We start from the raw sequence: 72,089 nt of genomic DNA, 5'->3' as shown, positions 1-72,089 counted from the left end.
ACAAGGCATACAATCGATCTAACTATCGTTACAAAAGTGCTCGGACTATACTATATACATGGGGGAATACTACTACTGATTTTGGTGGTCTACTAGAAATTTTGATCAGTCGAAGACTCCATGATATCTTCTCCAGCTTCATCAATAAAGTCATCTTCACTGGGGTCCGAGTCGGTGTCGTCGACGATGATGTAGTTATCCGGGCAAGTAGAATCGTCATCTTCTCCTCCAGGTGATGGGTCTCCCAGGAATACTTCGATCTTCTATATCAGTTCACCGTTCTTCTCCAACAACGTGGCGATCTCCTCCTCATATCCATCGCGCGTAGACTTGAGTTCTTCCTCCAACTCCGTGATCTTGGTCAATGCCTTCTTCAGATATATCATGTCTGAGCACATCCGGTTCTCCTGGCGACGAATGTGTTGGTTTTGCTCCTGGATGAAAGCTGCAATTGATCCATCCTTCTTGGTGCTGATCATCTCCCATTGTTCATCTCGGCGTCCACATATCTGATAAATAGTATCCTTAAGCTCCCTGCGGCAGACTTCTCCAATGCGTCCCATAGAGATGTGGGCTGCCATGCTCTTCCCTAAACTCCAGGTTGGTGAATCAAAGGAAAACTCTATAGGCTCAGTGACTGGCGTAAACGTCCTTCCAGGAATTTGAACTTGAATCTTCCAGCGCTCCTCTTCTGGGAGTGTGGCGTTGTGGGTCCCGGTGAAGCTTGGTATTCCGATGTTTAGGTACTTAGTGACTTCCTTCAAGTGTCATCCAAAAGGTGTATCTTCATCCAGTTGCATGAACTTGTTTCTTGCATCCGCCATTCCTAAAAGAGTAGAAAGTGGAGAGGAGTCAGAAATGAGAAGAGAGTAGTGTTCTAGGGTTTAAGCTTAGTGGTCGTGTCCTACAGTCAGCGTGTGCTCTAATACCACCTTTGTAGCAACCAGACCTCAAACAGTCTGTGCTCTGTGCTTTAGTGTCATCCCTGGATCAATAATGCTGACACGCACAGTACAAATGGAGGATTTATAACAGAGTAGCAATCACACACTTATTACATCGGGTATCTCAAAAGAGAAAATAAGTATGATAAATATGGCTTAAGGCCATCTAATACGATAACAGCGGAAGACTTGGAAGATAAGTGAGTCCATCAACTCCAACGGCATCACTGAGTATAAGACCACGACCTAAGGCACCTTACTCGTCGTCTGAAAAGTCTGCAACATAAAACGTTGCAGCCCGAAAACGGGTCAGCACATGGAATATGCTGGCAATGTAACACATAGAGAGTAATGAACATGATAATGCTATACTACATGCATATATGGCTGGTAGAAGGCTCTATGGTTGCAATTTTGCGTAAAGCCAATTTTTCCCTACTGCAAAGGAATAAATTTTATTTAACTATCATGGTGGTTGTTAAACATTGAGATGGTTGATAGCATCACAATCCCAATTAAGTATCATCATTAACCCAACAAAATTAATTAAAGTAACATGGTGATGAGATTCACATGATAATCCAAGTACTAGATACTCAAGATGTCCATAACCGGGGACACTGCTAACCATGATTAGTTTGTACATTCTGCAGAGGTTTGTGCACTTTTTCCCACAAGACTCGATCGCCTCCGCTTGATTCTCGCACTACACGATGTTTGAGAAACGGATGACCGAGACACAGTCTTTCAGAAACAAAAACTCTTTACTCCGGGTGGACAGTTACACCTACTTTACCCTAAATCTGCTAGCCCACCTCTTCAAGAGATCATGTAACCTACTCAACTATGCTAGAGCCCAAAATAGCTTGTGGCTGCACACGGAAGTTTCTAGCATGAATAATCTTATGATCCCTTTGAGCCTGGGTGGCGGTCCTTAGAAAAACAGGCAACACTGGGTTCTCCAGGTCCCTCAGTCCACCCAGATGTGAGTTTTAGTTGCCACCTTAAGTAAACCATTAATTAACAATCTCACGTCTGTCGTGAATATCTCTCAAACCCAATCCACATCTACTAGCATAGCATGGCGATATAAGCAAACGTAGAAGTAACTCCCAAGGGTTTGATAATAAACAGGGCAATAGGTACTACCTCAACTACATCCCAATACCCAAAATTTAATTAGATCCTAACCATGCAATGTTTGAGGGTTGGTCTAATGCAATAAAACTGGGTTGTAAAAGAGGTATGATCAACGTGTTACTTGCCTTGATGATGATCCGTGAAACTTAGCGATTCGAAGTAGCAAGCGGCGCACTCCGGGTACTCTATCGCAAACAAACAAGCATACAATAAGCACTCATCAATGCACAGGTAAAACTCAAATAACAATCTAACTAGAAAGTTCAACTTAAGAACTCTGGTTTGCAAAAATAATCAAATCGAATGAAGCAACGAAAGTCAAATGGCGAAAGAAACAAGCTTTGTTTACTAATCTGGATCTAGCTCAAATTTTACAGTAGCAAAAACTTGTTTGAGTGGGTTAAACGGAAAGAGAATTTCGAGACGAAACTCTGGGCGCTTGAATCGCCTGATTCCGATAATCGAGCGAAAAGATAAACGAAAACGAAAATCTGATCAGAAATCGCGATCTGGAATAATCGCGGAAAATCCGACGAAAAAGAAAACTGACGAACAGTTAAACGAACGGACGTTCGTTAACAGCGTCTAACCGACGAACACGTTCGGTAAAACGAACGGGTCGGTGAACGTTCACTAATTAAATAAACTGAAAAGAAATAAACCGATCTATATAAAAAAACTAGGGTTTCCAAAAAAATAAACCGGGGTGGTTTTAAAAAAACGGACGGCGAACGGTGGCGGCTCCGGCTAACCTCCGGCGAGCGTCGAGACGGGCTCCGGCGGGGGGGAGGGGGGGGGGGAGGTGCGGCGAGGGGCGGCGGGGCTACGGGCGTCGAAGGGCGACGAGGGCGGCATCGTACGGCGTCGGGGCGGCGAGCTTCTCAGGCGGCGGCGTCTCCTCGGGCGGCGGCGGCTTCGGATCGGGGCGGGGATGGGGTGAGGGAGAGGGGGCGGGGTCGGGGTATAAAAGGAGGGGGGAGCCGTGGAGGAGGGGGCAAGGCGGCGGGCGGCGGCGTGCTCGAGCGGGACTCGGGCGGCGGCGGCGCTGCGTGCCCGAGAGGGAGACGGGGCATGGGGCAGGCTGGGCCGTCGGCTGGGCTTCGGCCCAGTCGGCGCGCTCGGCGTTTTTTTAAATAATTCCGCCGGATCTAAAAAAATCATAGAAAAATAAATAAAAATCCAAAAATACTAAAACAAATTTTCACCGTCTGATTAAAATAATTAGAACAAGATGAACATTTTATCTTGGCCCAAAATGCAGTTTTGAAAACGTGCAATTTTTTAACGCATTTAAAATTGCAAATAAAACCCGAATAAAATCCAATATTTGATTTTAATATTTTTCCTCCAATATTTCAATTATTTTGGAGAAGTCATATTTCCTCCTCTCATTTATTTTAATATAAAATATTTTTCGGAGAGAAAAATAATTAAACCAAAAATCCTCGTTTTATTATTTGATAAAAATCAAATATGAAAACCGGGAAAAATCCCCAACTCTCTCCGAGGGTCCTTGAGTTGCTTAGGATTTTTGAGGATTTCCCAAAATGCAATAAAATATGCTATGCAATGATGATCTAATGTATAACATTCCAAATTGAAAATTTGGGATGTTACAATGTGACTACCTGAAGATATCATAAGGTAATACTGGCATCTACTGCAAATTTCGCAGACTATCCACTATTACTGCAAGGTCTACATCATGTCACCTTGATAGATAATTACCTTCAACGTGATTTCACACATTTTGCATAACATAAGGTAATAGAATTATGAACATCTACTGACAAAAGTCAGACTATGTTTTCTATTACTGTGAGATCTACACCATATTGGTGATTATCTTCAAAGTGTTATCCTATATAAATTGAGGCCTAGCCATATGAGTGTATAGCAGCAGATATCATAAAATTTGCTCCTCTGTAGCAATTATTGTTGTTCACTAAAATTATTTACTCTCATAGTAGAAATAATAATACGATCTTACATTTTAAAATGACATTTTCTTCAAGTATCAATTATTTAAGCATCACTTTGCTTGGATAAGCCGTGGAAAATTACATAAATATTACTATTTGTGATGATACTATCGTCCATACATCAAGGTGGAGACCATAGTTTATAGCAAATATCCAGTGTCTCAAACACTATTACAAGATCCACATCACATTTCTGGTTGTTACTTTTATAGTGACTAACCAATGTTAAACATGCAAAGTATATACGTTTTGGCAGTGACTCTAAAGTCACACACTTCCTCAAGAATGAAGTCCAAAATATTAAAAATTATTTCATCACATGCGTTGTATCGAAGGATACACCTAGGTTCACCAAGGATCACCTTGGCTATGATTGTTCTCGAACAAATCATTTTCATTGCTTACATTTCCAGATGCACTAAATTCAGGATTAGCTGGGAGTATTTATTTTAAGATGATTCATGACATTAGTCATTGTATCCACCTGTGGCATTGTTGCCACTATAACTCCACCTTCGGAAGAAATGTCATGGCTATTGTCTTAATAGCTAAGTATGTTCATATGCATTTTATATGTCACCAACTTCACTTAGTTCTTACACTAAGTACATATTGGATGAATATTTATTTACTTTGAATATTTCCCTTAAGAGATACATGTTGCCATGAGCACATCACGAATGATCACCCAATCGTTTTTCAAGACCTCAAGTCTATCACGGCTCACAATTCTATCACTTAATCAACTTCAAGTTGAGATCTTGTGATCAAATATTTTACTATATATAGATTCAGTTGAAAAGCCCTTAATGCACTTTACCTCCTCTTAAGATGGTACTACCATTTTTATGATCAAGAAACGTGGAATTTCTTAAAATCATCAGATTCACCCAACGGGTGCTATACCATAATTTAAAATTCTTGCTAGTACCGAGAATACTATGCAAGTTAGTGTTCACAAAATAGAACCATGACGAATTCGAAGTAAAGTGGAGGCTAATAGACAACTAAAAGACATAATTATCTCTTAATAGGAATCGGTCGTTTTCAAATGATCAAATGACAACTGTCAAGTTTATCAAATGTGTGGTTATATAAATATTGTACCTATGACTACCAGACCCTCAAACATATGGTCAAACCACACCACAAATTTATTAAAAGGCCAATTAGTTCAATGGGAGAAATTTGAAAATTTGCAAATAACAACCAAATTCTAGTAAATGATTGTTCTTAGAATCTTCATCAGTAGGAGGACCAAAATCTAGTGCAGAAAATGGAGGATGAAAACATTTGCACTCAATAATATCGGAGACATCAGGTAATCTCCTAATTATCCCAATAAATTATTAGCCTATACATGTACTACTGCGTGTAGTAAAATGTCCAATATCGTATCCCTTCGATACAATATTTGATAAATTTGAATGTATGTTTCAATTCATACTCAATATTGTTGCGTACACAATGATTTTCTAAGTATTAATAAATTAAATATTAGGCTTGATAGCCTTAGCCATCCTGGTTTTGGGATGATTAGAAAATTATTGACAATTATGTTGGTCACAACTTAACAAGTTGCAAAATATCCCCATATCATCAGATTATATGTGCACCACATGTGTGCCATAGGGGAAATCTGCTCTAAGGAACTCTCACCTTAAAATTCTAAATGAGCCACTTATTCTTTCTTGAACACATTCAAAAGATATATGTGGAATGTTGAACCATTATCTGGGGTAATTTAGACACTTCATGGTACTCATATGCACATTAATAAAATGTTTTTAACTGTGTCTCTTATCACACACAACGATGACCTTACCCAATAAATTGCTTAACTTATCAAAGTAGGAGCAAACTCTCCTGAACAAAGGATAAACCCATTCAAATGGACAATGTTGTTGAACTCATTTCACGAGGGTTTTCTGATTGCATTCAGTACCCTATGTACATACCCAGAATGGTTTAACTAAATTTCTTATCAAATATAGTCAAATGAATTACATGACCACTTTTAAAGAATTGTAAATTTACCAGCCTCTTGCTGGACACATACGGCCTTACACACCGTAAGTATGATCTAAATCATACCAACTGCATATCATACTACTTTCCCCTTGTAGTAACTACGTGGAAATCAACAAAGTATTTCCCATCTGCGATAATTCAGTTACATACCGATATCACCACTCCAGCGTACATCAATGGGCACTCACAGAAAATTAGGGATCTATTTGAGAAATAACAATTTATCCGTCAATCAAAATTATTCATAGCCCGTATGCTGATTGCATCAGCAATAAGGATATTTTCCGGCATTAGGGGGAGATAAGTACCACAAAGAATGCCGAGAAATAAATTAGGAATGTTATTGACATTAAATCCTTATATCCACGTACTTAAAAAATCTGAACTAGATGTTTATAGAATCATATATTTGCAAGCTTCACCTCATCCTGCGAGCCACCGCGCCCGTGGGCGGGGGAGACGGCGTACTAAGCAAGCTTCTCCTCGTTCTGCGACTTGACGGGACACATCAAAAGTACTCTAGTGTATAGAGCCTTGCATCTAAGGTAGGCCCCACATGGTTTGCCTCTTTTTTAACATAATGCGTCAAGTCACAATTTGTTTGTTCACCCGTGGTAGACGATCCTCCCTCCATCTAGTGGACAACCAGTACACGTGTCAAGTTACCACGTGGGCTGCCTTTTCGTACAGAAATGAGCTCCACAGTGTACCCGCACGGGTGTGGTTGGGAAAGAGACGGGAGTAGGTGCGCCGTCCGTGCACCTCTTCTCTACGTGCACGTCCCCCGCCTACGTGGGTGTGTGTGAGAGGGACTATAGAGATACAAACCTAGACATAAAGACCGCTACAAACATCAATGTTTTGCTTATCACAGATAAGATTGATTAATACCCGTAACAATCCATGTCCTTAACAAAGGGTGCATGCACGTATAGGTTGAGCGTGTGTCTTGCGTCGTGTGTTGTGTGCATGCTGTCGTGCGAATGTTGCGTGTTCGTGATAGCATGTGTACGGGTCAGTGTTGCACGCCTGCATGCGTGCGTGTGTTCGTTATGTGTACATGTCAGTGTTGCACGCCTGCATGCGTGCGTATCTTGCGTGTGTGCATGTGTACGTGCGGGGTGAGGCTACACATAAGTCAACTGACTTTTTCATCTCTGGTCATTAGATTTTCCAGCCGTTGGATACGAAATCAAGGGCCTGCAGTTTATCATCAAACTCCACCCCCTGAGCCGCCAGCCACCACCGGCCGAACCGCCGGCCCCCGCCCCCCGCGGTCGGCCCGCGCCGCCACGCCGCCTCGCCCGCCCCGAAACCACTCCTCATCGCCGGTCCGCCGCCACACCGGCCATCCCTCTAGGCCCCCCCGCGCCGAGCTTTTTCTCCGGCGATCCCCACCCCACCGCCCAATCAACGCGCCCCCCCACCGCCGGCGACTGCCAACCAGAGGTCTCACGACTTCGAGTACCCACCGACCACTAATTTATTACCATTTCTGTCCTTCATATACGCGCTGACGGGTGGGCCCTATGGTAATGTGCGCTGCTGAATGTGGACCGTTTGACTGGTCAATTGATCGTGTCATCAACAAATTACGGAGCTGTATGGTGAGCCAGTGACCGTATGATCACCCTAAAATGTACTCCATATTTTATTAACACAGTACAGACTCAATCTACCATTTCTTTCTTTCATATACGGGCTGACAGGTGGGCCCCACGGTTACATGCCCCGATGGTGCAACACTAGTTGCGCCATGTGGAACGTTTGACTGGTCAATTGATTGTGTCATCAACAAATACGGAGTTGTACGGGTGAGCAAGTGACCGTATAATCATGACATGTATTTTTTAACACGGCACAGACGCAAGGCCTCATATATACGCGCAAGCACTCACCACTATAAGCGCACACACGCAAACCCTACCCCTATGAGCACCTTCGAGAGAGTGGGCCAGCATATGATCTTGAGATTTTACGAAGTCACCATAGGTGCCTCGTAGTCGAGTGGAACATCTCCTCCCACTAAACGCACATCGCCGGGAAATACTGAAATTAACCCAGGATAAATGCGAGCACCTGGACTTTAACCCTGGTGGGCTCGAGAAACCACTGTCCTCCTAACCATCCAACCACATGTTGGTTAGCACGACAAAATGTATGTGGTGACCGTGATGAGATTATTCTAAAGTCCAGTGACCATATCGTGCTTTCGCTTCAAATACAATGACTATAAGTGTCGTCAACAAAATACGGAGCACGCATCAAATGCAAAGTCCGTCAGTGTCATCAAGAAATTACGGAGACGTATCGTGAGCTAGATACCGTATGATCACCACGAGAATGTATGCAGTGACCGTAATGAGCATATTCTGAACTCCAGTGACCGTATAGTGCTTTAGCTTGAAATACAGTGACCGTCATGCGTGAATGTGTCATGGGCATGCAAACTTTTAGAGGGCCGAGAGATAGTTTGTGTGCGTACGTGAAAGTGGTGTAGAAAGAGGGGATGTCCGGTGGAGACAAGGGGAGATATGCCCTTCGTTTCTCTTTCCCGTGACTAATATTTTAGGAGAATATATAAACATTCACAATGCAGAACAAATATTTTTGGATGCACCATGCAATTAACTTTCATGTATAACATTGTACTATTGTATATGCTTATTTTCTTAGTGGCCGATTGCGTGTATGGTGTGGTGGGCACATCATTTCTAGTTGTGGTAGGTCAACATGAGGACTCATGGGTCGGTTCCATCCTGCGCCACATAGGTTGGATCGAGGCGCGTTCTACGAAGACCCATGTGGAGGACTCGGCGTACAACACGAAGCTAGCTACCAGAGTCGCGGAGGACTCTATCCCCACTGGTGATAAGCCGACTATATATGATTTCTAACCCTAGGCCCCCAGTATGTTATAGAAGCTTGGGGGCTAGTTTGTCGATAGTATACACACACGCACAATGCTTGGTATTCACGTGTACTTTGTACACACCCCTATCACTAATATACAGTACCAGGAGTAGGCTTTTTCCTCAACTGCAAGGGTCCGAACTAGGGTAAAACTTTGCATCGTATTACCAACCAGCCTAACAGTCAGGGATATCCTACCGAATGATATGATGGAATCATATCTGCTAACTACTAAGAGAGAGGTGTGTCTTGAGGGGGGCTATGTGTGCGAGAGAGGCCTAAAGATAATGTGCGTGCGGGAGACACGTAGGCACATATATGTGCGTATAGAGGGCTAGTAGAGACCGTGCATGTGTATATATGCATGTGAGAGAAATAGTGTTTTCCAACCGAGATTAGTGAAAAGAGTGGTACATAGTAGTCAGAAAGAGAGAGAGGGATACAGAGAGAGCATGTGCGTGAGACTCCCCGACACCCCGACAGAGATTGTGAGCATGTGTGAAAGGGAAATGCCGATGCATATAAAGTGTGTGCACTTATGCGGTAGATAGAGAGATATATAGCGCGTTTGTGAGAACGGGTCGAGGCATAGTGCATCTACGTGTAAAAGGCGGTTCTACGCATTAAATTAAAATATAAATGGCATTATTATTTTTGGATGAGATCATTAATTTTGCAAATTGCGTATGGACAAGAATCGGTCTATCAGACACCCATACTCTATTGAATTCTAGCATGTGCATGTGTTTATTTCATATATCCATAGAGTGAGTGCGGTTTGAAATACAAGCAATGGATGCTTTTGCAATTCATATATAAACATTAATTAATGCACTCCATGTTGTTAGTGTGAAGCACTTTATACATTTGTCACTTGCATGGATACATTCCAAATTGCTAGCTACGAAATAGAATACATGTCGAATTCAACATAAAGGGGGTTTCGAAGATTCAAATTCATAGGAAGTGCATTCATCTATTTGAACCCGAGATAATGGCATTTGTAAATCAGATGTAAAAGGGGGTATCAATCTTTGTTGTGCCTTTGAACATGCTATATATATATATATATTCATATGCATGTCTAACTTTTTTTTGCAACCAAGGAGATTATATCTGGAACCATGCATGAACTGAGGTAAGTTGCATATTTTTTAATATATACTCGTGTACAATGTATGTTCAAATGTACCACCTCCATTCCAAAATAATTGTAGCTTTAGGATTTTCAAGAGTAAAGATTTGTGAAGTTTGACAAATCCTGAATGTTCAATTCAAGAGAACCTAAAACCTTAATGCTTCTGCTCCCAAATATTGAACGAAGCACCAAATAGGCCTCTGGTCACCCGAAACCGCACGAGACTAATGTTTGGTGGTAGGAAATTACTGTCCTGACTCTGGCCCGTGTAGCCTATCGGCCCGATGTCCAAAGGTCTAAACCGGGGTAGGTTTGTAACTTCACCAAGATGGCAGTCTCAACCGCCTCCGAGAAGCATTCATACGCCGTGGGGGCCTAAACACCCATGCGCTCAGCGAAATCTATCCCGCCCACATTTGGGACACCTGAGATTACTGTCCTACCCCCAACCCGCAATATGTCCGAAATTTTAGATGGGGGCAAAGTTTGTAACTTTCCCCAAATTTCAAACAAGCGCGTCCCATACCGAAACATTGTTCCCCTTAGTTCCCCGCCTCCCTCCGTTTCCCCGTTCATACTCCGTGGGTGCCAAAACGCCCTCTCCACTAGCCGCGAAACCGCAGCCTCCTCCGTCCTCCACCCCATAGCGCCCAATCCACCGCCCTCCTCCTCCATCACACCGGAGCCGGTACCACGACGTCGTCGTCCAACGCAACCGCAACTGCAACGCCCTCAAGGACTTAGCAGCTGAAGCCGATGTAGAGCTGCCTCCACGACGCCGACGTGCGCCGTACCAGAACTACTCCGACCACGCCGTCCTGCGCCTCACTGCTGCAACTCCACTGTCGCAACCGTCCACCGCACCGGAGCTATTCCCGCTACGCCGTCGTTCACCGCCTTGGATCTGCTTCCCCGCCACCGACAGATGGCCACCACACCACACTCAACAACTTGGCCATGGGTTCGTCCAAGGCTGCACCGTCCTCCACAACTTCTTGTTTCCAGCGAACCACAAGAAGATTGTTGGAAAAATAGAAGGAGGACACAGCACTGCCAGCAGAAAGAGGTACCCCTCTTCCCTTATTCGTGCAAACCTTACGTCTCTGCTCACACCGTATTCATCCCACGAAAGAAACTAGTTGAGCGCTTCTTACTGCATCTTCTTCGTGATACTAAATGCACAAGGTTTCCTCCCTTTACTATTTCACCTTTGCTAGAGGTCAGTAGCCCGCCTGGATTTCAATTCAGGGTCAGTCAAACCGCAATTAAAAGAAGCAGCACCCGCTTAGGCGCGCGGAGCACCTAGTCCGCCTCTTCGCCGGGGAAGCGGCGCATCGGTGTCTATCATAGGGGTGTGGGGCGCACGAGCTGCTTGCGCCTGATCTAGAGGTCGGTGGGGCTTGAATGGATTGCCGGGGGGCGGTGCCAAGCACGGCGGTGCGGCGAGGTTTAGGGGAGGGCGCAGGCAGGGTACTGGGCCGGTGGTCGCTGCCGTTTCGATGAAGATTGTCAACACTGACTGGCTGGAGGTAGATGAAGGCGATCTGCCCGTTCTTTGTACATCGGACAGTGCAGAAAAAATGGACTGACCTATTTGTTTTCAGTCGAATGTTATTTTCATAGAATCCTGTCGTAATTTAGTGTGCCATGCATGTTGTAGAGCTATCATATGTCTCCCGTCATTTATTTCTCACCGACCTGCTATCTGCTACCTTTACACTTTACTAATTGTGCACACACTTCACCCATACTCACACTATTGTTTTTTATGCATGGGTATTTCAGACTCTGACGCAGTGTTGATAAATGCTGAAAAGAAAAGGCAGAAGTCGCTCCAGTGTAATTAGAAGATAAGCACTAAGCGTTTCAGCGCTCTAAAGGATGCAGTGTTAGCAGTTGGAGACAGTAAACGTAGCTCTGAAGTTGATGATCTCAATTGCCACACACAACCATCCCAGGTGCTTGCTTTAACTTCGCGCTATCAAATGTGGTTGCATGTTGCATATGGTGTCTAGCTTGTATTGCTTCCAATTTGGTTAAATTGCATCTGCTTACTTTACACATTATAGCTTTGATAGTGACATGCCTTCCTGTTTTTGATACATACTGCATATCTCTATTAACCATGTTCGTACATCAAACTAATGCTCTTTTGTATCCCTCGTCAATCACTTATGATGAGATAGTCACCCGGGTGGGTTACTGTGAGACGCCATACTCATTTAAAGAGTGCAGTGTCATCCTCCCCACATGATTCTCAAGAAACAGCAAGGCTAAATGAAGATAGTCAACGTAGCTCTCTAGTTGATGACCGAAATTTCCCCATACCACCATCACAGGTGCTTGCTCTAACTTCGCAGTGTGATATGTGGTTGCATGTTGCATACGGTGTCTAGCTTGTAATGCATCTAATTAGGGTAAATTGCATCTGCTTAGTTTACACATTATACATGTGAATATGACATGCCTTCCTATTTTGGTACACACTACATCTATGTGTTAACCTTGTTCTTACATGAAACTACCTCTCTTCTGTATCCTGCATCAATCACTTACGATGAGTCACCTTTATTCGTTGCATATTGCATATTATTTCTAGCCTGTTGCCATGTATTGCTTCTAATTTGGTCAAATACATTTGTTAGGGCGCCCTTTTAATTTGGCAGAGTGATATTGGTTTTATCTTTCATATGGTTTCTAGCTTGCATTGATTCTAACAAGTTCAAGCACCTTGTGCTTAGTTTACACTTTATACATCATACATGTCAATATGTCACGCCGTCCTGTTTTTCATACATATTCCATCCTCCTATCATGCGGTTGCCTTACATGAAAGTAGTGTTCGTTAGTATCATGCATCAATGAGTTCTGAAGAGCAAATTTTATTCCTTTTTCTTGTGGGTTTGACTTGACAAGGCAAAATCAAGAAAGAGGAAGGAAAAGAGTAAGGAAGGCGATGATGGTGGTCCTCTGCAGCAACGTAAACGGAGCATCTGTACTGATTCTCCTTGTACTGATAGTGCATTACAAGGTCCAAGTCTCCGCTCCCCTACTCCACCATCCAAGGTGCTTGCTCTAACTTGGCAGTGTGATATCTGGTTGCATGTTGCATATGGTGTCTAGATTGTATTGCTCCTATTTAGTGTAAACTGCATCTGCTTAGCTTACACATGATACGTGTGAATATGACACGCTTTCCTATTTTTGGTACATACTATATCTGTCTATCACACCATGTTCTTACATGAAACTACTCTTCTTGTGTATCCTGCATCAGTCACTTATGATGGAACACCTTTAAGTTGGTAGTGTGATATTGGTTTGCGTCTTGAATATGATTTCTAGCATGTATTGCTTCTAGTTTGATGAACGCCACCTATGACGAGACAGTTTTAACTTGGCAGAGTGATATTGATTGCACCTTTCATATGGTGTCTAGTTTGCAGTGCTTCTAATTTGTTGAAGTGCCTTCTGCTTAGTTACCACATAAAAGGTGTGAATATGTCAAGCCATCCATTTTTTCGTACATATTCCATCCTCGTATCATGACTTTGCCTTTCATCAGAGTAGTGTTCGTTAGTATCATCCATCAATGAGTTCTGAAGAGCAAATTTTATTCCTTTTTCTTGTCGGTTTGACTTTACAAGGCAAAATCAAGAAAGAGGAAGGAAAAGAGTGAGGAAGGCGATGATGGTGGTCCTCTGCAGCAACGTAAACGGAGCATCTGTACTGATTCTCCTTGTACTGATAGTGCATTACAAGGGCCAAGTCTCCGCTCCCCTACTCCACCATCCAAGGTGCTTGCTTTAACTTGGCAGTGTGATATCAGGTTGCATGTTGCATATGGTGTCTAGCTTGTATTGCTCCTAATTAGTGTAAACTGCATCTGCTTAGCTTACACATGATACATGTGAATATGACATGCTTTCCTATTTTTGGTACATACTATATCTGTCTATCACACCATGTTCTTACATGAAACTACTCTTCTTGTGTATCCTGCATCAGTCACTTATGATGGAACACCTTTAAGTTGGCAGTGTGATATTGGTTTGCGTGTTGAATATGATTTCTAGCATGTATTGCTTCTAGTTTGATGAACGCCACCTATGACGAGACAATTTTAACTTGGCAGAGTGATATTGATTGCACCTTTCATATGGTGTCTAGTTTGCAGTGCTTCTAATTTGTTGAAGTGCCTTCTGCTTAGTTACCACATCATAGGTGTGAATATGTCAAGCCATCCATTTTTTCTTACATATTCCATCCTCGTATCATGACTTTGCCTTTCATCAGAGTAGTGTTCGTTAGTATCATGCATGAATGAGTTCTGAAGAGCGAATTATATTGATTTTTCTTGTCGGTTTGACCTCACAATGCAAAATCAATAAAGCTGAAGGAAATTGGCAAGGCATTGGATGATGGTGGTCCTTCCGAGCAACTGAAACAGAGGTTCTCTACAGATTCTACTCCGCCATCCTCCCAACAAGATTCGCAAGACAACGCAAGGCTAGACAGTCAACGTAGCTGTGTAGATGATGAGCACATCTCCCCTACTCCACCATCACAGGTGCTTGCTCTAACTTGGCACTATTATATGTGGTTGCATGTTGCGTATGATGTCTAGCTTGTATTGCTTCTAATTTTGTTGAAATGCCTTCCGCTTACTGTTTTTTCATACATATTCCATCCTCCTATCGTACGTGTGAATATGAAACGCTGTCTTTTTTTATATATATTCCATCCTCCTATCCTGCGCTTGCCTTACATCAAAGTAGTGTTTGTCTGTATCATGCATCAACCAGTTATGCAGAGCTAATTTTATTCATCTTCTTGTCGTTTTGACTTCATAAGGCAATATCAGAAAATAGGAAGGAAAAGGGTAAGTTAGGGGATGTTGGGGGTCCTCCGCACCGACGCAAACAGAGACTCTCTAGATTTTCCACTGCTACTGCTAATGAAGTTGAAGTGTCTACATGATGAGTTCATCTCCCGTACTCCACCATCGCAGGTGCTTGCTCTAAGTTGACAGTGTGATAATTGGTTTCATGTTGCATATGTTGTCTAGCCTGTATTTCTTCTATTTTGATTGAATTGCACCTGCTGAGTTCATACGTTATACATGTGCATATGACATGGCGTTTTGTGTCTAGAATACACTGCATCTATCTATCATACCATGTTCTTACATCAAAGTACTGATGTTGTGTATCCCACATCATTCACTCATGATTGGACACTTTTAACATGGCAGTTTGATAGTGGTTGCATCTTGCATTGATTTCTACGTTGTACCGCTTCTAATTTTTCGAATTGCCACTTTTGACAAGACACTTTTAACTTGGCAGAGTAATGTTGGTTGCATCTTTCATATGGTGTCTAGCTTGCATCACTTCTATTTTCTTGAAAATCCTTCTGCTTAGTTCACACATCATAGCTGTGAATATGTCATGCCGTCCTATTTTCCTTACATATTCCATCCTCATACGGTTGTCTTACATCAAAGTATTGCTTGTCTGTATCATGCATCAATGAGTTCTGAAGAGCGATTTTATTCTTTTTTGTTGTGGGTACGGCTTGACATGGCAAAGTCAAAAAAGAGCAAGGAAAATAATATAGTAGGGAGTGGTGTTACTCGTTGGGTGAAACGGAAAATGATCGACCGTCCAGATTCTGCTGGTACATATAGTGCAGTAGAAGGTCCAAGTCCACCGGCTAAATCTACAAACACAGTATCACCTGCTCCACCAGCTGCAGCATCCTCTTCAACTGTACCAGCATCTCAACGAGTTACTCGTTCGTTTGCTCTGGAACAGTCCAGTTCCCAAGCTGCCTTCACACCTAACACTACTTCCGAAGCACTGCTGACACAATAGGACTTGACAAGATCAGATGAACCTCATGAGCATCAACACCAAGACGGTGCCTGGCCGAGTCAAGTTGCAGTTGCATTCTACTTTATATGTACTCTCACAGTTTGATGTACACTAACACTTTCCATATTCGTTGTTGAACTAGCACCACGACGCAAGCGGAAACAGACATCAGGGATAATGCTTGACAGATTAACAAAATCTAAAGGAGGAAGAATAGAGATCCATTTTGAGGCAGGCTTAAAAAGGCCACGTGATGCTACAGAGTCAGCTAAGTTAGTATCAGAGGCAGCCTTTGCCGTTAGGTGTCATGCACGTATCCTCCCAACGTGGATCTAGTATAGGAATGAGAAAGACAATACCCAGTTTAACACCTTCCTTGACCATTTATCCGTAAGTAATGTTATTCATCACAATTAGTAATATTTTCTTGCTCTGTCCCATACTTTCTAGCTTCCTCCTAATAAGACTCACATTCTTTTTTCAACAGATGAGGTTCAAGTTGGATCCGAAATATGATGCAACTAAACAAGCATGCACTCATGTTTTTCAGTCTGCTCCGCGACAGTATCGGTACCACCTTAGAAAATCTCACTTTGAAGGCAAGGCTAACAATGAAATCTCCCAAACATCTCTAGTGGAATATATTACAGATGAAGACTAGACAGCCCTTGTTAAACACTGGTCTGATCCAAAGTATCAGGTAGGCTATATGTATTTGATCAGACCACATATTGAACTTGTATTTATGTATGTGCCTTACAAGTGTATCTTCTTCTAGGCTAACTGTTTGAAGAACAAGACCAACCATTCTAAAGTGAAATTCCAACAGAAAACAGGATCTCGTAGCTATATTGCACACTACGAGGCTCTTGTAAATAGCTGCTACTTCCTTCTTTTTTTTGTGCCATATTATCGTATCTATATTGAGTTGTTCCAAATACAGAGGAAAGCCTGTGCAGACCAAAAAGAACCTGAACCGAATGCAGTGCAAATCTTCAAGGCTTGCCACACCAGCAAGATGAAGGGCATGAGCACACCAGTTCAAGCTGCTGTTGTAAGTTCTTACTCCTCCTTCCTTTGAACTGATTGGTACTGTGATGTGTTCATTTAACTACTTGGTTTGCAGCCAATGTCAGTTACTCTGTTCACTTTTATACACAGTTGTCTTAACGTATCATTTCACCTTACATGGTTTAAAAGAGATGAAGGATATTCTTTTGGTCTTGATATGTATTCTAGTTGTTATGTTCACGTGCGCACACAATGATAAAATAGCCTGTTTGTTTTATATCTGTTTGCCCATGATATGAATGATGTCATACTATGTTCATCCTACTATAAACCATGTCTCTTTATCCTTAGATGTCAGCGAATGTGAGGAAATAGATGTTAGAAATATGCCCTAGAGGCAATAATAAATTGGTTATTATTATATTTCCTTGTTCATGTTAATCGTTTATTATCCATGCTAAAATTGTATTGATAGGAAACTCAGATACATGTGTGGATACATAGACAACACCATGTCCCTAGTAAGCCTCTAGTTGACTAGCTCGTTGATCAATAGATGGTTACGGTTTCCTGACCATGGACATTGGATGTCGTTGATAACGGGATCACATCATTAGGAGAATAATGTGATGGACAAGACCCAATCCTAAGCCTAGCACAAGATCGTGTAGTTCGTCTGCTAAAGCTTTTCTAATGTCAAGTATCATTTCCTTAGACCATGATATTGTGCAACTCCCGGATACAGTAGGAATGCTTTGGGTGTACCAAACGTCACAACGTAACTGGGTGGCTATAAAGGTGCACTACAGGTATCTCCGAAAGTGTCTGTTGGGTTGGCACGAATCGAGACTGGGATTTGTCACTCCATGTAAACGGAGAGGTATATCTGGGCCCACTCGGTAGGACATCATCATAATGTGCACAATGTGACCAAGGAGTTGATCACGGGATGATGTGTTACGGAACGAGTAAAGAGACTTGCCGGTAACGAGATTGAACAAGGTATCGGGATACCGACGATCGAACCTCGGGCAAGTAACATACCGATTGAAGAAGGGAATTGTATACGGGATTGATTGAATCCCCGACATCGTGGTTCATCCAATGAGATCATCGTGGAACATGTGGGAGCCAACATGGGTATCCAGATCCCGCTGTTGGTTATTGGCCGGAGAACGTCTCGGTCATGTCTGCATGGTTCCCGAACCCGTAGGGTCTACACACTTAAGGTTCGATGACGCTAGGGTTATAGGGAATAGATATACGTCGTTACCGAATGTTGTTCGGAGTTCCGGATGAGATCCCGGACGTCATGAGGAGTTCCAGAATGGTCCGGAGGTAAAGATTTATATATGGGAAGTCCTGTTTTGATCACCGGAAAAGTTTCGGTGCTATCGGTAACGTACCGGGACCACCGGGAGGGTCCCGGGGGTCCACGAGGTGGGGCCACCAGCCCCAGAGGCCTACGTGGGCCAATAGTGGGAAGGGACCAGCCCCTAGGTGGGCTGGGGCGCCTCCCACCAAGGCCCAAGGCGCCTCAAGAGGAGAGGGGGCAAACCCTAGGAGCAGATGGGCCCTAAGGCCCACCCTAGGTGCGCCCCCTCTCTCCCCCTTGGCCGCCACCCAGATGAGATCTGGGGGCTGCCGCCACCCCTAGGGAGGGAACCCTAGGTGGGGGCGCAGCCCCTCCTCTTCCCCTATATATATTTGAGGTATGGGGGCTGCCCAACACAAGATTTGCTCTCCCTCTTGGCGCAGCCCTACCTCTCCCCCTCCTCGTCTCCCGCGGTGCTTGGCGTAGCCCTGCAGGAGTACCGCGCTCCTCCACCACCACCACGCTGTCGTGCTGCTGTTGGATGGAGTCTTCCCCAACCTCTCCCTCTCTCCTTGCTGGATCAAGGCGTGGGAGACGTCACCGGGCTGCACGTGTGTTGAACGCGGAGGCGCCGTGGTTCGGCGCTTAGATCGGAATCAACTGCGATCTGAATCGCTACGAGTACGACTCCTTCATCCGCATTCTTGCAATGCTTCCGCATCGCGATCTACAAGGGTATGTAGATGCACTCCCCTTCCCCTCGGTGCTAGATTACTCCATAGATTGATCTTGGTGATGCGTAGAAAATTTTGAATTTCTGCTACGTTCCCCAACAGTGGCATCATGAGCTAGGTCTATGCGTAGTTTCTATGCACCAGTAGAACACAAAGTAGTTGTGGGCGTCGATTTTGTCAATTTACTTGCCGTTACTAGTCTTATCTTGATTCGGCGGCATCGTGGGATGAAGCGGCCCGGACCGACCTTACACGTACACTTACGTGAGACAGGTTCCACCGACTGACATGCACTAGTTGCATAAGGTGGCTAGCGGGTGTCTGTCTCTCCCACTTTAGTCGGATCGGATTCGATTAAAAGGGTCCTTATGAAGGGTAAATAGAAATTAGCATATCACGTTGTGGCTTTTGCGTAGGTAAGAAATGTTCTTGCTAGAAACCCATAGCAGCCACGTAAAACATGCAACAACAATTAGAGGACGTCTAACTTGTTTTTGCAGGGTATGCTATGTGATGTGGTATGGCCAAAAGGATGTGATGAATGATATATGTGATGTATGAGATTGATCATGTTCTTGTAATAGGAATCACGACTTGCATGTCGATGAGTATGACAACCGGCAGGAGCCATAGGAGTTGTCTTAATTTATTGTATGACCTGCGTGTCAATGAAAACGCCATGTAATTACTTTACTTTATTGCTAACCGTTAGCCATAGTAGTAGAAGTAATAGTTGGCGAGACAACTTCATGAAGACACGATGATGGAGATCATGGTGTCATGCCGGTGACGAAGGTGATCATGCCGCGCCTCGAAGATGGAGATCAAAGGCGCAGGATGATATTGGCCATATCACGTCACTTTATGATTTGCATGTGATGTTTGTAATGTTTACATCTTATTTGCTTAGAACGACGGTAGCATAAATAAGATGATCCCTCACTAAAATTTCAAGAGACGTGTTCCCCCTAACTGTGCACCGTTGCGAAGGTTCGTTGTTTCGAAGCACCACGTGATGATCGGGTGTGATAGATTCTAACGTTCGAATACAACGGGTGTTGACGAGCCTAGCATGTACAGACATGGCCTCGGAACACATGCGAAACACTTAGGTTGACTTGACGAGCCTAGCATGTACAGACATGGCCTCGGAACACAAGAGATCGAAAGGTTGAACATGAGTCGTATAGTAGATACGATCAACATGGAGATGTTCACCGATGATGACTAGTCCGTCTCACGTGATGATCGGACACGGCCTAGTTTGACTCGGATCATGTATCACTTAGATGACTAGAGGGATGTCTATCTGAGTGGGAGTTCATTGAATAATCAGATGAACTTGATTATCATGAACATAGTCAAAAGGTCTTTGCAAATTATGTCATAACTTATGCTTTAGTTCTACTGTTTAAGATATGTTCCTAGAGAAAATTTAGTTGAAAGTTGATAGTAGCAATTATGCGGACTGGGTCCGTAAACTAAGGATTGTCCTCATTCCTGCACAGAAGGCTTATGTCCTTAATGCACCGCTCGGTGTGCTGAACCTCGAGCGTCGTCTGTAGATGTTACGAAACATCTGACATACACGTTTTGATGACTACGTGATAGTTCAGTGTGTGATGCTAACGGTTTAAAATTGTGGTGACAAGACGGTTTTGAAATGTCGCAGAACATATGAGATGTTCCAAAGACTGAAATTGGGATTTCAGACTAATGCCCACGTCAAGAGGTATAAGACCTCTGACAAGTTTCTTAAGCCTGCAAACTAAGGGAGAAAAGCTCAATCATTGAGCATGTGCTCAGATTGTCTGAGTACTACAATCACTTGAATCGAGTGGGAGTTAATCTTCCAGATGAGATAGTGATGGTTCTCCATAGTCACTGCCACCAAGCTATTAGAGCTTCGTGATGAACTATAACATATCAGGGATAGACATGATGATCCTTGAGCAACTCGCGATGTTTGACACCGTGAAAGTAGAAATCAAGTAGGAGCATCAATTGTTGATGGTTAGTAAAACCACTAGTTTCAAGAAGGGCACGGGCAACAAGGGATACTTCATGAAACGGCAAATCAGTTGCAGCTCTAGTGAAGAAACCCAAGGTGAACCCAAACCCGAGACTAAGTGCTTCTGTAATGAGGGGAACGGTCACTGAAGCAGAACTACCCTAGATACTTGGTAGATGAGAAGGTAGGCAAGGTCGACAGAAGTATATTGGATATACATTATATTAATGTGTACTTTACTAGTACTCCTAGTAGCACCAGGGTATTAGATACCGGTTCAGTTGCTAAATGTTAGTAACTCGAAATAAAAACTGCGGAATAAACGGAGACTAGCTAAAGGTGAGATGACGATATGTGTTGGAAGTGTTTCCAAGGTTGATGTGATCAAGCATCGCGTGCTCCCTCTACCATCGAGATTGGTGTTAAACCTAAATAATTGTTATTTGGTGTTTGCGTTGAGCATAAACATGATTGGATTATGTTTATCGCAATACGGTTATTCATTCAAGGAGAATAATGGTTACACTGTTTATTTGAATAATACCTTCAATGGTCTTGCACCTAAAATGAATCTCGATCGCAGTGATACACATGTTCGTGCCAAAAGATATAAAATAGTAATGATAGTACCACATACTTGTGGCACTGCCATTTGAGTCATATTGGTATAGAACACATGAAGAAAGCTCCATGTAGATGGATCTTTGGACTCACTCATTTTTGAAAAGATTGAGACATGCGAACCATGTTTATTGGTATATATGCATGAAGAAACTCCATGCAGATGGATCGTTTGGACTCACTTGATTTTGAATCACTTGAGACATGCAAATCATACCACATGGGCAAGATGACTGAAAGGCCTCGTTTTCAGTAAGATGGAACAAGAGAGCAACTTGTTGGAAGTAATACTTTTGATGTGTGCAGTCCAATGAGTGCTGAGGCACGCAGTGGATATCGATATGTTCTTACTTCACAGATGATTTGAGTAGATGCAGAGAATATTTACTTGATGAAATACAAGTCTGAATTATTGAAAGGTTCAAGTAATTTCAGAGTGAAGTTGAAGATCGTCGTGACAAGAGGATAAAATGTCTATGATATGATCATAGAGATATCTGAGTTACGAGTTTGGCACACAATTAAGACATTGTGGAAAGTGTTTCACAATTAATACCGCCTGGAACACCACAGTGTGTTGGTGTGTCCGAACATCATAACTGCACCCTATTGGATATGGTGCATACCATGATGTCTCTTATCGAATTACCACTATCGTTTATGGGTTAGGCATTAGAGACAACCGCATTCACTTTAAAAAGGGGTACCACGCAATTCCGTTGAGACGACACCATTTAGAGAAACCTAAGTTGTCGTTTCTTAAAAGTTTGGGGCTGCGATGCTTGTGTGAAAAAGTTTTAGGCTGATAAGCTCGAACCCAAAGCGGATAAATGCATCTTCATAGAATACCCAAAACAGTTGGGTATACCTCCTATTTCAGATCTAGAAGCAAAAGTACTTGCTTCTAGAAACGGGTCCTTTCTCGAGGAAAAGTTTCTCTCGAAAGAATTGAGTGGCAGGATGGTAGAGACTTGATGAGGTTATTGAACCGTCACTTCAACTAGTGTGTAGCAGGGCACAAGAAATTGTTCCTGTGGCACGTACACCAATTGAAGTGGAAGCCTATGATAGTGATCATGAAACTTCGGATCAAGTCACCACCAAACCTCGTAGGTCGATAAGGATGCGTACTACTTCAGAGTGGTACGTAATCCTGTCTTGGAAGTCATGTTGCTAGACAACAATGAACCTACGAGCTATGGAGAAGCGATGGTGGGCCCGGATTCTGACGAATGGCTCGAGGCCATGAAATCCGAGAGAGGATCCATGTATAAAAGCAAAGTATAGACTTTGGAAGAAATACTTGATAGTCGTAAGGCTGTTGGGTGCAGATGGATTTTAAAAGGAAGACAGACAATGATGGTAAGTGTCACCATTAAGAAAGCTCGGCTTGTCGTTAAGATGTTTTCCAACAAGTTCAAGGAGTTGACTACGATGAGACTTTCTCACTCGTAGCGATGCTGAGAGTCTGTTGCAATTGTATTAGCAGTTACTGCATTATTTATGAAATCTTGCAGATAGGATGTCAAAACATTGTTTCCTCGATGATTTTCTTGAGGAAAGGTTGTATGTGATACAACCAGAAGGTTTTGTCAATCCTGAAAGATGCTAACAAGTATGCGATGCTCCAGCAATCCTTCTAAGGACTGGAGTAAGCATCTCGGAGTTGGAATGTACGCTTTGATGAGATGATCAAAGATTTTGGGTTTATACAAAGTTTATGAGAAACTTGTATTTCCAAAGAAGTGAGTGGGAGCACTATAGAATTTCTGATGAGTATATGTTGTTGACATATTGTTGATCAGAGATGATGTAGAATTTCTGGAAAGCATACAGGGTTATTTGAAAAGTGTTTTTCAATGGAAAACCTGGATTAAGCTGCTTGAACATTGAGCATCAAGATCTATAAGGATAGATCAAAACGCTTAATAGTACTTTCAAATGAATACATACCGTGACAAGTTTTTGAAGGAGTTCAAAATAGATCAGCAAAGAAGGAGTTCTTGGCTGTGTTACAAGGTGTGAGTATTGAGTAGGACTCAAGACCTGACCACAGTAGAAGAGAGAGAAAGGACGAAGGTCATCCCCTATGCTTTAGACGTAGGCTCTACTGTATGCTATGCTGTGTACCACACATGAAGTGTGCCTTGCCATGAGTTAGTCAAGGGGTACAATAGTGATCCGGGAATGGATCACATGACAACGGTTGAACTTATCCTTAGTATCTAGTGGACTGAGGAATTTTCTCGATTATGGAGGTGAAAAGGAGTTCGTCGTAAAGGGTTACGTCGATGCAAACTTTGACACTAATCCGGATGACTCTGAGTAGTAAACCGGATTTGTATAGTAGAGCAGTTATTTGGAATAGCTCATGTAGCGCGTGGTAGCTGCATCTACAAGATGACATAGATATTCGTAAAGCACACACGGATCTAAAAGGTTCAGACCCGTTGACTAATAACCTCTCTCACAAGCGAGATATGAACAAACCCCATGGGTGTTGGATTCATTACAATCACATGGTGATGTGAACTAGATTATTGACTCTAGTAAACTCTTGGGTATTAATCACATGGCCATGTGAACTAGATTATTGACTCTAGTGCAAGTGGGAGACTATTAGAAATATGCCCTAGAGGCAATAATAAATTGGTTATTATTATATTTCCTTGTTCATGTTAATCGTTTATTATCCATGCTAAAATTGTATTGATAGGAAACTCAGATACATGTGTGGATACATAGACAACACCATGTCCCTAGTAAGCCTCTAGTTGACTAGCTCGTTGATCAATAGATGGTTACGGTTTCCTGACCATGGACATTGGATGTCGTTGATAACGGGATCACATCATTAGGAGAATGATGTGATGGACAAGACCCAATCCTAAGCCTAGCACAAGATTGTGTAGTTCGTCTGCTAAAGCTTTTCTAATGTCAAGTATCATTTCCTTAGACCATGAGATTGTGCAACTCCCAGATACCGTAGGAATGCTTTCGGTGTACCAAACGTCACAACGTAACTGGGTGGCTATAAAGGTGCACTACAGGTATCTCTGAAAGTGTCTGTTGGGTTGGCACGAATCGAGACTGGGATTTGTCACTCCGTGTAACGGAGAGGTATCTCTGGGCCCACTCGGTAGGACATCATCATAATGTGCACAATGTGACCAAGGAGTTGATCACGGGATGATGTGTTACGGAACAAGTAAAGAGACTTGCCGGTAACGAGATTGAACAAGGTACCGGGATACCGACGATCGAATCTCGGACAAGTAACATACCGATTGACAAAGGGAATTGTATACGGGATTGATTGAATCCCCGACATCGTGGTTCATCCGATGAGATCATCGTGGAACATGTGCGAGCCAACATGGGTATCCAGATCCCGCTGTTGGTTATTGGCCGGAGAACGTCTCGGTCATGTCTGCATGGTTCCCGAACCCATAGGGTCTACACACTTTAAGGTTCGATGACGCTAGGGTTATAGGGAATAGATATACGTGGTTACCGAATGTTGTTCGGAGTTCCGGATGAGATCCCGGACTTCACGAGGAGTTCCGGAATGGTCCGGAGGTAAAGATTTATATATGGGAAGTCCTGTTTTGGTCACCGGAAAAGTTTTGGGTGCTATCGGTAACGTACCGGGACCACCGGGAGGATCCCGGGGGTCCACCAGGTGGGGCCACCAGCCCCAGAGGCCTACGTGGGTCAATAGTGGGACGGGACCAGCCCCTAGGTGGGTTGGGGTGCCTCCCACCAAGGCCCAAGGTGCCCTCAAGAGGAGAGGGGCCAAACCCTAGGAGCAGATGGGCCCTAAGGCCCACCCTAGGTGCGCCCCCCCTCTCTCCCCCTTGGCCGCCACCCAGATGAGATCTGGGGGCTTCTGCCACCCCTAGGGAGGGAACCCTAGGTGGGGGCGCAGCCCCTCCTCTTCCCCTATATATATTTGAGGTATGGGGGCTGCCCAACACATGATTTGCTCTTCCTCTTGGCGCAGCCCTACCTCTCCCCCTCCTCGTCTCCCGCGGTGCTTGGCGTAGCCCTGCAGGAGTACCGCGCTCCTCCACCACCATCACGCTGTCGTGCTGCTGTTGGACAGAGTCTTCCCCAACCTCTCCCTCTCTCCTTGCTGGATCAAGGCGTGGGAGACGTCACCGGCCTGCACGTGTGTGGAACGTGGAGGCGCCGTGGTTCGGCGCTTAGATCGGAATCAACCGCGATCTGAATCGCTACGAGTACGACTCCTTCATTCGCGTTCTTGCAACACTTCCGCATCGCGATCTACAAGGGTATGTAGATGCACTCCCCTTCCCCTCGGTGCTAGATTACTCCATAGATTGATCTTGGTGATGCGTAGAAAATTTTGAATTTCTGCTACGTTCCCCAACAATAGACAATACAGTAGGCATGCTACATGGACATATGTTCCGAAAGTGATTTTATTATGTAATTGGCACTACAATACATGCTAATGTATTACAGTAGTTCACCAAAATAAGTTATGTATAAACGTGTAACCTACTTTGTTTGTTTTTGTCTCATTAGTAACTTATCTGGTACACTAATCTACAAGTTCAAACTTTCAGGAAGCTATGGAAGAAATGATTGAAGATCCACAACCACCTCAAGGTGACGAGGCTACCACAGGCACAATGTCACCTCTTGCTGCAGTGCGTCAGTATCTCTCCACTAACAGTGCAAAAAGCACCTTCCTGCGTAATTCTGGGTTGGTTGTCAAGGTAACCTCGTCCAAATCGCATACTGAACAAAATCTTCCTGCTAGACAGAGTGATATATCTGTGCTCCAGACCCAAGTCCAATCCCTAATGGACGTCGTTTTGGAAACAAGAATAGTGGTTGACAAATGTCGTCAAGATATGAATGGTTTTGAAACCAGACTATCAGACATTCGCTTCGTTGTTCAAGAGCAATGGCGGAAAAAAGGTGAAGATCGTGCTGCTCCATCAGATTCTACAGCCTGAAACATTAGCACTCAGTTCAAATGACCTGTGCTTCTATACATCTGATGGTGCTTTTATCTACAAGGACTGTAAACTTTATGCCAAAAGGATTTTGTTGTGATACAACATTTATGCTGCTGCCAAAGGCTGCAATAATTACGACGCTATTTTTGTATAGTGTAGGTTTATCTTAGTAATGTATTCGGCCGAAAGCTTCATAGGAGCCCAACACGCCAACATTCGTCGGGCCCATTCCAATTGGGCTAAAAACGATTATGGGCCGAAATTTGCATGTAGCCCAATAAAAATATCTAGGCCTAAATCAGCATAAGATTTCATATTTTTCTGGTAGGCCTGTGCCCATAGTGGGCCTTTAACAGGCCTAAACATAATTTGGGCCCTCAGTAACAATAGGCCGTTTACAGGTGTACATATCTCGAGCCCATAAAAAACATGGGCCTTTAAAAGACCGAAAGTGAGATTGGGCCCATTTACGATGCAGATCTTTCACAGGCCGAAATTCGGACGGGTCGTAAATGCGCCGACCTAATACACGGGCCTTTAACAGGCCGGAAGTTCGGTCGGGCTAGATTATCGTCATTTTTATATGGGCCGTTAATGGGCCAGATATGACGTTGGGCCACATATGGCCCATGGATTTCGTCCGACGTTAACAAGCCGAAAATCACAACAGGCCGAAAGTGGCCCAAATCTATAGTGGGCAGCTAACAGGCCGAATGTCAGACATGGCTGAATATGACCCAAATCCTTCACGGTTGTTCATGGGCCAAAAGTTTCAATGGCCTGTAAATGGGCCCAAATGAAGCAGGACCTTTAACAGGCCGGAAATACACCGGGCCGTAATTCGGCCCATATACTTAGCAGACTGTTAACGGGCCAGAAGTGATCATGGCCCGCGATAATGACAAGTTTAGGACAGGTCGTTGACGGGTCGATTTGACACTAGCCGTACGGGCCTTAACTGAGAATGTTGGGCCTTTATCTGGGCCGACCCATTATGGTCCGCAAAATCTCGCAGGCCTTTAGCTGGGCCAGCCCATTATGGACCGCAAAATCTTGTGGGCCTTTAGTTGGGCCCGCCCATTTAAACTTTATGGGCCACTTTTGGGCCGGTCCACGTGTCAGCATATCATAGGCGCATCTCGTCCATTGGATGAATGACACCTGTGCCAACGCGTAGCTGACACGTGTTTCCGTCAGCCAATCAGAATTTTACACGTGGAAAATCCCCATTGGTCTGGGCTGTTAACGGGTTATCGGATCCAAAACCGGACCCGATAGCTTAACGGCGTTCCGTTATAGTGGGTGCCACGTGTCGGTCACCCTTGACGAAAGAACTTCTATGACGCGCGATTTATCATCATGGAAGTGGACACTTCCGTGATGATCATTTTGGTAATGTCATGGAACACTTCTACGACAGCACAGGTATGACTATCTTGATTCTGTCATAAATTTTTCATGGATGTACATGCATGACAGAAAACGTGACCTACTGTGACAAACACGTGTCATTACGGAAGTGTATTTTTTTGTAGTGAGATGAAGTTCTCACTGGAGGAGCCTATCGCCTTCGTAATGCATCGGACAATCTCTTAGAGCCGAACCCATGGAACACTGCCAGACACCGAAGATTCTACGCCTAAGTCCGGACACATTGTTCGTTACCTTTTTCTCTTTTTTCTCTTTTTTCTCTTTTTCTCTTTCTTCTTTTCGTTTGTTTTACGATTTCTAGCGTGTGTTCGGGTAAGACGCACATTTACGGGGAATACGTCTTTAAATGTACACACCCCACTATAACTGGGGGCTTCTTTCAAATAGAAGCTCTTTATTATCTCGAGCATAAGGCTCACCATATATATATATGTATTTCTTACTCATATACGTCTTGTCTTTGCCATTATATGCACCTCTATGACTTAAGTTTTTGCCAAGCTGGGTTGCCTGGCTCCTGTGCTTGTGCCCTACGTTCCCGATTGTTCAGCTACGGCAAAAAGGGAGCAGCTCTGCGATTGTTACAACCGGGTAATCCGGACATGTACCTCAGATGGTTGAAGCCAAAAGCTAGCGTTCTTAAGGGAATAACTAGTCGGCGGACAAACGACGAACTGCCTTCGTAGCATTATAAACTAACAAAAATACAAAAGCTCGTGTGATTCTTTCACAGTCATGCATACATGCATGCCGACCCAGGTAGAGGAACCCTTAACGGAACTATTCTTCCTGGAAGATATTTCTTACATTAAAAAGTAATATAACATAACTCCCCGAATACAAAATGTCTGTTTAAGCATTATGATTGGATCGCCTGGTTTCCAGACGTACTTGGTGTTTTCCACCGGTATAGTATTCAGAAACACTCCACCCTTGGGTTTCGGAGGCTGAAGCGGAAGGTCTGCTATGACAATCTTTTACAATTCGGCCGGAGGTAAGTTCGTTGATAAAGTGTATTATGACATGCAATCGCACGCCTACTCCTTATCTATGCCATCTATCAGGCTGTCTAGTTTACAGTCCTGCTGTGAAAATTTGGCGGCTATCCTTACTTGGTCATACACCAAGCTAACTGGAATTTCTTGTCCGTCTGGTCCCCGAGGTCCGACCCGGGCCATATGATTCAGATCAAGTCCGGTATACTGCGTTTTCACCATGGCCCAGGCCTCTCGTGCACCCTCTCGACATGTTGATGCCTTCCACAGCTCAAAACAAAGACGAGCTCCTTTGAATAGCTCCGCGAGCACCCCCATTACTCCTGGAGGAGACTCGGATGGCCATAACGCCTTAGCCATACTCCTCATCGCCTTCTAAGCTCGCTCGTGCACCTTGGATAACTCTGGCAGCAGGTCGCCTCAAAATCCGAACACTTCTCCTTCAAGGCGCCCTGTCAATAAGCCTACAGGAACAATCTCGTAAAACAACAATTTCCATCAAGGGGCCATATGAAAGACAGGTTAAAAGGGCATACTAAATATGCCGCCTTTCAGCTTTCTGTTTTCCTTCAAGGCATCCGCCAGTTGGGCTCTTACGTCCTTCAGTTCCTCGGCTTGCTGGATTTTGGTATCATGTAGTTTGCTTTTCTCATTGATGGTCCGTGTCAACACACGTTGGCCAGCGGCTTCTTGCCCTTTGGCATGTTCTTTGGCCGCCTCAGCAGCCTTTAGCCTCTCCTCCAACTGATTTAACGACCTTGCCGCTGTTCAACAATGCATATTTAAAGATCATTGTTGCCGCAGAATCATACTTTCTGGCAACGGTTGTACTTACCATTCGATGCCTTCTGGGATTTCTTAAAATCTTCCACTTCGGGGGTGGCAACAGCTAGCTTGGTCTGACATTCTTCAAGCTCTTGAGACAGCATGTTGATCTTCTCCGTGAGTACCTGATTGTACAACGATCCTTAAATCTGTTGCGCCAACTGCTTCAAGTCTCGGGGGCTACTGGCACATGATTATTCAATCTACACAAAGCCTTTACCCGCATATCCTTTGAAAGCTGGTGTGTAGCTCCGGCAAGTCCATCCCGAGCAGCCTGGATATATACATCCGCACAGCTGAGGGCATTGAACGCCTCTTCGGTGAAACTTGGATCACGCATGGCCTCTTTCCGCCGCCGATGGACCATCGCGCTCTCCACTTTGAAATTGGCGATGAATACATTATCCGAATCCTCGTGGAGGTGAAAATCCGGCGTGGCGCCCGTACCAACCTTAGTCCTAGTGGCAGGGTCCGGGGCTGGATTAGCCGATGCATGGCCGACGAGATCTCCGGATACAGTCCGATTTACGCTGTTCCTGAAATATAGCACAGCGGAGCGCGTCACAATCCAGCCTATTTGCCGAAGTGCAGGTTGAAAATTATACCTCTTTGGTGAATGAGGAGGCTCGGTAGTATCACCGCCCGCCTTTATTTTCAAAGACTCGCGCTGCGCGAGCGTCACCTTCTTGGAGGACGCCTTCGATACAGTTTGGCGGGATGAGCGCCACCCCTATGGAGCATGAGATAGTGCGGTGGGTGAGGCACAACGGGAAATCTCTTGTTGAAAAGATGTCTCCTAGGCACTTACATGGGAGGAGGGGAGAAGGCCGGGATAATCAGCTGTGATGGCTACTTCTGTGTCGTCGTAGCTCACCTGATAAAAGACCCCATCCTTAAGCTCTATAAATATATCCGGATCCTCTTCAAATCCGGGATCCAGGTCTCGAACATGGTCCTCCGGCTGCGGAGCGGGACTATGGATCCCCGCGACGACCTTTCTCCATTCCCGTTAAAATTAGTCGGATTAAGTTCAACTAAGTACGACTCAGGAAGAGGATTGAATAAGGCAACTGATCAAAAGCTCACCCAGCTAGCAGGGTTGTACATGGAAAGACCTTCTCGGTATTTAAGGCGAGTAAAATCTTCTTTCTCCCCTTTGTAAAGATCAGCCAACATGGCAGCCAAGGTGACAAAGTTGTCCGGACCCTTGCGCCCGCAGTGTGATGTGTCATCTTCGCTGTTGTAATGCCACATGGGGAGTCCTCTGGGTTGGAATGGCTGAACGCCTCGCGTTATTGAAATCATCATTACCTAAATTATAGATAGTCCGGATTGGGCGTGTATTTTTATCTTGCTCATTAGCTTCTTAATCTCCGCACTGTCTTCCTCCTTGATGCTTCGGGGGCGCCAGCTGCTGCACTTCTTTAACGGAGTGTTGGAAAATTCGGGAAGGCCCCGTCGGATTGGGTCTGGAAGAACAACGTCTTCAATATAAAAGCATTCTGAGGGCCACTCTTCGGATGCCTTCTTCGGAGTGCCGGATAGGTATCCTGTCCCGGCTACACGCCATACTTCAGCACCGCCCACCTCTAATATGGATCCCTTTTGGGAGCGGGGGATGAGGCAAAAAAGTTTCCTCCACAACTCAAAATGGGCCTCGCAACCTAGGAACAGCTCGCAAAGTGCGACGAAGCCCGCGATGTGCGGAATGGAGCCCGGCGTGAGATTGTGCAGTTGGAGACCATAATACTCTAGGAGACCTTGGAGGAAAGGGTGGATTGGAAATCCAACGCCTCTTAATAGGAAGGAAACGAAGCACAGTCGCTCCCCTTCAGTAGGATTGGGGAGGTTTTCCGCCAGGGCTTCGCCATTGATGGAAGTTAATCCCGCCCGAACGGGGACTAGATCCGTGAGAGGGAGATACCCCTGCGTCTGAAGCTTGGTCAGCTGGGCGTGGGATACCGAGCAGCTCTCCCAATCGCCTTTTTGAGGGCCGTGGGGGCGTGAGGAAGAACTGGGAGCGCCAGCCATGTTTGCACGGTTTCCTGTGGCAAGCTCTAAGGATTTTCGCCTGGTGTGGAATGGCATCTGAGATCCAATCTCCTTAAATAGACACCTTTCCTAGAAGTCAGGGTGTTATCTGTAAAGACACTTGGACCCTTCGTATTCGTCTGACACGTGGAAGCCGAGGCGACGGTGGCGCAGAAGCTGAAGGGTATGATATTTAATGTAAAGTCAAGGCTGTCCGAAGTATCATGGAGGACCCACCTTACAAAGCCGAAGATATGAAGCCGGATACTGCGTCGTCGTCAAAAAGCCGAATACCATTCTGTTGTTCAAATTGCTTTGGAGTATTCGGAGGAGGAGGAACCCGCCTTGCAATGCCGAAGACAATCTATGCGTTGACACGTCATCATTGAAGCCTGGTTCGGGGGCTACTGACGGAGTCCTGGATTAGGGGGTCCCTGAGCATCCGGGCTATGTGACATGGGCCGGACTAATGGGCCACGAAGATACGAGATTGAAGGCCTTCCCCAGTGTCCGGATGGGACTCTCCTTTGTGTGGATGACAAGCCTGGCGTTCGGATATGAAACTTCCTTTCTCTGTAAACCGACTCTGCACAACCCTAGCCCCCTCCGGTGTCTATATAAACCAGAGGGTTTAGTCCCTAGAGATCATCAGAATTCATACATGCTTGACATCTAGGGTTTAGTCATTACAATCTCGAGGTAGATCAACTATTGTAACCCCTATACTCATCATAGTTAATCAAGCAGGAAGTAGGGTATTACCTCCATTAAGAGGGCCCGAACCTGGGTAAACATCGTGTCCCCCGCCTCTTGTTACCTTCGATCCACAGACGCACTGTTCGGGATCCCCTACCCGAGATCGGCCGGTTTTGACACCGATAGTTATCTCATATCCACATTATACGTTTCAGATCGTACACATACCAAGGTTCATCCATATCCTCAAGAAAAAGGGATCTATTCACACATAAGAACAACAAGCATCATGAGGATGGTGGTGGAATACATGGATGAATGATTCAATCTATGCACTGAAGGATCCACTGGGTTCTTGATGTTGTAGATGATAAGAATGTGGATGATGATGACGATGGAGATGGTTGCTACTTGTGAGTTGTGTTGTGATTTCCTCGAAGGGGAGAGGATGATGCAGTATAGTAGAGATAAGTATTTCCCTCAGCTAACAACCAAGGTTATCAATCCAGTAGGAGAACCACGCAAGACCTACACACCTACACACAAAACAACAAATACTTGCACCCAACGCAAACAAGCGGTTGTCAATCCCTTGACGGTTAATTGCAAGGATCAAATCTCTTAGTGATAGATAGATAAACAAAAACACAAAATAAAATAATGGTAAAGAAATTGAAGCAACGTATTTTTGGATTTTATATATGATAAAGATAGACATGGGGGCCATAGCTTTCACTAGAGACTTCCCTCTTAAACAAAAACATATGGTGGGTAAACAAATTACTGTTGGGCAACTGATAGAAAAGTGCATAGTTATGAAGATATCCAAGGCAATGATCATGTATATAGGCATCACATCCGAGACAAGTCGACCGACTCCTGCCTGCATCTACTAATATTACTCCACACATCGACCACTATCCAACATGCATCTAGAGTATTAAGTTCATAAAGAACGGAGTAACGCCTTAACCAAGATGACATGATGTGGACAATGTAAACTCAATCAATATGAATAAACCCCATTGTTTTATAATTAATGGCAACAATATAAATACATGTCTTGTCCCCTTCTGTCACTGGGATATAGATCACCGCAAGACTGAACCCATCACAAAGCACCTCTCCCATTGCAAGATAAATCAATACAGTTGGCCAAACCAAATCAATAGATCGAAGAGATATAAAAAGCAATAATAATCATGCATAAAAGAGTTTAGAGAAGACTCAAATATTATTCATAGATAATCTAATCATAAGCTGATAATCCCCAAGTGCAAGGAATCATCATAGCAATTTCCAAAGGTCGAAGTGATAAGTATGGAGTTTCGAACCCACAAGGAGCTAAAGGTAAGATCAATATTCTCTCAAGTCCTATCTGCCACTGATACGACTCTACGTACACCGAACGTTTGCTTCCATCTAGAAACGAGAAATAAAACTACGTTGTGGGTATGAAGAGGATAACTTTGCATGATATCGGAGAGCTAAAGTACAAAAAATAGGTGTTGTTAACATAAATTTAGAATATATTATAATATATTACAAATAGCGAGTGTTGAATAATGATGGGTCGGTGTGTGGAATTGTCCTAGGCAATTGTTAACAAGATGAGTAATCATTATTGTAATTTCATATGAGGGAGAGGCATAAGCTAACATACTTTCTCTACTTGGATCATATGCACTTATGATTGGAACTCTAGCAAGCATCCGCAACTACTAAAGATCATAAGGTAAAACCCAACCATAGCATTAAAAGTATCAAGTCCCCTTTATCCCATACGCAACAACCCCCTTACTCGGGTTTAAGCTTCTGTCACTCTAGCAACCCACTATAAGCGAATCATGAACGTATTGCAACACCCTACAGCGGGAATCCTTCATGTGTGCGCGGCACGGAAGGCACCATAGGACAGCACCAAAAAAACATACAACTCAAACCAATCTAGATCAGCAATCAACCCAAAAGACAAAAGAAATCTACTCAAAACATCATAAGATGGCAACACATCATTGGATCATAATATGTGGCATAAAGCACCATGTTCAAGTAGGGGATTACAGCGGGGTGCGGGAGAGTGGATCGCTTGAAAAAGATGAGGAAAGTGAAGAAGATGGTGATGTTGATGAAATCGATCACCGCGGCGATGGTTCCCCCGGCGGCACTCCAGCGCCACCGAGAGAGAGGGGGGGAGGTAGTCTCCCCCTTGTGCTTCTTCCTTCATGGCCTCCCCCTAGATGGGGAGAGGTTCTCCCTCTGGTCCTTGGCCTCCATGGTGATGATGGCCCCCTCCGGCTTCCTCCTCCATGGCCTACGGTGATGATTTTTCGTGGCTACAGAGGCTTGCGGCGGCCGAACTTCCGATCTAGGTTTCTTTCTGGAGGTTTTGGTATTTACAGTAATTTTTGGCGTCGGTCTCACGTCAAGGGGGTCCACGAGGCAGTGGCAAGACAGGAGCACCCTCCCGGGGGGTAGGGTTTTCCCCCTACCTTGCCATCGCCTCGGGACTCTTCTGGCCCAACTCCGATGCGTCGAGGGTCTCTTTTAGTCCATAAAAAATCACCGTAAAATTTTAGCCCATTTCGAGAACTTTTATTTCTGCACAAAAAAGACGCCACGGTAGTTCTGCTGAAAAGAGCGTCAGTCCGGGTTAGTTCTAATCAAATTGTACCAAAATTATATAAAATTGTTGTAAACATGTCATGAATACTTCATAAATTATAGATATGTTGGAGACGTATCAGCATCCCCAAGCTTAATTCCTGCTCCTCCTCGAGGAGGTAAATGATAAAAGAAATAATTTATGAAGTGTGAATGCTAGCATAGTGCATAAGTTTCATCAATGATAGTCCCGAACACTTTTTCTTGCATCATTATATATCATAAACAGTAGCTCATCTCATAAAACTTCTCATGATCAAGTAACAAGTTGTTCACATGTTAAAGTATAGACCATAAAGTTTCTTGAAAACTAACAAACCATGTTTTCAGTCACCAAACAATTGCAATTCATCTTATTTTCAGGAAGGGTCTATGTAAGAGCTTTGAGTTAGAAAATTCCACATACTCAACTATCATATAGTCTTCCATGATTTCTACAACTCAAAGCTTATTTTTAGAACAAATAGCATCCGTCGAACATAGAGAAAGATAGGAGCTTAATGTTTCGCCTCCCAACATTTATCATATAGATAATTGTCAACAATAATAATTCATGATCAAATATATTTGAATGGCCATATATGCTTGGATATTTCCCCACCACATGATGCTTGCGAACTAAAGAATAATTGAGGTTGCAATAAGAAGGAGTACTACTGACTCTTGCATAAAAGTAAATACATGAAAGTAAAAGATAGGCCCTTCGCAGAGGGAAGCAGAGGTTGTCATGCGCTTTTAATTTTGTATGTGCAAACCCTTAATGCAAAGTAACGTCATGTTGTATTACCGTTTGTGATAGCAACCTTTATTATGCAGTCCGTCGCTTTTATTTCTTTACCATCACAAGCTTGGGGATGCAGAAACGTCTCCAACGTATCTATAATTTTCGATTGTTCCATGCTGTTATATTATCATTCTTGGATGTTTTATAGTCATTTCATATCATTTTTTGGTACTAACCTATTGACATAGTGCCAAGTGCCAGTTGCTATTTTGTTGCATGTTTTTTTACATCGCAGGAAATCAATATCGAACGGAGTCCAAACACCGCGAAACTTTTTGTGGATTTTTTATGTACCAAAAGACTCCCGATGGGCCAGAGCAGCACCTGGGGGTTCCCCGAGGGGGGCACAACCCACCAGGGCGCGCCTGGGGGCCCAAGCGCGCCGAGGTGGGTTGTGCCCACCACGGTGGCCTTCCGCACCCCCTCTTTACCATATAAATTCCCAATAATTCCAAAAAACCTCGGGGTTAAACGAGATCAGAAGTTCCGCCAGCGCAAGGCTCTATAGCCATGAGAAACCAATCTAGACCCCGTTCCGGCACCCTGCTGGAGGGGGGAATCATCACCGGCGGCCATCTTCATCATCCCGGCGGCCACCACGATGAGGAGGGAGTAGTCCACCCTCGGGGCTGAGGGTTTGTACCAATAGCTATGTGTTTAATCTCTCTCTCTCTCCCTCTCTCTCGTGTTCTTAAGATGTTACGATCTTGATGTATCGCAGGCTTTGTTAATATAGTCGGATCATATGGTGTTTTCCCCTCTCTATCTTGTTATGATGAATTGAGTTTTCCCTTTGAGATTTCGTTTTATTAGATTTATGTCTTGCATATGAATACTTGTGGTGACAATGGGGTATCATATTGATTCACTTGATATGTGTTTTGGCACTCAACTCGTGGATTCCCGAGGTGACGTTGGGGTAATCTATGCATAGGGGTTGATGCACGTTCTTGTCTTTGTTTCTTCGGTAGAAATCCTGGGGCACTCTTTGAGGTTCTTTGTGTTGGATTGAGTATTACGAATCTGAATTTGCTTTGGTATTATTTTAGTACGAACTATTGGATTGATCGATCGGAAAGAATAACTTTATGGTAGTTTTGTACCCTACAAACAAATTATTCTTATGTTCTCCGCTAGATAGGAACTTTGGAGTGATTCTTCATCGCACATTGAGGGATGGTTATATGATCCAATTATATTAGGATTATTGAGAGATTGCACTAGCGAAAGTACGGACCCTTGGCCTCATTTTCAAGCATTGCAATACCGTTTGTGCTCTGTTTTATCAATTGCTACCTTGCTGTTTTTTATTGTTCTTATTACAAAAATCAATATCTACTATCCATATTACACTTGTATCACCATCTCTTCGCCGAACTAGTGCACCTATACAAATTACCATTGTATTTGGTGTGTTGGGGACACAGGAGACTTTTTATTATTTGGGTGCAGGGTAGTTTAAGAGAGACCATCTTCATCCTACGCCTCCCACAAATTGATAAACCTTAGGTCATCCACTTGAGGGAAAATTGCTACTGTCCTACAAAACTCTGCGCTTGGAGGCCCAACACGTGTCTACAAGAATAAAGTTGTGTAGTAGACATCAAGCTCTTTTCTGGCGCCGTTGCCGGGGAGGTGAGTGCTTGAAGGTCTTGCAATTGAATCTTTTAGTTTCTTGTTTTATCACCATATTGGTTTATAAAAGAAAACTACACAAAAAATGGAATTGAGGTTGCATCATATTGTTGATCATCCTTATAATATCTTTCTTGAAAATGATGGATCGGAAAATTGTGCTTAATTGTTAGAAGAAGAAGTCAATAAAATGTTTGGCACAAAATACTTGAATGATGAGCATGATTGCAATGTTGTCAGTATGAATTCTTTGAATATCCAAAATGCTAATGATGATTGCACAAGTCATGACAAAAATGTTTCTTATAAGCATGTCACTTTTCGCGGAGTGAATTTGGAGTCCAAATGCACACCAAAAAGGGAAGATAGATTTTGTAAGAAGCATAAATATTTAGAAATGAAAAAGTTGCAAGAGAGGCTATATAATTGTGCTGAAAGATTTAATTTTTGTCGCCATCCTTGTGAACTTTGCAATGAACGTGGTCATTTAAATCTCCAATGAAAATTGTTTCATGATCAAATCGTCTCCAAAAATTGTGATAACTTGATTACCCTTGAGCATCATAAAGATCTTAGTCTTCTTTCGGGGTATGAAGAAATGAAACGTATAACTGAGGGTAGTCCGAAATTTAATCTCGAGAGATTTCTCTATTTTTATCTAGAGGACATTTATATGTTTTGTGCGGTAAATTGTATTGAGAATCCTTATATTGCCAACTATCTAAAGTCAAGAAAAAATAGAATATGAAGAGAGTACTAATGAAAGGCAAAATATTTCCCAATACCCTCCTATTGTTTATTATGATGAATCATGTAACGAGGAGGAGCTTCCTATCCAAGCAATCTCATCAATAAGAAGCTTGAGAAGATTAATTATACCCACAAATGATTTGGTGAAGAAGAAGAAAAGAAGAAAGAATAGAGGTAAAAAGGTATCTCTCCCAAATAATGTTGCTCCTAATATTGTTGTGGCTTATGAAAATGAATCAAAAAAAATTGTGGAAGATGATGCGCTTGATGATGATTTTGTTATGCCTATTGCTTCTTGTGATAATTGTGATTGGGAAGATAATGATACTTCTTATAATTTTGGAAATCTTTTTGGCACCAACTTGGGAAATTATGATGATAGCAATTGTTATATCGTTGGTGTTATTCATACTATTAACGATGAGAGTAATTATGCTTATGATATGCCAAGCCACAAGCTTGGGGATGTTATGTTTGATGAAAATGACATGTTTGAGAATTTATTTGCTGCAATTAATGTTTGTCCAAAGCTTGGGGATGCTATGCTTAATGAAGATGATCTTTTTAGTCCCCTTACTTTGAATGATCAAATTTGCTATGATGATTGCATGCCTCCCACTTATGATGATAATTGTGATGATACTTCTGTTATAAAAAGTAGTGATAATTACTATCATAATTTTGAATATCCTTTTTACTAAACATTAATCTTTTAATGTGGGAACAATTTATAGTGTTCGAGTTTCCTATGATACTCCCATTATTATGAATGAGAATAAAATTGTTTATACGAAGAGTAATATATTTTCTATGCTTTTGGATCATGAAAAGAATACTTTATGTGATGGTTATATTGGTGAATCTATTAATGATGCTACTGAAAATTATTATGAGGGGGGAACTTATGATTCATGATGCTCTCTTTATGTTTCAATTCTTATCTTTTATGCGAGCATCATGGAAATCATCATGCCTAGCTAAAAGGCATTAAAGAAAGCGCTTGTTGGGAGACAAACCAACACTTTTACCTACTGTTTTTGCATGTTCACATGATTAAGCTACTGTAGTAATCATGTTTTATAGCATTTGTTTCAATAAAGTGCCAAGTAAAGCCTTTGGGATAGTGCGGATGATAGTTGACTTCAATCTATGCAAAAACAGAAACTTTTGCATCCAGTGCAGGAATTTATATATATATATGGAACGTGAAAAAACTCTGAAATTTTTACAGGTGATATATATTTACAAATTCTCTACGTTGTCCTAATTTTTCAGAATTTTTGGACTAGCACAAATATGGTTGGAGTACAGATTACTACAGACTGTTCTGTTTTTGACAGATTCTATTTTCAATGCATAGTTTGCTTGTTTTCTAGTTTCTATGGCTTATATTGCTCAATATAAATTGTGGAAATGATATGCTATAGTAGGCATCGTGTGGAAACAATTATGAATCTTGTCTTTGACAGTACCAAAGTGAAATGGTTTGCTCTTTATCATACTAACCTATCTCACGAAGTTCCGTTATGTTTTGTGTGATTGAAGTTTTCAAGTTTTGGGAGAGATATCGATATGAGGAGAATAAGGAGTGACAAGACCCCAATCTTGGGGATGCCCAAGGCACCCCCAAGGTAATATTCAAGGAATGTCCAAGCAACTAAGCTTGGGGATGCCCCGAAAGGCATCCCCTCTTTCGTCTTCAACATTATCAGTAACCTCACTTGGAGCTATGTTTTCATTCGTCACAAATGTTTTTCATCTTTCTTTTCAATAAAAATTTCAAGTATGGCCTTTGCCATGCTTATCTTGCAAGTATATGAGTTGCTGTTTCAAAACAGAAAGTTTATCGGTGTTGCAAAAATTCCCTAGAAAAGTAAGAATGTGATAAAATGTTGAAACCTTTTGCAAAATAAGCTCTGATAAATTTTCTACAGTGTGGTATATTTTCATAATCTTTAGAGTTAAATAAGTACTGATACTCTTTCATTCTTTACAGATTGTACTGGTTTGGCAGATTGTTGTTATGTTTGCATTGTTTGCATATGTTTGCTTGTTTAATGATTCTATTTGAGGATAGGAGTATTAAATATGGAGAGGCATTTAGTATGTAATGTTGAATAATAATTTTAGTGATTTGTTACGGTAGAGAATGATAAGGTTTTTGCATTGGTTTATACTAACTTATCTCACGAGTTCTTGTTGAGTTTTGTGTGGATGAAGTTTTTGAGATTTAGGAAAACTGTGATATGAGAGGAATTAAGGAGAGATAAAATCTCAAGACTGGAGATGCCCAAGGCATCCCAAGATAATATTTCAAGAAGTCTCAAGCATCTAAGCTTTCTTCTTCAACAATTATCGGTTAGTATCGGTTGAGCCTAAGTTTTTGCTTCTTCACATGATGTGTGCTATTCTTGGAATGTCATTTTATTTTGTTTTGCTTGATGTTTTAATAAAATGCTTAGTCTGAAAGTTTTTGTATAAGAGAGAGTCCTCAAATAGCTACCTATTTACTTCACTACTCGCTTGATCTTCACTTATATCTTTTTGGAGTAGCTTGTCATTTGCTCTAGTGCTTCACTTATATATTTTTGAGCACGGTGTGCTTTTGTATTTTTGAAGAAATTATCTCTTGCTTCACTTAAATTAATTTGAGAGAAATAAATATTATGCTCATGATCTTCACTTATATTTGTTTGATATTATCAAAACCAACACATGAAAATTAGTCCCAAAGTGATAGATATCCAAGAAGGATATAATAAAAACTTTCATGAAGATCATTGGACAAAATAAACTTGATTCCTTGTAATAGTTTTGAGATATGATGATGTGATATGTGAGCCATGTTGATGAGTAATTATGTTTTACTAAGAATATTGGTGTTAAGGTTTGTGATTCCGTATGCAAGCACGAAAGTCAATAGTTATGCAATGAAATTACATCCTACTTGTGGTGCATTATTTGGTGTTAATTATGCTCAATGCTCCCTTCTGAGATTATTCATTTCTTCGTTGGTCGCTTCTCAATATTTCGCTAGCCTTCATTTTGCACTAACTATGATCACTACGTGTGCATCCAAAATCCTTTAAACCAGTTTTGCCACATGAGTACACTATACCTACCTATATGGGGTATTCTTTTGCCGTTCTAAGCAAATACGTATGTGTCATCTCTAATTTTCAAAACAAATTTCTCCTTTGTCTGCTCGTACCGCTCGCGAGGCGGTGAGGGGTGGCCAATATTTTCGATGCTAGATATGTTATTCTCATGATGAGTGTTTATTCACTTGTCATTGCACGAGAGTAAGGCAAAGGTATTATGGATGCCCAGTCCCGAAATGAAAAATGAATTTACTTTATGTTGTTAAATATTAAATTCCTTGGAAAGTGTTGGTATGGAGGGCACCCATGGATACGGTTAGCCATGGAAAGTGAAAGTATGGTGGAAAAAGGAATAAACTTTATTTTCTGTTTGGGAACCGCCTAAGATATATCTAGCATGGAAAGTGTTGGGAGCTCTAAGTCGTTTTCATTGGTGGGAAAATTATGCCTGTCAAAATGTTTTTATCTGTCAATTTTCGCTTTGAGCTCTAACACCTCTACAAATCCCTACTTCCCTCCGCGAAGGGCCTTTCTTTTACTTTATGCAATTTTTATTTGTAATTTGAGTCTCCATCTTCTCTTATAAAGCACCAACAAGGGAGCACTATGATCGTACTTGAGCATTGGGTGTAGCTAATATGCGAGTGTGTTTCATGAATGGATCAATAAATTAGCATGATGGGCTAGGGATAGGTTATTTTAGCGTTGATATTTTGAAAGACATTCTTGCTTATTGATATGCTTGAGTATTTAAGTCCTCATGTCAAAAATAGACTATTGCTTTGAACCATATAAAATTCCAAATATCCATGCTACAAAGAAAAGAATATGAGAGGACATGATAGGCAGCATTCCACATCAAAAATTCTGTTTTTATCATTTACCTACTCGAGGACGAGCATGAATTAAGCTGGGGGATGCTCATACGTCTCCAACGTATCAATAATTTTTTTATTGTTCCATGCTGTTATATTATCATTCACTAGTAGAAAACACGGCTTTGGTTCAGGCCTGGCAGCCCATTAGTCCCAGTTCAGTCATGAACCGGGACCCATGGGGGGCATACGTCCCAGTTCGTGCGCCCAGGGGGCCGGCCGGGCCTTGTGGGGCATTGGTCCTGGTTCCTCCGGACCCATTTGTTCCGGTTCCAGGCACGAACCGGGACCAATGGTCCTCGCTCCTAGCCCACAACCATTGGTCCCGGTTCATTGCTGGAACCGGGACAGAAGGGGAGCCTTTAGTCCCGGTTCCTGCCATGAACTTGGCCCAATGAGTTGCCTATATATACTCCATCACCGCAGCAGAGCACTCCACACTGGTCTATTTTTTCAGGCCGGCGAGGGGAGAGCTTTGTGGTTCTCTAGCTCACCTCCTATGCACATGAGGTGTTCAATGAAATTCCCGAGCCACACTAGTTAAGCTTTCTCCTCTCGAAGGTCGACCTCCAAGCTCCATTTTCCCCAAGATTTGTCTAGGTTTAGCGGTCTATCACGTCCCGTCCCCGTCTTCACCGCCAACGATCGTTCGTGCCGATCTCGTCACCGGCACCACCATGGTGAGCCTCTTGTTCTTATCTTCGTTCTGAAAGAAAGAAATTCTTACTTTAGACAGATAATTGTCTAATTTTCTTACTTTTATTATTGCTTGTTATTATATAGTGCGATGGTTTTGGTATCCGCCCCCGTCGGCCCTTGTCCTGTCTATGATTCGGATGTGGTATATATTATCTTTTATAACTATTTGGTTCATTTATTGTTTATGACTATTATGTCGACCAATGTGACATAGATTTTATTTATCTAGGAGGTATGTGAACCGGAAATTCCAACCGACCTATTGTCGAGAGGTTAAATTTAGTTGAAGAAGAAAACAATTACTTGAAGGAAAAAATAAAAAAGTTGAGGAGGAGAAGATGATATTGGAGTTGCATGTTGCGAATGTAGTAGATGATCACAAGATCAAGATGGATGCAATGCGTTTGAAGATTAGAAAGATTAGAAAATATGCCATTCATACCGAGGCTTGGTATCATTATGCCGTTGGATCAATTGTTACCTTGGTTGCAATTATGATCGCATTTGTTGTTGCATTGACATGTCTTACATAGTTTCAATCTATGGTTTAATTAGATGCTCTGGAGAGCTATATGTTGTTCAATGAGAACTATGTATGTACTTTGGTTTTAATGTGATGATGAACTTCTATTAATTTGGTAACTTATCTATCCATGATGTTCTGTAATGGTTTTTGACACACTTAATTATATATAATGCACGCAGATAAACCGGCAATGGATGTACAGTGACAGACACATCTCCGAGTACGCTAAGGGCGTGCATAATTTTCTCGAAGTGGCTGAGGCAAACATGCAGAATGGTTTTATGTGCAGTCCATGCCCTATATGTGGGAACACGAAGTCTTACTCTGACCGGAAAATCCTTCACAACCACCTGATTTATAAGGGTTTCATACCACACTATAATGTTTGGACCAAGCACGGAGAAATAGGGGTTATGATGGAAGACAGTGAAGAAGAAGAGGACGATGACAACAATGTGCCCCCGGAATACGGTGATGCTGCAACGGGGGAAGCTGCTGAAGATCAAGAGAAACCAGACGATATTGTGCCCGATGATGATCTCCGCCGGGTCATTGTTGATGCAAGGAGACAGTGCGAAAGTCAAAAGGAGAAGCTGAAGTTCGATCGCCTGTTAGAGGATCAGAAAAAAGGGTTGTACCCCAATTGCGAAGATGGCAACACAAAGCTCGGTACCGTACTGGAATTGTTGCAGTGGAAGGCAGAGAATGTTGTGCCTCACAAAGGATTTGAGAAGCTACTGAAAATATTGAAGAAGAAGCTTCCAAAGGATAACGAATTGCCCGACAGTACGTACGCAGCAAAGAAGGTCGTATGCCCTCTAGGATTGGAGGTGCAGAAGATAAATGCATGCCCTAATGACTGCATCCTCTACCGCGGTGCATATGAGGATTTGAACGCATGCCCGATATGCGGTGCATTGCGGTATAAGATCAGACGAGATGACCCTGGTGATGTTGACGGCGAGCCCCCTAGGAAGAGGGTTCCTGCGAAGGTGATGTGGTATGCTCCTATAATACCACAGTTGAAACGTCTGTTCAGAAACGAAGAGCATGCCAAGTTGATGCGATGGCACAGAGAGGACCGTAAGAAAGACGGGAAGTTGAGAGCACCCGCTGACGGGTCGCAGTGGAGAAAAATTGAGAGAAAGTATTGGGCTGAGTTTGTAGGTGACCCAAGGAACGTATGGTTTGGTTTAAGCGCGGATGGCATTAATTCTTTCGGGGAGCAGAGCAGCAATCACAACACCTGGCCCGTGAGTCTAGGTATGTATAACCTCCCTCCTTGGATGTGCATGAAGCGGAAGTTCATTATGATGCCAGTTCTCATCCAAGGCCCTAAGCAACCCGACAACGACATTGATGTGTACCTAAGGCCATTAGTTGAATAACTTTTACAGCTGTGGAGTGGAAACGGTGTACGTGTGTGGGGTGAGCACAAATAGGATGAATTTAACATGCATGCGTTGTTGTTTGTAACCATCAACGATTGGCCCGCTCTCAGTAACCTTTCAGGACAGACAAACAAGGGATACCACGCATGCACGCACTGTTTAGCTGACATCGAAAGTATATACTTGAAAAAATGCATGAAGAATGTCTACTTGGGCCATCGTCGATATCTTCCGACCAACCATCAATGTCGAAAGAAAGTCAAGCATTTCAAAGGCGAGGCAGATCACCGGAAGAAGCCCGCCATGCGTACCGGTGATCACGTACTTGCTATGGTCAATGATTTACACGTGATCTTTAAAAAGGGTCCCGGTGGACTATCTGTTCCGAATGACGCTGAGGGACACGCGCCCATGTGGAAGAAGAAATCTATATTTTGGGACCTACCCTACTGGAAAGACCTAGAGGGTTACGGCAAAATGACCCAGAAATTGAAAAGCACCTCAGATGAACTCTGAATAGGTTGAAAACTGGCATGGTATCATCATTTCACCCACATAGCATGTGCTAAAAAGTTGAGAGGGTTACGGCAAATACTGGATGCACTTCGTGTACAAAATGGACTATCTCTTTCGAAGTATCAGGGTTTCGGACGAAAACTCATCTGTTACAAAGGGGTTTCAAATTTTTGAACTTATTTGAACTCCAGACTTTTTGTGTGTTCAAAATGAACCATTCAAAGCCACATCATCAATTTTCAACCCTTTCTGACTTGATTTGTTATTTTTCATGCATTTACTAATTTTTTTGAGCTATATGACCCTGAAATTGAAAAGCACTTCAGATGAACTCTGAAGAGGTTGAAAATTGGCCTGGTATCATCATTTCACCCACATAGCAGGTGATAAAAAGTTGATAGGATTACTGCAAAAACTGGATGCACTTCGTGTACAAAACGGACAATCTGTTTCAAAGTATCAGGGTTTCATACGGAAACTCGTCTGTTACAAAAGGCATTTCATTTCTTCACATGTAACTACAGTGATATTCTAGATCAAAGGCATCATCATAATAGATGTGGAGAGAAAGTCTTCAATTTTTCCTTGCTTGTGTCCTCTGCTTATTGTGCCGTAACCATGGATAATCTTCATCGTTTAACAGGGTGCTTGGGTCAGCGTTGACTTTGAAGGGAGGAATTTCATGAAACTTTTCATAAACTTCGGACATGTCTATCTTGCCCTCCACTCCCACGATGTCTCTTTTTCCTTAAAGAACTATGTGGCGCTTTGGCTCATCGTATGATGTGTTCGCTTCCTTATTATCTTTTCTTTTTCTCGGTTTGGTAGACATGTCCTTCACATCGAAAACCTGGGCCACATCATTGGCTAGGACGAATGGTTCGTCTGTGTACCCAAGATTGTTCAGCTCCACTGTTGTCATTCGGTACTGTGGGTCTACTTGTACCCCGCCTCCTGACAGATTGACCCATTTGCACTTAAACAAAGGGACCTTAAAATCATGTCCGTAGTCAAGTTCCCATATGTCCAATATGTAACCATAATATGTGTCCTTTCCCCTCTTGGTTGCTGCATCAAAGCGGACACCGCTGTTTTGGTTGGTGCTCTTTTGATCTTGGGTGATCATGTAAATTGTATTCCCATTTGTCTCGTATCCTTTGTAAGTCAATACAGTCGAAGATGGTCCCCTGGACAACTTGTATAGCTCATCACAAACAGTGTTTTCACCTCTGACACGTGTTTCCAACCAACTGCCGAAAGTCCTGATGTGTTCACATGTAATCCAGTCGTCACACTGCTCCGGGTGTTTGGAGCGCAAACCGTTCTTGTGTTCATCGACATACGGGGTCACCAAGGTAGAGTTCTGTAGAACTGTGTAGTGTGCTTGAGACGAAGAATGCCCGTCCCTGCATATTATTGAGTCCCCGCCTAGCGTGCCTTTTCCAGTCAGTCTCCCCTCATACCGCGATTTAGGGAGACCAATCTTCTTAAGGACAGGAATGAAGTCAACACAAAACCCAATGACATCCTCTGTTTGATGGCCCATGGAGATGCTTCCTTCTGGCCTAGCGTGGTTACGGACATATTTCTTTAGGACTCCCATGAACCTCTCAAAGGGGAACATATTGTGTAAAAATACGGGGCCCAGAATGAAAATCTCGTCGACTAGATGAACTAGGACGTGCGTCATGATATTTAAGAAGGATGGTGGGAACACCAGCTCGAAACTGACAAGACAATGCACCACATCACTCCTAAGCCTTGGTATGATTTCTGGATCGATCACCTTCTGAGAGATTGCATTGAGGAATGCACGTAGCTTCACAATGGCAAATCGGACGTTTTTCGGTACAAGCCCCCTAAATGCAACTGGAAGTAGTTGCGTCATAATCACGTGGCAGTCATGAGACTTTAGGTTCTGAAACTTTTTCTCTGGCATGTTTATTATTCCCTTTATATTCGACGAGAAGCCAGACGGGACCTTCATACTAAGCAGGCATTCAAAGAAGATTTCCTTCTCTTCTTTGGTAAGAGCATAGCTGGCAGGACCTTCATACTGCTTTGGAGGCATGCCGTCTTTTTCGTGCAAATATTGCAAGTCCTCCCGTGCCTCCGGTGTATCTTTTGTATTCCCATACACGCCCAAGAAGCCTAGCAGGTTCACACAAAGGTTCTTCGTCACGTGCATCACGTCGATTGCAGAGCGGACCTCTAAGTCTTTCCAGTAGGGTAGGTCCCAAAATATAGATTTCTTCTTCCACATGGGTGCGTGTCCCTCAGCGTCATTCGGAACAAATAGTCCGCCGGGACCCTTTCAAAAGATTACATGTAAATCATTGACCATAGCAAGTACGTGATCACCGGTACGGATGGCGGGCTTCTTCCGGTAATCTGCCTCGCCTTTGAAATGCTTGCCTTTCTTTCAACATTGATGGTTGGTCGGAAGAAATCGACGATGGCCCAGGTACACATTATTCCTGCATTTGTCCAGGTATATGATTTCGGTGTCAGCTAAATAGTGTGTGCATGCATGGTATCCCTTGTTTGTCTGTCCTGAAAGGTTATTGAGAGCGGGCCAATCATTTATGGTTACAAACAGCAACGCATGCAGGTTAAATTCCTCCTGTTTGTGCTCATCCCACACACGTACACCGTTTCCATTCCACAGCTGTAAAAGTTATTCAACTAATGGCCTTAGGTACACATCAATGTCGTTGCCGGGTTGCTTAGGGCCTTGGATGAGAACTGGCATCATAATGAACTTCCGCTTCATGCACATCCAAGGAGGAAGGTTATACATACATAGAGTCACAGGCCAGGTGTTGTGATTGCTGCTCTGCTCCCCAAAAGGATTAATGCCATCCACGCTTAAACCAAACCATACGTTTCTTGGGTCACCTGCAAACTCAGCCCAGTACTTTCTCTCGATTTTTCTCCACTGCGACCCGTCAGCGGGTGCTCTCAACTTCCCGTCTTTCTTACGGTCCTCTCTGTGCCATCTCATCAACTTGGCATGCTCTTCGTTTTTGAACAGACGTTTCAACCGTGGTATTATAGGAGCATACCGCATCACCTTCGCAAGAACCCTCTTCCTGGGGGGCTTGCCGTCAACATCACCAGGGTCATCTCGCCTGATCTTATACCGCAATGCACCGCATACCAGGCATGCGTTCAAATCATCGTACGCATCGCAGTAGAGGATGCAGTCATTAGGGCATGCATGTATCTTCTGCACCTCCAATCCTAGAGGGTATACGACTTTCTTTGCTGCATACATACTGTCAGGCAATTTGTTATCCTTTGGAAGCTTCTTCTTCCATATTTTTAGTAGCTTCTCAAATCCTTTGTCAGGCACAGCATTCTCTGCCTCCACTGCAGCAATTCCAGTATGGTACCGAGCTTTGTGTTGCCATCTTCGCAATTGGGGTACAACCCTTTTTTGTGATCCTCTAACATGCGATCAAACTTCAGCTTCTCCTTTTGACTTTCGCACTGTCTCCTTGCATCAACAATGACCCGGCGGAGATCATCATCGGGCACAATATCGTCTGGTTCCTCTTGATCTTCAGCAGCTTCCCCCGTTGCAGCATCACCGTATTCCGGGGGCACATAGTTGTCATCGTCCTCTTCTTCTTCACTGTCTTCCATCATAACCCCTATTTCTCCATGCTTTGTCCAAATATTATAGTGTGGCATGAAACCCTTATAAAGCAGGTGGCTGTGAAGGATTTTCCGGTCAGAGTAAGACTTCGTATTCCCACATATAAGGCATGGACAGCACATAAAACCATTCTGCTTGTTTGCCTCAGCCACTTCGAGAAAATTATGCACGCCCTTAACGTACTCGGAGGTGTGTCTGTCACCGTACATCCATTGCCGGTTCATCTGCGTGCATTATATATAATTAAGTGTGTCAAAAACCATTACAGAACATCATGGATAGATAAGTGACCAAATTAATAGAAGTTCATCATCACATTAAAACCAAAGTACATACATAGTTCTCATTGAACAACATATAGCTCTCCAGAGCATCTAATTAAACCATACATTGAAACTATGTAAAACATTTAAAAGCAACAACAAATGCGATCATAATTGCAACCAAGGTAAGAATTGATCCAACGGCATAATGATACCAAGCCTCGGTATGAATGGCATATTTTCTAATCTTTATAATCTTCAAACGCATTGCAGCCATCTTGATCTTGTGATCATCTACGACATCCGCAACATGCAACTCCAATATCATCTTCTCCTCCTCAATTTTTTTATTTTTTCCTTCAAGTAATTGTTTTCTTCTTCAACTAAATTTAACCTCTCGACAATAGGGTCAGTTGGAATTTCCGGTTCACATACCTCCTAGATAAATAAAATGTATGTCACGTTGGTCGGCATAATTGTCATAAACAATAAATGAACCAAATAGTTATAAAAGATAATATATACCACATCCGAATCATAGACAGGACGAGGGCCGACAGGGGCGGATACCAAAACCATCGCACTATATAATAACAGGCAATAATAAAAGTAAGAAATTAGACAAGTATCTATCTGAAGTAATAATTATTTTCTTTCAGAAAGAAGATAAGAAGAAGAGGCTCACGACGGTGGTGCCGGCGACGAGATCGGCGCGGGCGATCGTCGACAGTGAAGACGGGGACGGGACGTGACGGACCGCTAAACCTAGACAAATCTCGGGGAAAATGGAGCTTGGAGGTCGAGCTTCAAGAGGAGAAAGCTTAACTAGTGTGGCTCGGGAATTTCATCGAACACCTCATGTGCATAGGAGGTGAGCTAGAGCACCACGAAGCTCTCCCCTCGCCAGCCAGAAAAAATAGACCAGTGTGGAGTGCTCTGCTGCGGCGATCGGGTATATATAGGCAACTCATTGGTCCCGGTTCATGGCAGGAACCGGGACTAAAGGCCCCCCTTCTGTCCCGGTTCCAGCCACGAACCGGGACCAATGGTTGTGGGCCAGGAGCAAGGACCATTGGCCCCGGTTCGTGCCTGGAACCGAGACAAATGGGTCCAGACAAACCGGGACCAATGCCCCACAAGGCCCGGCCGGCCCCCTGGGCGCACGTACCGGGACGTATGCCCCCCGTGGGTCCTGGTTCGTGACCGAACGGGACTAATGGGCTGGCCAGGCCCAAACCAAAGCCCTGTTTTCTACTAGTGAATGATAATATAACAACATGGAACAATAAAAAATTATAGATACGTTGGAGACGTATCTGTTCGAAATATGCCCTAGAGGCAATAATAAATGGTTATTATTGTATTTCTTTGTTCATGGTAATTGTCTATTGTTCATGGTAATTGTCTATTGTTCATGCTATAATTGTATTGTCCAGAAATCATAATACAACGTGTCCCTAGTAAAGCCTCTAGTTGACTAGCTCGTTGATCAACAGATAGTCATGGTTTCCTGACTATGGACATTGGATGTCATTGATAACGGGATCACATCATTAGGAGAATGATGTGATGGACAAGACCCAATCCTAAGCATAGCATAAAAGATCGTGTAGTTTCGTTTGCTAGAGCTTTTCCAATGTCAAGTATCTTTTCCTTAGACCATGAGATCGTGCAACTCCCGGATACCGTAGGAGTGCTTTGGGTGTGCCAAACGTCACAACGTAACTGGGTGACTATAAAGGTGCACTACGGGTATCTCCGAAAGTGTCTGTTGGGTTGGCACGGATCGAGACTGGGATTTGTCACTCCGTGTGACGGAGAGGTATCTCTGGGCCCACCCGGTAATGCATCATCATAATGAGCTCAATGTGACTAAGGCGTTAGTCACGGGATCATGCATTGCGGTACGAGTAAAGAGACTTGCCGGTAACGAGATTGAACAAGGTATTGGGATACCGACGATTGAATCTCGGGCAAGTAACATACCGATTGACAAAGGGAATTGCATACGGGATTGATTGAATCCTCGACATCGTGGTTCATCCGATGAGATCATCGTGGAACATGTGGGAGCCAACATGGGTATCCAGATCCCGCTGTTGGTTATTGACCGGAGAGGCGTCTCGGTCATGTCTGCATGTCTCCCGAACCCGGAGGGTCTACACACTTAAGGTTCGGTGACGCTAGGGTTGTAGAGATATGTGTATGCGGAAACCCGAAAGTTGTTCGGAGTCCCGGATGAGATCCCGGACGTCACGAGGAGTTCCGGAATGGTCCGGGGGTGAAGAATTATATATAGGAAGTCAAGTTTCGGCCACCGGGAAAGTTTCGGGGGTTATCGGTATTGTACCGGGACCACCGGAAGGGTCCCGGGGGTCCACCGGGTGGGGCCACCTATCCCGGAGGGCCCCGTGGGCTGAAGTGGGAAGGGAACCAGCCCCTAGTGGGCTGGGCGCCCCCCATGGGCCTCCCCCCTGCGCCTAGGGATGGAAACCCTAGGGTGGGGGGGCGCCCCACTTGCCTTGGGGGGCAAGGCACCCCCCTTGGCCGCCGCCCCCCTCTAGATGGGTTGTGGCCGGTGCCCCCCCTCCCAGGGGGCCTATATAGAGGGGGGAGGGAGGGCAGAAATATCTCAGCCTTGGGCGCCTCCCTCCTCCCCTGCTACACCTATCTCTCTCTCTCGTAGAAGCTCAGCGAAGCCCTGCCGACATCCCGCTACATCCACCACCACGCCGTCGTGCTGCTGGATCTGCATCAACCTCTCCTTCCCCCTTGCTGGATCAAGAAGGAGGAGACGTCGCTGCACCGTACGTGTGTTGAACGCGGAGGTGCCGTCCGTTCGGCACTCGGTCATCGGTGATTTGGATCACGGCGAGTATGACTCCGTCATCCACGTTCATTGGAACACTTCCGCTCGCGATCTACAAGGGTATGTAGATGCACTCCTTTCCCCTCGTTGCTAGTATACTCCATAGATGCATCTTGGTGAGCGTAGGAAAATTTTAAAATTATGCTACGATTCCCAACAGTGGCATCATGAGCCAGGCCTATGCGTAGTTACTATGCACGAGTAGAACACAAAGAAGTTGTGGGCGTTAATGTTGCCAATTCTTCTTGCCGCTACTAGTCGTTTCTTGTTTCGGCGGCATTGTAGGATGAAGTGGCCCAGACCGACCTTACACGTACGCTTACGTGAGACAGGTTCCATCGGCTGACATGCACTAGATGCATAAGGTGGCTAGCGGGTGTCTGTCTCTCCTACTTTAGTCGGAACGGATTCGATGAAAAGGGTCCTTATGAAGGGTAAATAGAAATTGGCAAATCACGTTGTGGTCATACGTAGGTAAGAAACGTTCTTGCTAGAAACCTACAAACCACGTAAAAACTTGCAACAACTATTAGAGGACGTCTAACTTGTTTTTGCAGCATGTGCAATGTGATGTGATATGGCCAGAAGATGTGATGAATGATATATGTGATGTATGAGATTGATCATATTCTTGTAATAGGAATCACGACTTGCATGTCGATGAGTATGACAACCGGCAGGAGCCATAGGAGTTGTCTTTATTATTTTACATGACCTGCGTGTCATTGAATAAACGCCATGTAAATTACTTTACTTTGTTGCTAAACGCGTTAGCCATAGAAGTAGAAGTAATCGTTGGCGTGACGACTTCATGAAGACACAATGATGGAGATCATGATGATGGAGATCATGGTGTCATGCCGGTGACGAAGATGATCATGGTGCCCCGAAGATGGAGATCAAAGGAGCATGATGATATTGGCCATATCATGTCACTATTTGATTGCATGTGATGTTTATCATGTTTTTGCATCTTATTTGCTTAGAACGACGGTAGTAAGTAAGATGATCCCTTATGATAATTTCAAGAAAGTGTTCACCCTAACTGTGCACCGTTGCGAAGGTTCGTTGTTTCGAAGCACCACATGATGATCGGGTGTGATAGATTCTAACGTTCGAATACAACGGGTGTTGACGAGCCTAGCATGTACAGACATGGCCTCGGAACACACGCAATACACTTAGGTTGACTTGATGAGCCTAGCATGTACAGACATGGCCTCGGAACACGGAGGACCGAAAGGTCGAGCATGAGTCGTATAGAAGATACGATCAACATGGAGATGTTCACCGATCTTTACTAGTCCGTCTCACGTGATGATCGGACACGGCCTAGTTAACTCGGATCATGTTTCACTTAGATGACTAGAGGAATGTTTATCTGAGTGGGAGTTCATTGAGTAATTTGATTAGATGAACTTAGTCTAAAATCTTTACACTATGTCTTGTAGATCTAATGGCCAACGTTGTCCTCGATTTCAACGCGTTCCTAGAGAAAACCAAGCTGAAAGATGATGGCAGCAACTATACGGACTGGGTCCGGAACCTGAGGATCATCCTCATAGTAGCCAAGAAAGATTATGTCTTAGAAGCACCGCTAGGTGATGCACCAATCCCAGAGAACCAAGACGTTATGAACGCTTGACAGCAGCGTGCTGATGATTACTCCCTCGTTCAGTGCGGCATGCTTTACAGCTTAGAACCGGGTCTCCAAAAGCGTTTTGAGAAACATGGAGCATATGAGATGTTCGAGGAGCTGAAATTAGTTTTCCAAGCTCATGCCCGGGTCGAGAGATATGAAGTCTCCGACAAGTTCTTCAGCTGTAAAATGGAGGAAAATAGTTCTGTAAGTGAGCACATACTCAGAATGTCTGGGTTGCACAACCGCTTGACTCAGCTGGGAGTTAATCTCTCGGATGATGCGGTCATTGACAGAATCCTCCAGTCGCTTCCACCAAGCTATAAGAGCTTTGTGATGAACTTCAATATGCAGGGGATGGAAAAGACCATTCCTGAGATATATTCAATGCTGAAATCAGCGGAGGTGGAGATCAGAAAAGAACATCAAGTGTTGATGGTGAATAAAACCACTAAGTTCAAGAAGGCCAAGGGTAAGAAGAACTTCAAGAAGGACGGCCAGGGAGTTGTCGCGCCCGGTAAGCCAGTTACTGGGAAGAAGTCAAAAAATGGACCCAAGCCTGAAACTGAGTGCTTTTATTGCAAGGGAAGTGGTCACTGGAAGCGGAACTGCCCCAAATACTTAGCGGACAAGAAGGCCGGCAACACCAAAGGTATATGTGATATACATGTAATTGATGTGTACCTTACCAGTACTCGTATTAGCTCCTGGGTATTTGATACCGGTGCGGTTGCTCATATTTGTAACTCAAAACAGGAACTACGGAATAAACGGAGACTGGCGAAGGACGAGGTGACGATGCGCGTCGGGAATGGTTCCAAGGTCGATGTGATCGCCGTCGGCACGCTACCTCTGCATCTACCTACGGGATTAGTTTTAAACCTCAATAATTGTTATTTAGTGCCAGCTTTGAGCATGAACATTGTATCTGGATCTCGTTTAATTCGAGATGGCTACTCATTTAAATCCGAGAATAATGGTTGTTCTATTTATTTGAGAGATATGTTTTATGGTCATGCCCCGCTGGTTAATGGTTTATTCTTGATGAATCTCGAACGTGATGTTACACATGTTCATAATGTGAATACCAAAAGATGTAAAGTTGATAACGATAGTCCCACATACTTGTGGCACTGCCGCCTTGGTCACATTGGTGTCAAGCGCATGAAGAAGCTCCATGCAGATGGACTTTTGGAGTCTCTTGATTACGAATCATTTGACACGTGCGAACCATGCCTCATGGGTAAGATGACCAAGACTCCGTTCTCCGGAACAATGGAGCGAGCAACCAACTTATTGGAAATCATACATACCGATGTGTGCGGTCCATTGAGTGTTGAGGCTCGCGGAGGATATCGTTATGTTCTCACTCTCACTGATGACTTAAGTAGATATGGGTATGTCTACCTAATGAAACACAAGTCTGAAACCTTTGAAAAGTTCAAGGAATTTCAGAGTGAAGTTGAGAATCAACGTGACAGGAAAATAAAATTCTTACGATCAGATCGTGGTGGAGATTATTTAACTCACGAATTTGGTACACACTTAAGGAAATGTGGAATAGTTTCACAACTCACGCCGCCTGGAACACCTCAGAGAAACGGTGTGTCCGAACGTCGTAATCGCACTCTATTAGATATGGTGCGATCTATGATGTCTCTTACCGATTTACTGCTCTCATTTTGGGGCTATGCTTTAGAGACTGTCGCATTCACTTTAAATAGGGCTCCGTCGAAATCCGTTGAGACGACACCGTATGAATTATGGTTTGGGAAGAAACCTAAGCTGTCGTTTCTAAAAGTTTGGGGATGCGATGCTTATGTCAAGAAACTTCAACCTGAAAAGCTCGAACCCAAGTCGGAAAAATGCGTCTTCATAGGATACCCTAAGGAAACTATTGGGTATACCTTCTACCTCAGATCCGAAGGCAAGATCTTTGTTGCCAAGAACGGGTCCTTTCTAGAGAAGGAGTTTCTCTCGAAAGAATTGAGTGGGAGGAAAGTGGAACTTGATGAGGTGATAGTCACCCCTTCTGAACCGGAAAGTAGCGCAGGGCGGGAAGATGTTCCTGTGGTGCCTACACCGACTGGGGAGGAAGTTAATGATGATGATCATGAAGCTTCGGATCAAGTTACTACTGAACTTCGTAGGTTCACAAGCACACGTTCCGCACCAGAGTGGTACGGCAACCCTGTCCTGGAAATCATGTTGTTAGACAACGGTGAACCTTCAAACTATGAAGAAGCGATGGCGGGCCTGGATTCCGACAAATGGCTAGAAGCCATGAAATCCGAGATAGGATCCATGTATGAAAACGAAGTATGGACTTTGACTGACTTGCCCGATGATCGGCGAGCCATAGAAAACAAGTGGATCTTTAAGAAGAAGACAGACGCAGATGGTAATGTGACCATCTATAAGGCTCGACTTGTCGCTAAGGGTTATCGACAAGTTCAAGGGGTTGACTACGATGAGACTTTCTCACCCGTAGCGAAGCTGAAGTCAGCCCGAATCATCTTAGCAATTGCCGCATACTATGATTATGAGATATGGCAGATGGACGTCAAAATGGCATTCCTTAACGGCTTCCTTAAGGAAGAGTTATATATGATGCAGCCGGAAGGTTTTGTCGATCCTAAGAATGCTAACAAAGTATGCAAGCTCCAGCACTCAATCTATGGGCTGGTGCAAGCATCTCGGAGTTGGAACATTTGCTTTGATGAGATGATCAAAGCGTTTGGGTTTACACAGACTTATGGAGAAGCCTGTGTTTACAAGAAAGTGAGTGGGAGCTCTATAGCATTTCTCTTATTATATGTGGATGACATATTATTGATGGGAAATGATATAGAATTCTTGGAAAGTATAAAGGCCTATTTGAATAAGTGTTTTTCAATGAAGGACCTTGGAGATGCTGCTTATATATTAGGCATCAAGATCTATAGAGATAGATCAAGACGCCTCATTGGTCTTTCACAGAGTACATACCTTGACAAGATATTGAAGAAGTTCAATATGGATCAGTCCAAGAAGGGGTTCTTGCCTGTATTGCAAGGTGTGCAATTGAGCACGGCTCAATGCCCGACCACGGCAGAAGATATAGAAAAGATGAGTGTCATCCCCTATGCCTCGGCCATAGGGTCTATTATGTATGCCATGCTGTGTACCAGACCTGATGTAAACCTTGCCGTAAGTTTGGAAGGAAGGTACCAAAGTAATCCCGGCATGGAACACTGGACAGCGGTCAAGAATATCTTAAGTACCTGAAGAGGACTAAGGATTTGTTTCTCGTTTATGGAGGTGACGAAGAGCTCGTCGTAAAGGGTTACGTCGACGCTAGCTTCGACACAGATCTGGATGACTCGAAGTCACAAACCGGATACGTGTATATTTTGAATGGAGGAGCAGTAAGCTGGTGCAGTTGCAAGCAAAGCGTCGTGGCGGGATCTACATGTGAAGCGGAGTACATGGCAGCCTCGGAGGCAGCACAGGAAGCAGTCTGGATGAAGGAGTTCATTACCGACCTAGGGGTGATTCCCAATGCGTCGGGCCCGATGACTCTCTTCTGTGACAACACTAGAGCTATTGCACTTGCGAAGGAGCTCAGGTTTCACAGGAAGACCAGGCATATCAAGCGTCGCTTCAACTCCATTCGTGAAAGTGTTCAAAATGGAGACATAGATATTTGTAAAGTACATACGGACCTGAATGTAGCAGATCCGTTGACTAAACCTCTCCCTAGAGCAAAACATGATCAACACCAGGACGCAATGGGTGTTCGATTCATCACAATGTAACTAGATTATTGACTCTAGTGCAAGTGGGAGACTGTTGGAAATATGCCCTAGAGGCAATAATAAATGGTTATTATTGTATTTCTTTGTTCATGGTAATTGTCTATTGTTCATGCTATAATTGTATTGTCCGGAAATCGTAATACATATGTGAATACATAGACCACAACGTGTCCCTAGTAAAGCCTCTAGTTGACTAGCTCGTTGATCAACAGATAGTCATGGTTTCCTGACTATGGACATTGGATGTCATTGATAACGGGATCACATCATTAGGAGAATGATGTGATGGACAAGACCCAATCCTAAGCATAGCATAAAAGATCGTGTAGTTACGTTTGCTAGAGCTTTTCCAATGTCAAGTATCTTTTCCTTAGACCATGAGATCGTGCAACTCCCGGATACCGTAGGAGTGCTTTGGGTGTGCCAAACATCACAACGTAACTGGGTGACTATAAAGGTGCACTACGGGTATCTCCGGAAGTGTCTGTTGGGTTGGTACGGATCGAGACTGGGACTTTTCACTCCGTGTGACGGAGAGGTATCTCTGGGCCCACTCGGTAATGCATCATCATAATGAGCTCTATGTGACTAAGGCGTTAGTCACGGGATCATGCATTGCGGTACGAGTAAAGAGACTTGCCGGTAAGGAGGTTGAACAAGGTATTGGGATACCGACGATCGAATCTCGGGCAAGTAACATACCGATTGACAAAGGGAATTGCATACGGGATTGATTGAATCCTCGACATCGTGGTTCATCCGATGAGATCATCGTGGAACATGTGGGAGCCAACATGGGTATCCAGATCCCGCTGTTGGTTATTGACCGGAGAGGCGTCTCGGTCATGTCTGCATGTCTCCCGAACCCGTAGGGTCTACACACTTAAGGTTCGGTGATGCTAGGGTTGTAGAGATATGTGTATGCGGAAACCCGAAAGTTGTTAGGAGTCCCGGATGAGATCCCGGACGTCACGAGGAGTTCCGGAATGGTCCGGAGGTGAATAATTATATATAGGAAGTCAAGTTTCGGCCACCGGGAATGTTTCGGGGGTTATCGGTATTGTACCGGGACCACCGGAAGGGTCCCGGGGGTCCACCGGGTGGGGCCACCTATCCCGTAGGGCCCCGTGGGCTGAAGTGGGAAGGGAACCAGCCCTTGGTGGGCTGGGCGCCCCCCATGGGCCTCCCCCCTGCGCCTAGGGTTGGAAACACTAGGGTGGGGGGCGCCCCACTTGCCTTGTGGGCAAGGCACCCCCCTTGGCCGCCACCCCCCCTCTAGATGGGTTGTGGCCGGCGCCCCCTCCTCCCAGGGGGCCCTATATAAAGGGGGAGGGAGGGAAGCAATATCTCAGCCTTGGGTGCCTCCCTCCTCCCCTGCTACACCTCTCTCTCTCTCTCGTAGAAGCTCGGCGAAGCCCTGCCGACATCCCGCTACATCCACCACCACGCCGTCGTGCTGCTGGATCTCCATCAACCTCTCCTTCCCCCTTGCTGGATCAAGAAGGAGGAGACGTCGCTGCACCGTACGTGTGTTGAACGCGGAGGTGCCGTCCGTTCGGCACTCGGTCATCGGTGATTTGGATCACGGCGAGTACGACTCCGTCATCCACGTTCATTGGAACGCTTCCGCTCGCGATCTACAAGGGTATGTAGATGCACTCCTTTCTCCTCGTTGCTAGTATACTCCATAGATGCATCTTGGTGAGCGTAGGAAAATTTTAAAATTATGCTACGATTCCCAATAGTATCGACATCCCCAAGCTTAATTCCTGCTCGTCCTCGAGTAGGTAAATGATAAAAACAGAATTTTTGATGTGGAATGCTGCCTATCATGCCATCTCATTCTTTTCTTTGTAGCATGGATAATTGGAATTTTATATGGTTCAAAGCAATAGTATAGTTTTGACATGAGGACTTAAATACTCAAGCATATCAACAAGCAACAATGTCTTTCAAAATATCAATGCTAAAATAAGCTATCCCTAGCCCATCATGCTCAATTATTGATCTATTCATGAAACACACTCGCATATTAGCTACACCCAATGCTCAAGTACGATCATAGTGCTCTCTAGTTGCTGCTTTATAAGAGAAGATGGAGACTCAAATTACAAATAAAAATTGCATAAAGTAAAAGAAAGGCACTTCGCGGAGGGAAGTAGGGATTTGTAGAGGTGCCAGAGCTCAGAGCAAAAATTGAGAGATAAAAACATTTTGACAGGCATACTTTTCCCACCAATGAAAATGACTTAGAGCTCCCAACACTTTCCATGCTAGATATATCATAGGCGGTTCCCAAACAGAAAATAAAGTTTATTCCTTTTTCCACCATACTTTCACTTTTCATGGCTAACCATAACCGTGGGTGCCCTCCATAACAACACATTCCAAGGAATTTATTATTTGACAACATAAAGTAAATTCATTTTTCATTTCGGGACTGGGCATCCCTAATACCTTTGCCTTACTCTCGTGCAATGACAAGTGAAGAAACACTCATCGTGAGAATAAGACATCTAGAATGGAAAATATTGGCCACCCCTCACCGCCTCGCGAGCGGTACGGGCACACAAAAGAGAAATTTGTTTTGAAAATTAGAGATGGCACATACATATTTGCTTAGAATGGCAAAAGAATACCGCATATAGGTAGGTATAGTGGACTCATGTGGCAAAACTGATTTAAAGGATTTTGGATGCACACGTAGTGATCATACTTAGTGCAAAATGAAGGCTAGCAAAAGATTGAGAAGCGACCAACCAAGAAATGAATAATCTCATAAGCGAGCATTGAGCATAATTAACACCAAATAATGCACCACAAGTAGGATGTAATTTCATTGCATAACTATTGACTTTCGTGCTTGCATACGGAATCACAAACCTTAACACCAATATTCTTAGTAAAACATAATTACTCATCAACATGGCTCACATATCACATCATCATATCTCAAAACTATTACAAGGAATCAAGTTTATTTTGTCCAATGATCTTCATGAAAGTTTTTATTATATCCTTCTTGGATATCTATCACTTTGGGACTACTTTTCATGTGTTGCTTTTGATAAGCTCAAACAAATATAAGTGAAGATCATGAGCATAATATTTCTTTCTCTCAAATTAATTTAAGTGAAGCAAGAGATAATTTCATCAAAAATACTAAAGCACACCATGCTCAAAAAGATATAAGTGAAGGACTAGAGCAAATGACAAGCTACTCCAAAAAGATATAAGTGAAGATCAAGCGATTAGTTAAGTAAATAGGTAGATATTTGAGGACTCTCTCTTATTCAAAAACTTTCAGATCTAAGCATTTTATTAAAACAGCAAGCAAAACAAAATAAAATGACATGCCAAGAATAGAACACATCATGTGAAGAAGCAAAAACTTAGGCTCAATCGATACTAACCGATAATTTTTGAAGAAGAAAGGTGGGATGCCTACCGGGGCATCCCTAAGCTTAGATGCTTGAGACTTCTTGAAATATTATCTTGGAATGCCTTGGGCATACCCAATCTTGAGCTTTCGTGTCTCCTTAATTCCTCTCATATCAAGGTTTTCCTAAATCTCAAAAACTTCATCCACACAAAACTCAACAAGAACTCGTGAGATAAGTTAGTATAAACCAATGCAAAAACCTTATCATTCTCTACCGTAGAAAATCACTAAAATTATTATTCAACATTGCATACTAAATGCCTCTGCATATTTAGTACTCCTATCCTCAAATAGAATCATTAAACAAGCAAACATATGCAAACAATGCAAACATAATAGCAATCTGCCAAACCAGTACAGCCTGTAAAGAATGCAAGAGTATCAGTACTTATTAAACTCCAAAGATTATGAAAATTTACCACACTGTAGAAAATTTATCAGAGCTTATTTTGCAAAAAGTTTCGACATTTTATCACATTCTTACTTTTCTAGGGAATTTTTGCAACACCGATAAACTTTCTGTTTTGAAACAGCAATTCATATACTTGCAAGATAAGCATGGCAAAGGCTATACTTAACATTTTTATTGAAAAGAAAGATGCAAAACATTATTCTAAATAACTGCAAGAAAATCCTAACAAAATAAATTGACGCTCCAAGCAAAACACATATCATGCGATGAATGAAAACATAGCTCCAAGTGAGGTTACCGATAATGTTGAAGACGAAAGAGGGGATGCCTTCCGGGGCAGCTCCAAGCTTAGTTGCTTGGACATTCCTTGAATATTACCTTGGGGGTGCCTTGGGCATCCCCAAGCTTGGGGTCTTGTCACTCCTTATTCTCCTTATATCGATATCTCACCCAAAACTTGAAAACTTCAGTCACACAAAACTTAACGGAACTTCGTGAGATAGGTTAGTATGATAAAGAGCAAACCATTTCAATTTGCTACTGTCAAAGACAAGATTCATAATTGTTTCCACACAATACCTACTATAGCATATCATTTCCACAATTTATATTGAGAAATATAAGCCATAGAAACTAGAGAACAAGCAAACTATGCATTGAAAACAGAATCTGTCAAAAATAGACAGTCTGTAGTAATCTGTACTCCAACCATATTTCTGCTACTCCAAAAATTCTGAAAAATTAGGACAACGTAGAGAATTTGTATATATGTATATATATATCACCTGTAAAAATTTCAGAATTTTTTCACGTTCCAATAAAATATAAGAATTCCTGCACTGGATGCAAAAGTTCCTGTTTTTGCACAGATTCAAGTCAACTATCATACGCACTATCCCAAAGGCTTTACTTGGCACTTTATTGAAAAAAAAGCTATAAAACATGATTACTACAGTAGCTTAATCATGAGAACATGCAAAAATAGTAGGTAAAAGTGTTGGGTTTTCTCCCAACAAGCGCTTTTCTTTAATGCCATTTAGCTAGGCATGATGATTTCAATGATGCTCACATAAAAGATAAGAATCGAAACATAAAGAGAGCATCATGAATCATAAGTTCCTCCCTCGTAATAACTTTCAGTAGTATCATTAATAGATTCACCAATATAACCATCACATAAAGTATTATTTTCATGATCCAAAAGCATAGAAAATTCATTCCTCTCCATATAAGCAATTTTAATCTCATTCATAATAATGGGAGTATCATAGGAAACTCGAACACTATAAATTGTTCCCACATTAAAAGAGTAATGTTCAGTAAAAAGGATATCCAAAATTATGACAATAATTATCACTTCTTTTTATAACATAAGTATCATCACAATTATCATCATAAGTGGGAGGCATGCAATCATCATAGCAAATTTGATCATTCAAAGTAAGGGGACTAAAAAGATCATCTTCATTAAGCATAGCATCCCCAAGCTTTGGAAACATTAATTGCAGCAAATAAATTCTTAAACATGTCATTTTCATCAAACATAACATCCCCAAGCTTGTGGCTTGGCATATCATAAGCATAATCACTCTCATCATTAATAGTATGAATAGCACCAACGGCATAACAATTGCTATCATCATCATTTCCCAAGTTGGTGCCAAAAAGATATCCAAAATTATAAGAAGTATCATTATCTCCCCATTCATAATTATCACAACAAGCAATAGGCATAATAAAATCATCATCAAGTGCATCATCTTCCACAATTATTTTTGATTCATTTTCATGAGGCACAACAATAATAGGAGCAACATTATCTGGGAGAGATACCTTTTTACCTCTATTCTTTCTTCTTTTCTTCTTCTTCACCACATCATGTGTGGCTTTAATTAATCTTTTCAAGCTTCTTATTGATGAGATTAGTTGGATAGGAAGCTCCTCCTCGTTACATGATTCCACATAATAAACACTAGGAGGGTATTGGGAAATATTTTCCCTTTCATTAGTACTCTCTTCATATTCTATTTGTTTTCTTGACTTTAGATAGTTGGCAATATAAGGATTCTCAATACAATTTACCGCACAAAACATATAAATTTCCTCTAGATGAAAATAGAGAAATCTCTCGAGATTAAATTTCGGAATACCCTCTGTTATACGTTTCATTTCTTCATACCCCAAAAGAAGACTAAGCTCTTTATGATCCTCAAGGGTAATCAAGTTATCACAATTTTTGGACACGATTTGATCATGAAACAATTTGCATTCGAGATTTAAATGACCATGTTCATTGCAAAGTTCACAAGGATGGCGACAAAAATTAAATCTTTCGGCACAATCATCTAGCCTCTCTTGTAACTTTTTCATTTCTAAATATTTATGCTTCTTACAAAATCTATCTTCCCTTTTTGGTGTGCATTTGGACTCCCAATTCACTCCGCAAAACGTGACATGCTTATAAGAAACATTTTTTTCATGACTTGTGCAATCATCATTAGCATTTTGGATATTCAAAGAATTCATACTGACAACATTGCAATCATGCTCATCATTCAAATATTTTGTGCCAAACATTTATTGACTTCTTCTTCTAACAATTGAGCACAATTTTCCGATCCATCATTTTCAAGAAAGATATTATAAAGATGATCAACAATATGATGCAACCTCAATTCCATTTTTTACGTAGTTTTATTTTATAAACCAATATAGTGATAAAACAAGAAACTAAAAGATTCAATTGCAAGTCCTTCAAGCACTCACCTCCCCGGCAACGGCGCCAGAAAAGAGGTTGATGTCTACTACACAACTTTATTCTTCTAGACACGTGTTGGGCCTACAAGCGCAGAGTTTTGTAGGACAGTAGCAATTTTCCCTCAAGTGGATGACCTAAGGTTTATCAATCCGTGGGAGGCATAGGATGAAGATGGTCTCTCTCAAAAAACCCTGGAACCAAATAAAAAAAGTATCCTGTGTCCCCAACACACCAAATACAATGGTAATTTGTGTAGGTGCACTAGTTCGGCGAAGAGATGGTGATACAAGTGTAATATGGATAGTAGATATTGATTTTTGTAATAAGACCAATAAAAAACAGCAAGGTAGCAATTGATAAAATGGAGCACAAACATATTGCAATGCTTGAAAATGAGGCCAAGGGTCCGTACTTTCGGTAGTGCAATCTCTCAACAATGCTAATATAATTGGATCATATAACCATCCCTCAACGTGCGATGAAGAATCACTCCAAAGTTCCTATCTAGCGGAGAACATAAGAATAATTTGTTTGTAGGGTACGAAACCACCTTAAAGCTATTCTTTTCCGATCGATCAATCCAAGAGTTCGTACTAAAATAACACCAAAGCAAATTCAGATTCGTAATACTCAATCCAACACAAAGAACCTCAAAGAGTGCCCCAAGATTTCTACGGAAGAAACAAAGACAAGAACGTGCATCAACCCCTATGCGTAGATTACCCCAATGTCACCTCGGGAATCCGCGAGTTGGGTGCCAAAACACATATCAACTGAATCAATATGATACCCCATTGTCACCACGAGTATTCATATGTAAGACATATATCAAGTGCTCTCAAATCCATAAAAGTATTCAATCCAATAAAATGAAATCTCAAAGGGAAAATTCAATTCATCAGAACAAGATAGAGAGGGGAAAACACCATATGATCTGACTATATTAACAAACCCCGCGATACATCAAGATCGTGACATCTTAAGAACACGTGAGAGAGAGAGAGAGAGATTAAACACATAGCTATTGGTACAAACCCTCAGCCCCGAGGGTGGGCTACTCCCTCCTCATCGTGGTGGCCGCCGGGATGATGAAGATGGCCACCGGTGATGATTCCCCCTCCGGCAGGGTGCCAGAACGGGGTCTAGATTGGTTTCTCGTGGCTATAGAGCCTTGCGGCGGCGGAACTTCTGATGTCGGTTAACCCAGAGGGTTTTTGGCATTATTGGGAATTTATAGGGTAAAGAGGGGGTGCGGGAGGCCACCGAGGTGCGCACAACCCACCTGGGTGCGCCTGGGCCCCCAGGCGCGCCCTGGTGGGTTGTGCCCCCCTCGGGGCACCCCCAGGTGCTGCTTTGGCCCATCGGGAGTCTTCTGGTCCATAAAAAATCCACAAAAAGTTTCGCGGTCTTTGGACTCCGTTTGATATTGATTTCCTGCGATGTAAAAAACATGCAAAAAAGAGCAACTGGCACTTGGCACTGTGTCAATAGGTTAGTACCAAAAAATGATATAAAATGACTGTAAAACATCCAAGAATGATAATATAATAGCATGGAACAATCAAAAATTATAGATACGTTGGAGACATATCAACGTCACCATGCTTAATTCCTGCTCGTCCTCGAGTAGGTAAATGATAAAAACAGAATTTTTGTTGTGAAATGCTGCGTATCATGTCATCTCATATTCTTTTCTTTGTAGCATGGATATTTGGACTTTTATATGGTTCAAAGCAATAGCCTAGTTTTGATATGAGGGCTTAAATACTTAAGCATATCAACAATAATTCTGGCTCTATAAATTCTCTAAAATCCGGAAACCAACAGAGAGCCACCCAAAATACTTTTTCCGTCCCCTCAGGCCTCTGTTCTTGCGAGATCCCATCTGGAGGCATTTTGTGGTACTCTATCAGAGGGGGAGTCGATCATGGAGGTCCTCTACATCAACCTTGCTGCCCTTCTAATGATGTCCGAGTAGTTTACCACGGACCTACGGGTCCATAGCTAGTAGCTAGATGGCTTCTTCTCTCTCTTTGATCTTCAATGCAATGTTCTCCTCGATGTTCTTGGAGAACTATTTGATGTAATCCTTTTTTGCGGTGTGTTTGTTGGGATCCGATGAATTATGGGTTTATGATGCGTCTCCAACATATCTATAATTTATGAAGTATTCATGCCATGTTTACAACAATTTTATATGATTTTGGTATGATTTGATTAGAACTAACCCGGACTGGCACTGTTTTCAGTAGAACTACGTGTCATTTTTTGTGCAGAAATAAAATTCCTCAAAATGGGCTGGAAATTTACGGTGATTTTTTATGGACCAAAAGAGACCCCCAAGGCGACAGGAAGGTAGGGGGGCACACCCTACCCCCCGGGAGGGTGCTCTTGTCTTGCCGCTGCCTCGTGGACCCCCTTGATGTGAGATCGACGCCAAAAATTCATATAAATACCAAAACCCCCAAAAAGAAACCTAGATCAAAAGTTCGGCCGCCGCAAGCCTCTGTAGCCACGAAAAATCAATCTAGGCCATCTCCAGCACCCTACAGGAGGGGGCCCTCGTCACCGGAGGCCATGGAGGAGGAAGCCGGAGGGGGTCATCATCACCGCGGAGGACAAGGACCAGAGGGAGAACCTCTCCCCATCTATGGGGGAGGCCATGGAGGAGGAAGCACAAGGGGGAGACTCTCTCCCCCTCTCTCTCGGTGGCGCCAGAGTGCCACCAGTGGAACCATCGCCGCGGTGATCGTGTTCATCAACATCACCATCTTCATCACTTTCCTCTTCTCTTTTAAGCGGTCCACTCTCACGCACCCCGCTGTAATCCCCTACTTGAACATGGTGCACAAAGGCCTCTGCTTCCCGCCCTTTGGGCTGCTGAAAAGAGACCTTTGCTCCCGGTTGGTGGCACGAACTGGGACCAAAGGGGGGTATTCGTCCCGGTTCCTGCCTCAAACCGGGACCAATGCCGAGTGTATATAAGCAACACTTGTCAAATTTTTCGTTCAGTTCTTTGATCTGCCTCTCCGTGCCCTCCCTCTCTGCCGCCGAATGCCTCGACGCCGGCGAACACCTCGATGCCGCTAGGCTGCCGGACCTCGACGCCGACGCCGTCACCGCGCCCTGCCTGCCCCGACGCCGTCGCGCCCCTCCCCAGCCCCGACGCCGACATCGTGCGCCCCTGCCTCGCCCCGACGCCGTCGCGCCCCTGCCCTGCCCCGACGATGCCGCCGTGCGCCCCTGCCTCGACCTCGCCTCCGCCTCCATGCGCCCCTGCCTCGACCTCGAAGCCAATGCCGCCACAGCCCTGCCCTGCCCCGACGCTGCGCCACGCCCCTGCCCTGCCGTCAACGCCGCCGCACCACTGCTCACCGCACAGGCCGGTACTCCCTCCTCCCTCCCACCCTTCTCCTCTGTCCTTCCTCCATGTATGTGATGATGGTGAAGTTGGTTCAGTGCAAAGGTTTAGAGAATTGCATGTTTTCAGCCATGTCCACAAGGTGTTTGATGAAATGCTAGGGCTAGCTAGGGAACTTTGTTTTATGTGAAACTTGGCAGGATGATGTCTCCTTGGATGTTAGTGAAGATGGTCAAGTGGGTTTGATAAAAGGGAAAACTTGTTAGTGCAAGTTTTATTAAAATTTAGTGCTGGACAGAAACTACATGAATTTTTTGGTGGACTTTCTAGATGAAATTGGGGCTGCCCTTCTGGACTTAAGGGTTTAGTTGGAAGGACAACAAGATGTAAAAAATTCAGAATTATTTTAGCAAGGAAAAATAGGGTTGTAGTTCAATGCCAAGATTGGACCAAAAATGAAAAATGGAAGTTGTGCTCAAAATTTTCAAATTACCAAAGTGGGTTTTTGCATAAAAATGATCTATCATCAGAGGACTTCTCAAAAAATTTGTGGCATTTGAAAATAATTATTTGAAATAGTTCTAGTGCAAAAGGGTCATTTTAGAGTTTGAAAATACTAATAAAAGAATTTTTTGAGGCCAAATCATTATAAAAATAATTACTACAGATGTTTTTGTTCATAGCATTTTTTTGTCCATGTATGTATGTATGTATGGATGGATGGATGGATATGGATGTATATACAAAATGTTCATATATGATGTTTTTTTATTCAAAGCAATTTTTTTCATGTATGTATAATTTATGTATGTATGTTCATATATGCAAAAGTTACATTTAAGAGAAAATAAGAAAATGTATCTATGTTCATATGCAAAGAATATGCAACAGTTAGAATTTTTAAGTTGATAGAATTTATATGATTTTTCTTGTCCATAGAATTTTCTTTGTCAATTTATGTATATGTTAATATTGTGTATGTACAGGAAAATTGTGTATGATCAAAGTCATTTATGTATATGTTCATATTTAGAAGAAAAAGAAGGAGAGGAAAAAGAAAATAAGAAGAGGAGAAATAAATAAGAAGATGAAAAAGAAGAAAAAAAAGAGGAGAAGAAGAATTCTATTTTTCTTCTTCTCCTCTTTTTTTTCTTCTTTTTTTTCTTCAACCTTCTCCTCTATTCCTTCTTCTTCTCCTCTTTTTTTTATTCTTCCTCTTCTTATTTTTTATCGGATATGTCGTTGTCGATATACCTCCCCGATAACTTCGACATGAGTGGGGGGGTTGATATACCCCCTACCCGATAACTTCGACATGAGGTTGGGGGTCGAGGATCACCGAGGGTTCGAGGGGCGAGGGTCGGGAACTAGGGTAGAGGGTCGAGGGTCACCGAGGGGTCGAGGGTCGCCGAGGGTTTGAGGGGCGAGGGTTCGAGGGTCGAGGGTCCGAGGGTCGTCGTGGGGCCGAGGGTCGAGGATCATCGAGGGGTCGAGGGTCGAGGATCGCCGAGGGGTCGAGAGGTTGCCTAGTATCAAAGTATTGAAGAAATCCATGGCTTCATCATTAGCCGGAAGTAACCGGGGCATGATGGTACGAAGTTCTCCAAAGTTATTCTGGAACGGAGTCCCGGATAGGATAATTCGTCTTCTGGTACGAATTTTAGCAAAGGCCTTCCAAATAGCGATATTCGGAAGGCTCTTGCTGAACTTTGTACCAAAAAGCGAATTATCCTATCTAGGACTCCATTCCAAAATAACTTTGGAGAGCTTTGTACCATCATGCGCCTGTTACTTTCGCCTAATGATGAAGACATGGTTTTGGGGAATCCTTTGACACTATACAAACGTGACATGAGGGGGTCGAGGGTCGGGAACTAGGGTAGAGGGTCGTGGATCACTAAGCGGTCGAGGGTCGAGGGTCGTTGAGGGGTTGAGGGTCGAGGTTCGTCGAGGGTTCGACAGGTTGCCTTGTGTCAAAGTATTGAAGAAATCCATTGCTTCATCATTAGCCGGAAGTAACCGGGGCATGATGGTACGAAGCTCTCCAAAGTTGTTCTGGAACGGAGTCCCGGATAGGATAATTTTTTTGTATGAATTTCAGCAAATGCCTTCCAAATAGCGATATTTGGAAGGCTGGAAGGCCTTTGCTGAAATTCGTAAAAAAAAGACAAATTATCCTATCCGGGACTCCGTTTCAGAACAACTTTGGAGAACTTCGTACCATCATGCGCCTGTTACTTTCGCCTAATGACGAAGACATGGTTTTGTTGAATCCTTTGACACTAGACAAACGTGACATGAGGGGGTCGAGGGTCGGGAACTAGGGTATAGAGGGTCGTGGATCGCCAAGCGGTCTAGGGTCGTCCAGGGGTCGAGGGTCCAGATTTATCAAGAATGCCCCCATTATGGATGTGCACAAGTTGATCCAATTTTTTTTTCTGATCTCATCTATATATATACATATATTCTTCTATATGTCACATTGTCTGTCAAAGTATTGAAGAAGTCCATGGCTTCATCATTTGCTGGAAGTAACAAGCGTATGATGCTACGAAGCTCTTCAAAATTGTTTTGGAATGGAGTTCCTGATAGAATAATTCACCTTTTGGTACGAATTTCAATAAAGGCCTTCCAAATAGCGATATTCGGAAGGCTCTTGCTGAACTTTGTACCAAAAATTGAATTATTCTATCGGGAACTCCGTTCCAAAACAACTTTGAAGAGCTTCGTACCATTATGCGCCTGTCATTTCCGGCTAATGATGAAGTCATGGTTTTCTTGAATTCTTTGACACTAGACAACGTGACATATAGAAGGGTAGATGAGATCAGGAAAAATATGGACCATTTTCTGCACATCCAGAATGGCGCCATTTTGTTAAATCCCTTGTCAGTTCGGACCCAAATTTACCAAGTTACAAGAGCGTTGTCGTCGAGGTCACCCCAAACCCTAGAAGCTGCCGAGGCCACCCCAAACCCTAGAGAAGCGTCGAGGCCACTAATATGATTCCTTGTTGTGATTAGCTAGATAGGTCTACATTTGCCACTAATATATCCATCTGTCATGTTTTGTATAATAATTTCCATGTTGTAATATTTGCAGAAACTATGGAGCACCGAGACTTGGAAGCAGAACAGGTGTTAGGGGACATAATCGCAGTCGGAGCTGATGTCATGTCATATCTCAACGACACCGATGGTCTGGAAGGAGAGGGTGAAGCAGGCTACGGTGATCGAACGATGGAGGAGGAAGGACATGATTATGATGGCTCCGGTGACCGAATGCCGGTGGAAGAAGGACACCGTGATGACGGCTCCGGTGACCGAGCGGAGTCCTGCCAGGTAATATATTAATTAAGCCTGTGCCGACTATAGCTAATTCATGCATTAATTTTTTGGTATGTACACATATTAACTCTCTTGTTTCTTCTTTTCTAGCCCTCCGGATCGAGCAAAACTTCGGTAACGAGACGAGGCCCGAAGAAAAACTTGCGCCAGGATGAAAGGTTCATGATCACAGCAATCGCGCGCGATGGCCAACCGATTGAACCCATCTGGACCAAGGAAGCATTTTCTGCTCAGTGCAGGGTTCTTGTTAGGGAGATGATCCGGATCAGCATCCACCAATGGTATAAGCCTAAGAACGAAGACCCTCAGGTGTCTCATGTCAACGATAGGTAGAAAGATGATCTTTGGATCGCGCTGAAGGCAAATTTCACCCTACCACCAGAGGAGGATTCGGAGAAGCCAGCTATAGAGCCATTGGTCAAGGCTCATGCTCTTAAGAAGATGGCAGATCTATTCAGGAGGTGGAAGAATGAGTTGAAAACAATGTTTGTCGACAAAGAAAAGACTCCAGAATTCACCGGCCGGTTTGAGAAGATAAGAGATCACTGGGACGCATTTGTGGCCCACAAGACATCGGACAAGAGTAACAAGATGTCAGCGACAAACAAGAAAAATGCTGCAAAGAAGGAGCTTCACCATCGCACGGTGAGGGAGTCCTGGATTAGGGGGTCCTCGGACAGCCGGACTATATCCTTTGGCCGGACTGTTGGACTATGAAGATACAAGATTGAAGACTTCGTCCCTTGTCCGGATGGGACTCTCCTTGGCATGGAAGGCAAGCTTGGCAATACGGATATGTAGATCTCCTCCCTTGTAACCGACTCTGTGTAACCCTAGCCCCTCCGGTGTCTATATAAACCAGAGGGTTTTAGTCCGTAGGACAACAACAACCAGACCATAGGCTAGCTTCTAGG

General features: G+C 43.3%; 1 pseudogene; it reads right to left on the bottom strand.

Annotated features, from left to right (window-relative positions):
* Positions 1 to 29,655: 29,655 nt before the first annotated feature.
* Positions 29,656 to 48,696, bottom strand: LOC141026057 (uncharacterized; annotated as a pseudogene).
* Between the last annotated feature and the right edge of the window lie 23,393 nt (positions 48,697 to 72,089).

This window comes from Aegilops tauschii, chromosome 6 (assembly GCF_002575655.3).
Source record: "Aegilops tauschii subsp. strangulata cultivar AL8/78 chromosome 6, Aet v6.0, whole genome shotgun sequence".
Lineage (NCBI taxonomy): Eukaryota > Viridiplantae > Streptophyta > Magnoliopsida > Poales > Poaceae > Aegilops > Aegilops tauschii.
Note: the sequence above shows the minus strand (reverse complement) of the source record. Positions and strands in the feature narration are given on the sequence as shown.